The sequence below is a fragment of the Mytilus edulis genome, chromosome 4, assembly GCF_963676685.1.
Source record: "Mytilus edulis chromosome 4, xbMytEdul2.2, whole genome shotgun sequence".
Classification (NCBI taxonomy): domain Eukaryota; kingdom Metazoa; phylum Mollusca; class Bivalvia; order Mytilida; family Mytilidae; genus Mytilus; species Mytilus edulis.
This window is the reverse complement of record NC_092347.1, coordinates 72,782,512-72,840,766: the sequence shown is the minus strand read 5'-3', so window position 1 is coordinate 72,840,766 and position 58,255 is coordinate 72,782,512. Positions and strand designations below refer to the sequence as shown.

General features: G+C 32.4%; 3 protein-coding genes across 5 annotated transcripts; 2 read left to right on the top strand and 1 right to left on the bottom strand.

The window, feature by feature from the left end:
• Window positions 1–5,739: 5,739 nt before the first annotated feature.
• Window positions 5,740–28,106, top strand: LOC139520417 (contactin-6-like). The gene is made up of 13 exons (XM_071313011.1): window positions 5,740–5,967; window positions 6,826–6,881; window positions 12,523–12,634; window positions 13,123–13,301; window positions 14,730–14,918; window positions 17,792–17,923; window positions 19,582–19,681; window positions 21,671–21,870; window positions 22,515–22,673; window positions 24,113–24,295; window positions 24,888–24,996; window positions 26,103–26,176; window positions 27,353–28,106. Exons 1-13 carry the CDS (start codon window positions 5,861–5,863, stop codon window positions 28,000–28,002), a joined length of 2,250 nt encoding a protein of 749 aa, XP_071169112.1. The 5' UTR covers window positions 5,740–5,860; the 3' UTR covers window positions 28,003–28,106.
• Window positions 28,107–30,331: 2,225 nt separating this feature from the next.
• LOC139520418 (uncharacterized) lies at window positions 30,332–44,854 on the bottom strand. 3 transcript variants are annotated; one of them, XM_071313012.1, is made up of 3 exons: window positions 44,728–44,854; window positions 38,602–38,647; window positions 30,332–31,578 (listed from the first exon to the last, which is right to left on the bottom strand). In XM_071313012.1, exons 2-3 carry the CDS (start codon window positions 38,633–38,635, stop codon window positions 30,428–30,430), a joined length of 1,185 nt encoding a protein of 394 aa, XP_071169113.1. In that variant the 5' UTR covers window positions 38,636–38,647; window positions 44,728–44,854; the 3' UTR covers window positions 30,332–30,427. The 3 variants fall into 3 exon arrangements, with proteins under 3 accessions (XP_071169113.1, XP_071169114.1, XP_071169115.1); XM_071313013.1 differs by lacking the exon at window positions 44,728–44,854 and adding an exon at window positions 43,264–43,411; XM_071313014.1 differs by lacking the exon at window positions 44,728–44,854 and adding an exon at window positions 41,721–41,821.
• Window positions 44,855–52,485: 7,631 nt separating this feature from the next.
• LOC139521515 (heat shock 70 kDa protein 12A-like) lies at window positions 52,486–53,016 on the top strand. Its single transcript, XM_071314991.1, has one exon. The coding sequence runs from the start codon at window positions 52,486–52,488 to the stop codon at window positions 53,014–53,016; it is 531 nt and encodes a 176-aa protein (XP_071171092.1).
• Window positions 53,017–58,255: the final 5,239 nt, after the last annotated feature.

Genomic DNA, 58,255 nt, shown 5'->3' with positions numbered 1-58,255 from the left:
ATCTGATTCTTATGAATGTAGAATACTTTAAGAAAGAAAAACTATACGAAAGCTTAGTTTGGACATTTTTATAGCAATTCAAAATAATAACAGTTCACCTTCAACATGGTAATGACTATAATATACCTATACAAACTGATAGACTAATATTGTCACAACAACGTTAAAGTGGACAAAAACATTTAGGATTGTACGTATGTTTTAGTTTATCACCTTGCACTTCTATAGTTTGACTGAGCAATTTGTTCAATATTCTGACCAGTTGATCAATTTGGTTTAATAAAACAAATTGCAATTTGGTCAAAATTTTGAATGAGTTGCAATTGATGGAGAGCAACAATACCAGTCAAGCCACTGCAAAATGTAAACATGAAAAGACTATTGCCCTCAATCTTAGATGTTTTTAGCAGGTAATTTATACTTTTATTTACATTATGTTTATCTAAATTTTTGTATGATAACTTTTCTCGAGCAATAAATGTTTTTTTTACTGTGATCCCAAAATTCATATATAATTTTAAAGTTTTTAAGTCACATAAATATATCATATCGAATCCCATTCTATCATCTGTCCGATCATTTCAATTTGTAACGGTAACTTTTACCCTCTTTCCTTCAGGAAACGCCACAAACCAGCCCCCTCTGAAGTAACAACTACTTGTAATGGACCTTGCATTGATACGAATAAAAGTGATCGGATTAAAGAAACAACATCCGACTTACATATAAGTACAAACGACATTGGTTTTTGTAAGAATAAACTATAAATTAAAAACAAATATGCCGGAAAGAATAGCCTTTTTCAGCCGAATTGGCTGAATCGATATGATGGGAAAGGAGCATGATATCGAGCTTCTTGTACCCAGAACATGCGACAGGCAACGAAACCGCTGTAATGTTCCTGGAGAAACACACGATTTTTTGTGAAACGCTAGCCTGCTGTTTAATTATACGTTCACTCTGTATTCCGTATATTGATGAACTGATTTCTGGCATTAATGATAGATTTTCTTCTCTTTCTAAAACCGCTGTCATGGCTCTTGTTTCAATTCCGGAGATGACAATCCAGAAACAATTAACACGCCAATGTTATACTTGACATGCCAAGAAATTTCCTCAGTTGAAATTCTTCAAATATCCCATGCCATGGAACAAATTACATGGATGATTAATATTGACCGTTTGGTATATTGCCGTTTTTTTAAACGACTGTAGCTAATTACCAGTTTACATCCCAGTAGTTTTTAGATGATACATTGTATATCATTATATACAGTGGTGGATCCAAAATTTTAATAAGTGTGGGCCCACTGACTGGCTTAGAGGGGGCCCTCTTCTACATACATTTTGAAAGTTAGAATTTTCTGTATAAATAATAATAGTTCCAAGTTTAATTGTGGATTGGACATTCCCGCCAAAATGTTACAAAACAAAGGAAAAGCATGCAAAACAAAGAAACTCAAGCTAGGGTGATATGGTAGGGATGATCCGTCTCAGATCACCCCAGGTTGAACAAAGGAGCTGGGATGTAAGTACTGTTTTTTTTTTTTATAGAGTACGATGTTGGTATATTCAGAGAAATATGTCTCTGGTATATTCGTTAACCTCCTCTGGTCTGTGAATCCAGGGTTTGTAATATTTAGATGGGTTAATGTCTACCAATATGTTTTGTATCTTGTAGGCCATGGTTAGGTGGTCGTTGGAGCGACAATCTTTAAGTGGTTCCCATATATTTCTCCATTAGAGAGTTGACACAACCCGCTGATACATCTTGGTATTCATTGTACACGAACCTAGCTGCTCTCCTGTTCATATAGGGATATAGTTACGATACTGTTGTCAGGTCATTACAGATTGCATATTTTGGCTTTAATATTGATTCACTTATATATATATATATAGGGTCTTTGCATCGGAACTAAACACATTTATTTTAAAAAAAACAGTTGTTGGCATGACACAGGTTATGTTCTTCTCATATATTTTATGATAGTATGATACTAAACCCCTAACGGCCTAATATTCATATGATTAAGACATAATCTTTCAATCAGTTTAATTGAGGTCTGGAGCTGACATGTCAGTTAACTGCCAGTATAGTCTGTTGTTATTTATGTATTATTGTCATTTTATTGATTTTCTTTTGTTACATGTTCTGACATTGGACTCGGACTTCTCTTGCACTGAATTTTAATGTGCGTATTGTTATGCGTTTACTTTTCTACATTGGCGAGAGGTATATGAGGAGGTTTGAGATCTCATAAACATGTTTAACCCCGCCGCAATTTTGCGCCTGCCCCAAGTCAGGAGCCTCGATCTGGCCTTTGTTAGTCTTGTATGATTTTTAATTTTAGTTTCTTGTGTATAATTCGGAGTTTAGTATGACGACCATTATCACTGTACTTGTATACATACTTTTAAGGGGTCAGCTGAAGGACGCCTACAGGTGCGGGAGTTTCTTGCTACATTGAATTCCCATTGGTGGCCTTCGGCTGTTGTCTGCTCTATGGTCGGAGTGTTGTCGCTTTGACACATTCCCCATTTCCTTTCTCAATTTTATTTACATTATATCGTTTTCGACATCATACTTAATCATGTTATGATATAACTCAATATGGAATAGTCATTATACTTAAAGACATTTCTACATTACATGATATGATTTCGTATTGACTTGATATAGTTTTTGCCATTACTTAATAAGTTTTTGTCATTACTCGATGTGGTTTCACCATTATTAAATATGGTTGTGTCGACGTCATTAGGCAATGATATTTTAATTTTATAATTACTTGATGTGTAACATGCAGTTGTTTCATTACATGGTATGATTTCGTTAATTCATAATGATGATTTGCCAATTATTTACAAATGTACATAATGATGTTTCAAAATGTGACGATTTTACAATACATGATGTGTTCGTTCCAGTTAATATAGATGTGGCACATTTACTTGATGGAGTAAAACCACATTACTATTTGGGAAAAACTGATATCTTTGTTGAAATGTAGTAATCAATCGAGTAAGAGTTCAGATTAAAGGTCGGGTTACCGTTCGAGTTATATTTCGAATAAGTCTTCGATTTAAAAATAGAATTCAAACCATTTTAGAATTAAACTTTGAGTTAGCATTGGGTTTCGAGTTGAATTTCGAGTTTGATTCACATTAAAAAGTAAAGTTGAATTACAAGCCCAGTAGTCAGCACTTCTGAGCTGACATGAATTATCACTGATATGGTTATATCAATAAATTAACTGTTTAAAAAACTACTTTTGAATTTTCGAAATACTAAGGCTTTTCTACCTCAGGAATATTTTTACCTTAGCTGTATTTGGCTAAACGTTTAAGAATTTCGGTCCTCAATGTTCTTCAACTTCGTACTTTATTTGGCTTTTTTAAACTTTTTGAATTCGAGCGTCACTGATGAGTCTTTTGTAGACGAAACGCGCGTCTGGCGTAAATACAAAACTTAATCTTGATATCTATGATGAGTTTATTTACAATTCGTCTTCAAACTCTCAGCTTCAACTTTGAACTTGAGTAGCCTTTTGAGGGTTTTAAGTAGTTCTAGTTAGACCGTTTCGAATTTAAGATTTCGAGTTGAAATTCGAGTTATCTATAGCTATGAATATGATTTCATTTTTTTTTTATCTGAGATCAAGGGGTTTTACTTGGGCTTCCAACGATAAGGGCTTAGTGTATGCGTACAAAAAATAACTATGTCACAGTATACAAGCCACAACATAAAAATATATATAAAGTAGGGAATGTGGTGTGTTTGCCAATGAGACAACTATCCAGCCAACAGTGTGTAAATGCAGTGAATGTATTATACCTAACGTGGTGACCTTAATAACCGACAATATAGTGTGTTGAAGGCCTATAGTTATATATGATTGATATGCTATAAGGCTCCTGATTTGGGACAGGTACATAAAGAATGGGACGAACTTTAATATGTCTGTGAGTGCTTAAAGAATGTGAAGCAGTTAAAAATGTCTGTGAATGCTCATTCCCATTCCTAACCTAGGACAATATAAGGCTCAGATTAGCCCCGGTAGAACAAAGCAGCTGGGTCGTGACAACATAAGACAAAACTGTAAAAAAAAGCAACAGTTGCTATAAGCTCAACTGAATAGATCAGTATGACTGAGATATATAAATCCATCAACATCCGGGGGTGATATCGGGTGCTTTGAAAGGGTTACCAGATCCTGCGCAATGTGTGACACCTTTAAAATATAAATTCACCATTTTGTTATAGCGTGCATGATCATTTGAACATATACGAATACCAAGATTTTTTTTATCTATTACATTCCCTGATATAGTACCTCGGACTTAATAAAAAAAACAATTTGAAAAATCTGTTTCACATTTTGACATGTTCCATTTGTTGTAACCACAATCCCGTCCTCTTTTACTCGTATGTAACCTCCCTCATTAACCCATATCACTGGGTTTATACTTTCACGAACTCTACTATTTTGATAATGTTGTTGTCGCTTCGGCATAAACATTATCGTGATCTGAAATACCTGGACAGACCTCAGTTCTCTATATTGTATTCGTATTCTTGTCATCTGATAACGTCATGCTGATAATATGGTGCACACTTTCTCTCCTTTCGAAATATTTCTGTTTGAGTCTGTCCTGGTTTCTTACTACAACCGGAAGCTACATGTGACATATTCTTTTCGTATCGAATTCGACCATGAACTTATTATTGGTAATATTAAGTATATAGATTACAAAAATGGACTGGAATGGCGTAATTGTGTTTCGGCCGTCCTTAAAAAAGTGTTTCATCTGATTACTATTTGTGGGTTGATACAGTTTATACATATACAATACTAGAAAAAAAATCAAAATTCCACAAATAGTAAAACTATGCCTAGTTTTTGAAATACAAATACATGAAATTTGGTTTACGATGTCATATTTAAAAACTATAACAAATACAATATAGCATAAACAAGAACTATCTTTAAAAAAGATATCCGACGTATATGTTTAAAACTATCATTTCGATAACCTTCAGAAGCACAAAGATACCATTTACATAACGTTTTCTCTGTTTGTGTTCAGTATTCTCAGTCCTCTTATCTTTCTGTTTACATTCGCCAAAACCCCGCGGAAATCTCACATGCGCAAGTGCGTTCTTCAAGTCATTACGTTCGTACTACAAAGTTTACATTAAAAATCATATAATTGTCCCGAATAAACAGCTGTCACGGATGCAAAGAGCTATTGGAGAAACAATTATTTTAATAAAAATATAAATCTTTGTAAGATCTAGTTCAAGTATTTATAGTTTTTCCCTTGCTTTCCATCACGATATAATTAACGAGACGTTTTTTTCAAACACAACCAAATCACCCACCATGACAGCATCTTGTCCAATCACAGAAAGGATTTTCGAGGATGCGTATTCTGTTGCCATAGTTAAGCGTCCTTAAGTTCAAAGGGCACAAAACCGAAACTATACCGACTACGTCGGAAAAAGAACATGTACATGTACATCTTCGCTAGCAAATGTTACGATCCACTATCCTCATCTCCAGGTGAAATGGAAGATGTATTGATGACTAACTTTTGAATTATGGATGCATTTTGATTTGATGACATTTTTTAACAAATGTTGGTAATTTATTAGAATCGTGATAATTCAATTCCGGTATGTTTCAACCAATAAGTGAAACAATTACAGGTTAAGTGGACTTTGTTCTATGTTATGATTAATACAATTATCATTAAAACTCTATGACTGTCACCGGGAAATAGTTCAATTAAAACATATTAAAATAAGTACAATAAGTTGCAATTGCGATTTTCTCGATTTTTGATTAGTGTCAGGATGATGTGTGTAATAGTGCTAGCGATGTATAGTTTTTTGCAGTTACCGACCAATTCTGGTTCAAATCTAGAGAATGCTTATGCTGAGATTTTGCCATCTGAAGATGAGTATGTTTCTTTATTATTTTCTAATACTGCGATCGTATTTCTTAGTATGACTTTAAAAAAAATCAATTCTCGCGTTCGATTTCAAATGAAAGTAAGTATATTTTATTTAGAGTCGGACATGATATGTACTAATTGACATAGCGAACATGCGCTCGATCTGTAGAGCTCTTAACGCAGTTGATCAGATTATACCGTTGCTTTTCCTGTTTGAATGATTTTACACTAGTTATTTGGGGGCCCTTAAATTATAGCTTGCTGTTCGGTGTGAACCAAGGTTCCGTGTTGAAAACCGTACTTTGTTCTATAATGGTTTACTTTTATACATTGTGAGTTGGATAGAGAGTTGTCTCATTGACACTCATTCCTCATACCACAACTTCTTATATCTATTGCTATCTAAAAAAGATCAATATTAGTCATAAGCACATTTGACAGAATACACAGCATCCATATGAATAAAGCTCATGCATAATTAATTAAATAAATAGATAAGCAATATGTATATATCGAAGCAAGCAAGTTAAACACATCCCACTATCGCTGGTATAGCGACAAAAGCACCGTGCATGACTATGAAATAATTTGCGCAACTGTTTATCAATATAGAAATAAGGACATCAGGTACGATTGCCAATGAGACTTTAGAGCTGGTTTTACCGAACGATATATAAAACTTTAACATGTAACATTTTTATCTGTTTTCATGAGTTACCAAAAAAAAAAGAGTAAATTATCGAAAGGAACATAGTTCGCTACAATCAACTCCGATAATTCCGAATTGAATTTTTCATTCAATCTTTATTTTGACTAAATTTACTTTTTCATATATACCTTTTAATTTTGTCTTTTGTGTCAAAGGGGAAACAGTTCATTGAGAGAAGAGTGTTGTCCTCAAACCTGCATCACAAACATATGTAAGTACATATTATATAAGATGCCATATTTAAAAAGAAATATACAATTTAGCCGTCAACAGCAAGGTATATCGATGACCAACTTTTTAAATTACGGATGCATTTCATTTGAATAGAATGTTGGTATTTATTAAGTCTTTGTGCTAATTGAATTCACATGTTCAGATACATTTCATCATTAGGGTTACACATATTTTGATAAGTAGATATAGGAATTACTGAGAAAATACTAGAGATAAAAAAACATCTTTAAAAGGAAAGCATATTTATTTCAAGTTGATAAATTTTAGTACAAAAAAGCCTATATTAATTTTGAATTAGTGCTCATGCATCAGTTAGTTATTGAAAAAGGTCGATATAAAATAATCGATAAAGATAAAATGTAATGTGGGCTGGCATTTGACATTTGAGAGAGAAAAAAAAAGCGCACAGGGTAATTTTAGCGTCGACATAAAATGTCTTATGTGGTACTCTGACATAATGTTATGTGGTTTTATTATTTCTTGTTTATATTTGTCTTTACATGTTATGGTTTTGACATTACGTAATCATGTTTTGATTTAATTTAATATGTAATAGTCATTACTTAATAATATTTCGATATTACATGATATGACTTCGTATGACATGATATATGTTTGTCGATGGTTTATATGATTTTTTCATTACTGGATGTTGTTTCAACATTATTTAATGTGGTTCTGTCATTAGGTTATATGGTTTTAACTTTACTTGATATGTATTTTGGGTTAACGTAATGTAGTTGTTTTTTGTCATGATGGTTTTTTTTATTTCGTAATGATGGTTTGTTTAAACATATTTATTTAGAAGTTATTGAGACTTATATTAATCCCTTTCCATTTTGCAGGTGCGAGTGCTGCCTTGTAGGTACATTATCCTGCTCTTTTTCGAAATCTACAAGGTTGACTTTTACGTGAAAGAAATATGTCGCTCTCTTTCCATGGATGATTTGCAGTTTCCTTATATGGATTTTACATTACAAAATAATTTTTCACAATTTTAAGATTTTAAACACTATGCATGGTGCTATCGTTCCAATTATTGATATGGTTATGTATTATTTTTTTTCATATTACTTGACGAGGTTAAACCCAGTAACCATTTTGGAAAAACTACTAGTTCTATGTGTAACACCGATATCCATGTCATTTGTTTTATATGACTCGGATAAGATTGGCCATCGATCGACTTAGAGTTAGAATTCAAGCCTTAACAAAAATATAAAATATAAAATAATATGAAAATAGCATTGAGTTCGATTTGAGTTTCGAGTTTGTTTCACATTTAAAGGTAGAGTTTGAGTTACCATTCAACGTCAACGTTAAAGGAGTAGGTCCGGTAAGGGCCGATTTTGGCCTCATATTTCAAGTTCATCTAACACAAGATTTTGGACATTTTTTAAACACTTGTCTATTTCAATTCATTCAATTAGTTAATGTGAAAGATTTTAACTGACTTAGTCATTATAAACGCTTCGATTCAAGCTAAATATGAAAAATCTATCAAATATGCTAAAAAACCTCACTTTTCAGATGGTTTTTGTCAAAATTGAAAGTGGCCGCATCCTTGTTCATCCACAACCTTTATATATGTTATGTAATATTATCAAATACAACTTACATTTCAATATTATGAATGAACACGAATGCGGCCACTTTCATTTAAGACGAAAACCGTCTAAAATTTAACTAAAATGCTTAAGTGAAGATTTCAGTAATTTAACATGACTTACTGATGCTAGTACCCGATATATGTTCATCGTATTGTCAAAAACAGCCCAAATTTATGTAGCAGAAGCATTCTACTTTCCAATAAATAGCTAAAAGATTACATTTTCACAATTTTGTAAAACTGCTATATTTTGTGGTCAAAAATGGGTCTTACTGAACCTCCTCCTTTGGGTTAACTTTTGATGAGTTAGAGTTCGAGTTCAAGTTACACTTTGAATTTTATTCTTTTAAAAAAAAATAAGAGTTCGAGTTGAAATTCGAGTTTCTAATATGATTTAGTATTTCTATCGCGTATCCAAAGGCTTTTGCAAGGGGATTCGAAAAGAGGGGTGTTTTAAATATAGTTAAATTGCTCCATCGATAAAATGACTGGTAATTTTAATACGAAATCGATTTTCTTTACACAATTACATTTGAGTTTTGTTGTGTCCATAATATCATCAATTTTAATATACTAAAAGCCTTCAAAGTAATATGTGTTTTGACAATTGATGATTACGGTTATAGTTCGTTTCTGTGTGTGTTACATTTTAATTTTGTGTTTCTGTTGTGTCGTAGTTCTTCTCTTATATTTGATGTGTTTCCTCCAGTTGTAGTTTGTAACCTGGATTTGTTTTTTCCTCAATCGATTTATGAATTTCGAACAGCTGTATTGGACTGTTGCCTTTATTTTTTTTTATATCAATATAACTATATTTAAAACAGAATAAACATGATTATATAAGGAAAATTAAAAAATTTAATAACAGGAAATTAGTAATTTGAACAAAAAAAAACAATATTATGTCATAACATTCTCAAAACAGGAAACCGATAAATTTGACAAATTATTTGAAACATAACAAGCAGGATTTTATTAGTAAAATGACAAAATCTAATAACGAAAATTAAATGTTTTGTGCCGAAAACTAACCCTTACAAACAGCAAACCTGGAAAATTGTCAAATGTAATATTAATTATGATTTTTTTATACAATATATTAGAAAAATGTACTGAATAAATTGATACATTTAAATCTCTCTTGAAAAATTATATTTATGATATAATTCTTAGTTAAAAGCTTTATTTTTTTTATGAAAATTATCCAATATTTTGAAAGTTAATATTACGATTCTGTCCAAAGTATAACTATTTTCAACTCGTATCGGCAGTTTGAATATTGTTTATTGATATACATGTATATCATTTTTATTAAATAAGTATGTAAATATAAATAGATTACGATAAACAGTAGTTGTAATTCTGTTTTTTTTTTATTGTGTATTCGTATGTAAAAGTAAAGATAACCAATCACCCAGATCATTTGTATGAATTTATTTTAAATCTTCTATATTCACAGGATTTATTTGTTTTTACACAATTTGATTTGGAAGAAAAAAGCAAAATCGCAAAAATGTTTAACTCCGAAGAAAATTCAAAATGGAAAGTCCCTAATCAAACGACAAAATCTCAAACGACAAAAAACTCAAACACATAAAATGAATGGACAACAACTGTCATATTTCCTGAGTAGCTGCTGTATGCTTTTGAATACCGAATAAGTTGAAAAATGAATATCCCATTTGCAAGTGAAGTTTGTATATTGCTACTAAAGAAATGTCAAAATTAAAATCGTCTCGTTTGTCATAGATTTTGTACTGAGATGACCGTGTATGTAAAATTAGAGGTATAAGTCTAAAAATGATGCGAAGGAAGCCCTGTCTATTTATTTCTTTAATTTCTAGGTCTGGGGGATATATTAATCATGTTAATGAAACACAATCAGAAAAGTTTGGATTGTAAAATAAAAATTAAATGACCTGGCTTCTTTGATCTTCTTGTTTTTGACAAGGGTCTGAAGGAACTCCGATTCATATGAAAATAGGTCGGCAAGAAGAGGCGCAAAGTTCGTTCCCATAGGCAAACATAGTTAGTTAGTGCAGTTAGTCGCACAATTACTAACACAATTCTATATTAATAGTCTTGTTATGGTTATAAAATACACCAAATAACATAATAACAAACTTAATCGCGATTTATATTTAAGTTTTAGAAATTCACATGTGACGTCACTTTTGTTGACGTGGATACATTAGTGACACTCACGGTTCGTATTTCTATTATGCTAAATTGTGTATTGTCCTAAATTGATTTTACATATCCGTTGTTACTCTTATGCAACATTGCCATAAAGCGCGAGGTTTGACTAGCCACAAAACGAGGTTCAACCCCCTTTTTTTCTTAAAATGTCCTGTACCAAGTCAGGAAAATGTAAGTTTTTATCTTATAATTCGTTTCTCTGTATGTTGCATTGCCGTTTGTTTTTGTTGCACTTTAGTGTTTCTGCTGTTTCGTTGTTTTCCTCTTGATGTATTTCCCTCGGTTTTAGTTTGTAACTCAAATTTATTTTCTCTCAATCGATTTATAACTTTTGAACAACGGTATACTACTGATGCCTTTATTTTTCGATGTTTTGTGTAAATAAGTTGTATGTCTGTTTGTCTTTTTCGGTTTTAGCCATGGCGTTGTCAGTTTATTTCAACCCAAAAGAATTTCTTAAAATGTCCTATCCCAAGTCAGGAATATGGAATATGGCTGTTGTTATTTAATAGTTAGTTTCTATGTAAGTATGTTGCATTGTCGTTGGTCTTTTTGTACTGCAGTGTTTCTGTTGATTCGTGTTTTCCCTTTAATATAGTTGATGTGTTAGTTTGTAGCTTGGATTTATAACTCTATCGATATATGACTTTTGAACAGCGGTATACTACTGTTGCCCTTATTTACACGTAAAAGATTAAGGAATAGTTAATAGGCTAAATCATAGATTTTGGTAAAGCATTGCTTACAACTCTGGCTCGTTGACCCACCGCATTAGACTTATTACCGTGTTTGTACTAACATGAGCAACCCGACGAGTGCCACACGTGAAGCATGATCTGCTTACCCTTCTGGAGTACCTAGGATCGGCCTCAGTTTTTTGTGGGGTTCGTGTTGCTTAGTCTGTGTTGTATCTTGTGACTTTTGTTTGTCTGTCTCTTTCTCTTTTAGTCATGTCGTTTTTATTTTTGGTTCGATATATGAGTTTGACTGTTCCTCTGGTATCATTCGCCCCTCTTTTATTGGATATCTTTTATTGTCCGAAATTTTACTGATTCAATTATTCAAAACTAGTAAACATTTGTACATAAAGAACACAAAATAAACGAAAAACGTTTCTTCGTTTGTCTTTAAATCAGCTAATCTCAAATTGGTCAGCGGATCAGCGACTTCGTATTTGTCGAGCCTGCGACGTCTGTCTGAAGAAAGCAAGACATAGGGATTGTGATCCGGTGGTGTTGTGGGCGACATTGACAAACTAATTAAAAACTTTATATTTTAGATGGTAGAAGACCTGGATCTTTTATACTTTGTACACATATGTGGTGTGTATTAAAATTCTCGTCTGTCCCATGTCTTTTACCTATTAGTATGGTTCAGTGACTGAAAAAAGTAATGGTAATCTTAAGATTTTAGATTTTATTTGACTGGAACTTCACTTTAAGGTCCATTGCTCAATGTTTAGTTTTTGTGTTTTGGTCTGTTTTTCTTAATCAATAAGCAATAAGTCAACTATATTTGGTGTATCAATTAATGTAAGGTATACATGTCAGTCTGGCAAGGTTCATCTGACCTTGAACTGATTTTATGGTTATAGGTCAATACGAAGTTTTCATTGTTTGGTCTATTCCTTGTATACTAAAAGCAACAGGCCAATTAAGAATCAATTGGAGAAAACAGAAGAAATAGTTCTATCAGCGGATTTTTAATCAGGGAATCAGCTTTATATTTATCACATTAAAAAAAAATGAACTCCCTGCAGCTTTAAGAACCACGTTTAAAAATACAGTTATTAAATATTCACTTATTTCAGACGAGGAGCCACCTCTGATCACAAGTTATTTTGAAGAATCCTACTACACGAAAGAAGAAGATGATACACCAAAGACCTTCCAATGTAGTTCATCTGGTAACCCGGCACCTAAGTAAGTTTGTTTTTATCGTTTTGTACAGTAAGATTCAGTTGGTCTACATTCACAAATGAGTTTAAAAAGTATAATAATGTAATATATTTAGTGATATATCATGGAATGTACATAACTACAAAATCATGTAGTTCTTATCCAGTAAATCAATTTCATGTGTCTCTACTTGATTGTTCAACAATGAAGTTAAGGAAAACTCATTCTTATAAATAAATGTACAAATGTATATTAACTTGATTGATAAATACAAAAATAACATGATTGCTGTTCAAGATGATATATTCTTTTACACCGCGAAAACGCTTCCCTCAAAAATGTGGTTCATATTTTTTTACTTTCATTACAGCCGTCTCGCATAGTCTTTAAGTATGAATAACGCCGTTTACAATGAAGGAAAATATATAAAATCAAAACGACATGGGATGTCAATTCAGGATAAATCTATGCACGCAAAACATTATATACACGGTGTTATATTTATATTACAGATTTCAATGGACCCTAAACGGTAAAGTACTCTCTGATAGCCTACAGACTTCATTGAATCAAAACACAGGACAACTGACAATAACCAAACCGTCAATACGTGACTTCGGTACCTATCAGTGTTTTGCCACAAACAAATATGGAACAGCAGCCTCTGCAGCGTTTAAGATAAAAAGAGCAGGTATGTTTATTTTACATGTAAATTGTCTTTTTTGGAATTCTTTTAGAATTAAATTGTTGTAGTTATAATCTTTTAATCTGAGTGACAAATAATTTTGAATATTAGGTTTGTCAAATATCACATTTTAAAGACATGCCTATCGCGGTTAAATCAAGAAAGTTATAAATAATACGTTACCATTTGATTACGATTCTGATTAATTTGGTGGGATTATGTAATGAACTGTCTAGAAGTGGAAGAGAGCGAAGCAGACAAATTATTTTAAGACAAATGTTTTACATCTACTAACCACTGATTCATTAGCCTGTACTTGCTTTGTAAATGTTGAATATGGTTTAATTTTTTTATCATGTTCATTTTTTGTTATAAAGGAAAACTGTTCGTTTAGTTCACTTTTTTATTTTTAAGCATCTGTGGTCTAAAATAAAATGAAAATATCAAACGAATTTCCCTTTTTGTTATATTCGCATGCGCCATAATTCTTGACCAGTTTCTTTTGGTCCCGTTAAGTTATTTTACCACGTACAATATTCAAGTTCAAGTATTTATACGTCTATGGCTTTCGAATGTTTAGATTGAGGCTTTGACTATAATTATATAGTGTTTCATGTTTGAGCTTTAAGAAAACAAAACATTTTTTGCCATACCCTATTCAGATGAAAGGAGACAGGCTTGTTCTATGTACTTTATTTAGAATTTTTACTGTTTTAATTCTATGGTTTTTGATCCTTTTGCATACCAGTAAACGCGCATTTGAAACTTGAAACTGGCATGTTTTTGCTAAATTATTTGAAGCATATTCAGGACTAGAATCCGTTAAAAAATAATTCATTATTAGGTTGATTCCTCAAGAAAGAAAAAAATGGGGTGAAACCCGGGAAATAAGAACTTAAACTGAGAACAAGGACATTTTGGAGATCGGCATACATTTACCCTGTCAACAAGCCAATCATAAAAGAGTTTTTTGCAAGTCCACGTGCAGAAAGCGAGAAACACACCGAATACAAGGAATCAATTTATACAACCCATCCTCCAAGTTCGACTAGACAAATTTATACATGTAACACAACTAAAAATTGTTCGACTTTAGCTGACATGTTCTATGAAGGCATGGGTGTCTGTACCAAGTCAAGAATATGACAGTTGCTATCAATTCGTTTGATGTGTTTGACCTTTTGATTTTGCCATTTGAGAAGGGACTTTCCGTTTTGAATTTCCCCGGAGTTCAGTGTGTGCTTTTACTTTTCCCCCAGGGTAATCTTTTCAACATGTAACTGATATTAAGTTAGCTTTTCATTGGTAAGCATTTACTGATGCGGTATACATATACTAGTTTGTTTCTAAATAAAAAAAAACTAAACCACAAGAAAAACCTTGTTGATTTCGTGGATTTTACCGAGCAACCACTTTGTACCTCTTTTTTTCTAGTTATTTCAAGTTTTAGCAACTCAGTTGAAAGGACATTACCAAATGTACACCAGTATAGGAATGTGTCTATACCATGTACGGGTAAACGAAGATGTGAACCAGATGACGAGTGTAGGGTTGAATGGAAGTTAGGGGATGGAACCAGTAATACTATTCGTGAAACTGAACGAATAGCTATTGATAAAAAGGGTAAATTCTTATAAGTCATCAGGCCATACAATAAATTGTGAAATACTTACTTGGTATGGGTTTCTAATCTAACTTTATTGATAAAAGAGGAGCGAAAGATAACAGAGGGACATTCAAACGCATAAAACGAAAATAAACTGACAACGCCCTGTCTAGATTAGATAAGAAAAAGACAAAAAAAAGTACACAAAACACAACAAAGATAAATAAAGACTAATTAAGCAACACGACCCACATCAAAAACTGGGGTTGATCTTAGAAGCTCTTGAAGGGAATGCTGATTCTGCTCCACATGTGGCATTCGTTATGGTGCTCATGTTAGTACAAATCCGGTAATAATTTTAAGTCGATAGGTCACATTCGTGAAAAGGGAATGAGATTGTTGTTAAAACATAAGGAACATATCCGCTATCATTAGTGAAGCGGATATTTCCTAAATGTCTTTATTGCTAGGTCTACACATCTGTTATGGATCAATGGTCAAGTTCAATGTTCGTTATCAAGTCCGTATGTCAGATTTTGTAAATTCCGAAATTATTGCGTCCATTTATTTTTGTAATTTTTGAAGAATGGACAACAATGCAAGATTGATTATATCCATTTTAGGAAATTTGACATGCATATGTTTGCATTAGACATCATATGAACTCGATTATCGCCCAGTTTAAAGCAATAAACAAAAATGTTAATGTTTGTAAAGATAATAAAGTGTTCATGTTCGACTGTCAAATTTCATCTGATCTTGATCCGAATTACGTTGTTCATTGGAAATGCTTAGTGTTATGTATTACTGAGATACAGTAATCAATAGGGCAAACAAATGTTAAATAAAGGCAACAGTAGTATACCGCTGTTTGAAATTCCTAAATCGATTGATAAAAAACCCGATCCGGGTTACAAACTTAAACTGAGGGAAACGCTTCAAATATAAGAGAACTACGACACAACAGAAACACAACATTAAAATGTAACACACACAGAAACGAACTATAATATAACAATGGCTATTCTCCTGACTTGATACAGGTCATTTTGTGGGTTGAACCTGGTTTTGTCGCATATTACATGTATTCGTTATATTTGAAAAACACCTCGTTGAATACGTTTTTTTTATACTTTGCCAGCTTTAATTTACAACAGCTGGACTTGTACTTTCTTTTCAAGGACAATCCTTTATTTTATCAAAATCTATAGAAATGTACTGTAATTGACTTATTGTCTTCCCGTACTCTAACTCACCGATAGCTTTTCCGTATTTGCAGTGACATTAAGCTTCAGTACCGCAACTGTTAAACAGTAATAAAACAAAAACAAACAAAAAACACTTTAGTTTAATAGTGTTATTGATGTATTTTTCTACATTGGCTAGAGGTATAGGGTGAGCGCTTGAGATCTAAAAACACTTTTTAACCCGCCCCCGCAGCAGTTTTTTGCACTTGTTCCAATTCAGCAGCCTCTGTCCGTTGTTATTCTTGTATGAATTTTAATTTTAGTTCATTTATATATTTCGTAGTTTAGTATGACGTCCATTATCATTAAACAAGTAACCCTTTTTGTTTAGAGGCCAGTTGAAGCACGTCTCCTGGTGCGGAATTTTCTTGTTGTGTTGAAGACCCGTTGGCGGCCTTCGGCTGTTTAATCGAGTTGTTGTCTCTTTGGCACATTCCACATTTCCATTTTCAATTTTATTAATTGATTCTGGATGAAAATTTTGATACACCTTATCATATATTAACTGTTATGACAAAGTTACATTAACAAATAGAAACGACGGAAACTATTCTAAAATGTTCCATATGACTTTTCATCGGTTTGTCTTTTTATCAGATACCATAAGCACTTACATTTGTTAAATATAATGTCAGAGAAGTTAAAATATCTGTCCGCAGGGTTCAGTTCAAAATGACTTCATTTGACGGCATTCACCTCAAAAGCTAACAAAACCTTTAAAGAGTCTTTTAAAGAAGGGATATAGTTACGACACTGTTTTCAGGTCATTAAAGATTGCATACTTTGGCTTTAATATTCACTTTCAGAGTCTTTGCATCGGAAATAAACACATTTATTCTAAAACCAGTTGTTGTCATGATACGGGTTAGGTTGTTTTTATATATTTTATGACACTAAACCACTAACAGGAGGGATTGTGCTTTATATTCAGATAATGAAGTCATAATCTTTCAATCAATTTTATTGAAGTCTGGAACTGGCATGCTAGTAAATGCTAGTAGTCCTTTGTTAATTTATGTATCATTGTCATTTTGTTTTGTTTCTTTTGTTACATGTTCTGACATAGGACTCGGGCTTCTTCTAAACTGAGTTTTACTGTGGGTATTGTTGTGTGTTTGTGTTTTCAACATTGACTAGATGTATAGGGGAGGATTGAGATCTCAAAAAACATGTTTAACACCCCTCCCCTCGCATTTTTGCGCCTGTCCCAAGTCAGGAACATGTGGCTTTTGTTAGTCTTGTATCCTTTTCAATCTTAGTTTCTTGTATATATTTCGGAGTTTAAAATTACGTCCATTATCATTGAACTAACATACATAGTTGTTTAGGGGCCAGCTAGAGTAAGCCTCCGTGTACAGAAGTTTCTTGCTGCATTGCAGACCAATTGGTGGCCTTCGGCTGTTGTCTTCTCTTTGGGCGGGTTGTCGTCTCTTTGACACTTTCCCAAATTTTATAAATAATAATAATATTGTCAAACCTTTTTTTGTCCACGAGTAAGTGTTAATTACACTTTAAATATATTAATATATTGAAAGTAATTGTTCACATCTCTGTCATTTGATTGATGGATAGTTATTTTCTATTGACACTCGTCCAAAACTTAATGGCCAAACTTTTCAATTAAAACGTTGTATGTTGAATAGGTACTCTACATTTTTTGTACGTTGACCTGGAAGATGGATCTACAGCAGCTACCCCTTACGCTTGTGGGATAAACAATGAACTAATGAGAGCATTTTACAAAGGCAGCAATGTAATTATGACAATCCTCAAAGGTAATGTATTACAGCTAGCCCTACTTTGCGTAACAAGTAAAAAGTAGGTTATTTACAATTATAATTGTCGCAATGAAATTATGTTAAAAAATAACAAATGAAAAACAATCAAACTCGACAACTGCATATGAGTTCCTTATCAATTCACCAAAACTATTAAATATTGATTGGAAACCTCTTGTCAATTTTATGAGGGCCTGCTATATCCCTCTATATCACAGTGATGAATCAAAATCAAAATATGTGTATCATGTGTATTGCGTGTTGAAACCTTATCAACCCCGATGATATGTAGGTCCTCTTTTTCTTTCCAAATCCGTTCTACGACACTTGGGTTCATATTACTTTTCTCTTTGTCTTTGCTTTTTTTCCTTTCCAAATGAAAACATCACTATAAAATTTGTGAAAAGCAGACTGTTGATGTTTGTATGTGGCATACTAAATAGTTTCAGGACGCGACACATCACCAGCAGAGAAATGGCTGTTGTTTTTGGCCATTAGCGGAGTAAATGCGTAAGAAGCACTTTTCATGGTGATTTACTTTTTTTTGGAGCCCAAATTCCAAAATTTGAAAGAATAATGTATAAAAACTATAAGTATCCAAATATTCAAAGAGTATCATGATAAAACAGGACCTTCAATTAATATCAAAATGCATCTGAGCTCAACTTTACCTTATAGAAATGGATCATAGTTGATGTTTGTTAATAAAACATAAGCTATAAAGAGTGCCAGACTATGAAAGAGGGACGAAAGATACCAAAGGGACAGTCAAACTCATAAATCTAAAATAAACTGACAACGCCATGGCTAAAAATGAAAAAGACAAACAGAAATACAATAGTACACATGACACAACATAGAAAACTAAAGAATAAACAACACGAACCCCACCAAAAACTAGGGGTGATCTCAGGTGCTCCGGAAGGGTAAGCAGATCCTGCTCCACATGTGGCACCCGTCGTGTTGCTTAATTATGTGATAACAAATCCGGCAAATAGTCTAATTCGGTGCGTCATATTCATGAATGGGAAAGGGATTGTAGTTACGACGTAAGGAATATATCCGATATCATTTATGAAACAGTTATTCCATAACGGTCAACCAACTCGTGGTGGCGTCCGTAAAATTAACGAAGGGATGATTTTAACTTCACCATTCGGAACTCTTGGTTTAATAGCTTCCTTGTGAGCAGCAACCTTCTATCTAGAAAATCATGATAGGAAATGCAAGCACGTGAATATCGTATCAATTGAAATAACCATTTTATTTCTTTTTCAAAGTCTTCAACCACACGGAATTAACTTGTTAAAGCTATAAAGCTATATGTTGCTTTCTTTCTTTCATTCTTTTTTTTCAATTAACCATCCCAAGAAAACTGAGATTGGAATATGGAATGAGACAACAACCAAACGAAAGAAAACATCACAAGACCAGCAATGGGTCTTCAACACAGCAAGACAATCCTGCTCTAGCAGTTATCACAGAAGACAATCCTGCACGCGGAGTACTCGCAATTACTGAAAGTTTGTTAAAGCCTAAACAGATGTTTTCTGTGATATTTTTATACCATTAGTGTACTAATCTGTAAGACCTGTAACCATTTTATTCTGAGTATATACGGAAGCGCATACTTATATTTGTGAATATTATTTCAGATATCAACCGTAACACTTTTAAACCACAACTACTTTTCTCACAGGATGTTAAGGGTTTACTTGGGGGAGATGCTGAACTACAGTGCATTTTCTCCGGATTGTAAGTTTAACTTTAACTAATATACGAAGATGTGGTATGATTTTCAATGAAAAATCTTTCCTCACGTAAGTAGGAAAAGAGAGCTTTGAAAAACGCTGACATTACTATATCAAACGTTAAAAATTCACCACCCTAAAAATGATCAGACAATAAATTATTAAAACATAACAGATAGTACCAATAGTGTCCGGGTTTTAGATATTGCCAAGCGCTTACATTTTAATTTACATAAACGGTGTTGTAATAGCATACCATCAGATCAAACATATTTTTTTTTGTAAAAGGAAACGTCAGATCGAAACGACAAAAAACAAATAACTTTAACAGGAAGAACACAAAGTATTAATTTAAGAGAACTAGCAGTTAATGAAAGCTAGTTCAAAACTAACAACAAGTAGTTAATGAATGATGTTTGCCCACATTTAAGGTGGTATGGGAGTCTAAAATAAAAATAATAGAATTTGTTCATACTTCGCCAAAACGTAGTATCTATTGATATATGTTGAAAAATATAATAAAAATGATAGGTCACTGCGCATTTTTTCAAGCTACAGGACGTGACAAAATGACACATTTTGTATGGTTTATACAGGAAAAAACACCATTTTGGGATTAAAAACTAAACAAAATGATAGAATTGTTAAATGCTTAAGCAAAAGATAGCTTTCAAACAATGCTTTGAGAATATCAAAAGAAAAGATAGGGTCACCGTATGTTTTTTCCGGCTAAAATTCAAAATAGGAAAATTCCATGTAGAATCCTTCAGAAAATGCACTGTTTTAGAGTTACCTCCCCTTAAAATGCCAATTTTTTTTTTATAAACAACAAAAAATAATGAATATTTGCAAAAGTATTAATATTTATAAGTTGTATTCTTATAAATTGGTTCTTTTCAATGAAAATTCACATTTAATATCTGCATTCCTGCATCAAATTTTGCTAACTTGAAAGAAAATCTGGACCTTTGTTTCCCGTTTTTTTACAATCCAAGATGGAGTAAGACACCCATACCACCTTAAATAACTACATTGTACTTATCCAGCCTCATCTAACGCATTTAATGTAATGGTAAATGACGAAAATAACGAACAAAAAAAGGGAAAGTCCATAAAACCTGAAAAAGCAACATCTAAATGTAGTAGCAATAACTCCTTGAAGTTGACAATCGATTTCATCTATTTGACTAGGTGAAAATTTTTTGAACTTTAAAATTCTTTTTTACTAGTATTGTTTTCAAAGTGGTAGACTAAATAATGAGTATGGTCGTCTGAAAACATTTTTATTGTTATATTTTCTTATCTGGTCTGGTTTTCTCTATCTAAAGCGATTTTCAAGATTAGAGACGAAACTCATGTATCAGTATGTTTTTTTTAACACTGCTGACTAGCCTTGTCATCAAAGCTGATAGACATACGGGAACATCGGACGAATATCAAAAAAAGGTGTACAGTAAATTAAACTATTGCCAAGTTTAGTCCCTATTAGGACAGAAATCAGATGAGAAATGTTTGTAAGTGATGAGAATGGCTAACTGGAATCTTTGACTGAGGTTATCTAATTATTATGAAAATATGTTATACAAAAACGGAACTCAGATCTTTTGAACACGAATTGTAACGTTGGCCATTACGTTTATGAGAAAAATGGGATATTAAGGTGTTAAAAACTTTTGTATATCAAATTTTGGTTTTATTTTTCTTTATTTTTAAGTCATTCTAATGACAGACATCACAATATTTTTATCGAACTAACCAGTCTACGTATTTATTTTTATTACAATCTATAGCTGAGGAACATGTAATAACATCGTGAGCAACGTCACAGCAACATCTCCGTTTTCCGTAGTTCACATTTCTGTGTTGCTCTTAATAGAATTTCATTTGTATTTTTTCTACTTTGCCTTTTTCAAATTTATTAATCTATTCCTCTGAACAAATGTCCAACATTTAACAATAACACAGTTGTTTCTATACTTTCATTTCATGGTAGTCCCCTTCCAGATATTGAATGGCATTTGTCTGGCTCCAATCAACAAATTCAACCAAGTAGCAAATACCAATTCACTGATCCTAGTGTCAGGAGAAACCTGAGAATAAAACATTTAAATGTATCCGATGAAGGAACTTACGTTTGCAGTGCCATAAACGTAATGGGTGCTGTCCACGCTCGTATATATCTCAATGTAACATGTAAGTATTCATTATCAGTGATTGTACTGGGATCTAAATTAGTTCGTGCTATAAAAAAATATTACAGGTATTTAACGAAAAAAATCAGCTACAGAATGAAAAAATACATGAGAAAATCATTTACAAATAAAAAAAAATATACGTAAATATCGACAAACAACTTTCTTTTACACAGAAGCAACGCGAAAAAACAAGTGAGAACGGGAGTGGATCGTAACCCCTTGGCCAGCGAAGATGGAATGTATCGTTCTTGTATTAATTCAGTCGTATGTCGATGTTGAACAACAAGCACTATTAAATGAAATTATCCTTACTATATTAACTACGCGCAAACCGCGTTTTTTTATTACATCAAAGCCGAGATGTTAAAGTCGTGGTTAATAAATATATGACCAACAGATATCACTCATTAATTAATACGTACTCGGCAAAAAAAGTCTCTTTCGAAAACGGCTATGTTTTTTTAAAATAAAAGAATGAAAACAAAACGTTATAAGTTGCATGTGTCCGACGCGCTTTTCTTCATCAGGAACGCTCAAAGCCGACTGATTAAAAGACAACGACGTAAAAGAACCGACATGAAAAGCAAAAATTCGATTTTGTATAATTCAGTTTATTAAAAAGTAATCTTTTATATCAATTAGCCAAACCAATTTTTCAAGAAGGTGAGACACTTAAATCCCAAGTTATCCCGGATGGTCAAAATGCTGTGTTTAAGTGCAAAATGGAATCCCTTCCTGATGAAAAAACTCCTTCAGAACCTATTTGGAGAATAAATGGAAAAGAATTGTTTTATGAACAATGTGAGTTTTTTTTTACCTCCCCCCCCCCCCCCGCCAATTCAATACACTAAAAAAATATAATGAAAACAACTCTTTAATGTCATGCATTCAAATTGCTATTATATTGCCTTTTTGTTATAATTCCCGACAAAAAATGGTTTAAAATCAGCATTCAATGACACTAGCTCATATATGGAATAAATTTGCAAGTACTGTCATATTAAGTTGTGGATCTTATCATGTTGAAAATGTTTGCTATTTACATCTGCTCTATATCTCGTATAGTGTCTGCAATTGTTTCCTATTAGTCATCTTACAATTAAACATTTGATAGTAAAATGCTACGTAATTATCAGTTATCCCTTCCTTTGAGTACACCTGTTTTGACAAGATGCCATCCCAAACGAAACTACAAGTACTAAAACTACCTTGTTGATCATTTTGTTTATCATTTTGTCTAAATCCATTATCGTTTCAAGTTTATTATCGAAATTAAAAGACGAATTGGTATTCATAAATAAACTGTTTACAAAAATTGAATTGTCCTAATTACTAAGGAATTCCGACTCTATGAATAGCTAGATTACCTTAATTGTATTTTGAAAACCATTTTAGAAGTGTATAAAAAATGGTAAAGATCAGCGTTGAAGGACAAATATCTTAATATCAGGTGTTCATAATTTGCAAAATTATTTACACTTCAAAATATGAAGACAAAAATTTAAGATACCATGACGAAGAGTATGAATGTTTTGTTTATAATTGAAAAAAATCACATATATCCGTTGCCATGGACGAAATGCCTATCGTATTAATCTCAAGTTGGAAAGTAATCAATGGCGTACCGAACTGACAATAAAATATCTTAATAGCGTCTCATTATACTAGACATGCCAATCAAATTAACGTAGTTTTCGTATCATTTTTTCGTGTAACACTCGGGGTAGTGTGATGCGAGATATATATCACTATGCAAAATACATTTAACAGGAAACAACCGTAAGAGAACATAGCTATCGAAGAGTGGTCTTATTTAACACACATTAAGGCTAAGAAATAAGAGCGTCTGCTTGCATAGATACTTTTATTTGAACTCTCAATAGATAACGTCACAACAACAGTGTAGTTAGAGATTGGTAGCGGGAACACCTCATCTGCAACCCTTAACATGTCTCAGACCATTGACAAATTATGGGTAAACATGTAACGATTCCTAATTGTCCAGGATATTTCTGATCTAAATCTATTAATATAAAGACAATAATTTGTTAGTCCTTTTTGTTTGAAACATTTTAAAAGGAAGCACAGTGTATTGCAGCTTTTTTTGCTGCACATTGATGCTGTAAAGTATCAGGTGTGCGTTATATTATGCAGCATTTTTCCATTTTTATAATATTGTGTTGCGCACCTGATATTTTCAATATTAATATGATAACGATTTTGAAATTATGTACTTGTAGATGATAGCAATTTTTCACATAAATATCAGCTCAGTGCAGATAAAGAAATCCTTACCATTAAGAATGTGAAGTATCCAGAAGACACAAGTAGTATAAGTTGTGAGACAGGAAACATAATATTTGACAGAAATGGTGAAGACAGTTTCGTTAAAAGTTATGCCTTCGCTTTTCTAAGAGTGATGGGTAGGTGGAACCGTCGTCCGCTTACACAAAGAAGAAGCAAATGATATGTTTATCTACTTTATACATTGCAAAATGTTTTGTATTTTAATTGATTTATTTGCCAAGTGTCACCATTCAAACTTTGAAACCCAGATGTCTTTTGTATATTTTGGTCGAATAAGTGTTGCCATGGTTTTTTTTTAAATCATGTTTAAACTTTTATCGTTTTCAATACGATGTTTTATGCAACAATTAAATCGCATGTATATCCATTTGAATTGTCTCCAATTGTATCCTTTCATGTTCTTTTTAAATGATGGAATTAACCATGGTTTTGGTCGGAGGAGTTTTTAGGGAGCTTCATATTTTTTATATATTTTATTTTTTTAATGTAGTTTTACTTCAGAGGTTTTACTTATTGATATTTGTTGTGGAAATTAGAATTTTTCTCCATTGAATAAAAAAATATGCTGTTTGCATTTTAAGTTGTGTATCTGCTCAAGTAAACGGCGATTAGTGATCATCTCTCGGATTGTAAACTAACCAAGTATTTGTGTAAATTTTGTGTTAAAGTATGAGAAATTTTAAACAATTTTTTAATAATATTTTACAGCATGTCCATCTGGCTTTATATTGACTAACGGGTCTAATTGTGAGCCATGCACTGAAAACTGGTATGGGAATGATTGCCGTTGTGTTTGTGAATGTAATACTCGTCAAAGGTAATTTTTTAATCATGATTTCAAATTGTTATCGTAGCATAATGTAAAGGAAATTAAAGACTGAAAAACAATAAAAGTAAACGACAAAAGGTTATATTTATTTTGTTAATAAAAGTCAGGGAGTCCAAATTATTTTTTTTCCCCAAACATCTGCGTTCTTCGAAATACATAAAAAGAAAATTTAAAATACATACTGAAAACAGTAAAATTGCAAACAAAAATCACCCCAAGGAAAATTATCCTGTACCAAGCCAGGAATATGAGTTTTCATCCATTTGTTTATATGTTTGAGCTATTGATTTTGCCATTTGATTTAGGACTTTCTTTTTGAATTTTCCTCGGAGTTCAGTATGTTTTTTGATTTAACTTTTCCCCAAAGGAAATGGCAAAATAAAAAGTCTTGCATAAAAATAAAATCGCATACTTAATTGTATCTGTTGTCTAATTTCCTTCAATCTCGACGGGGTAGATGCATTCATCATGGTCAACGCATTTTGAATAGTTTAGTGAAATGGCATCATCTTAATAACAGAATGTTAAGTTAAAAAGTAGGGCGAGATGGTTTCTTTTAATTCAGTCTTAGAACTTCCTGTATGAAGAATGTTTCATATAAACAAAGGATCAAGCCGATAAGATGAACACAATTGTTTCCTAAGAGGATGTCGATTGTTTGGTAAAATCAGTGTACGAAGAATATGTTTGAAATCAAGAAATCAAACAACAAATTATTAATTTATAGGGTTGGTTTGTTAAGATTTGATAAATGAACATCTGACAGAGACAGTTTTTAAATTTGTATCTTGTACTTATTTACAGCAACCGAATGTTTCTGTTATTGTACAATCAATTGATTATGGGAGACACCCAATCTACCTGAAGGGAACCTGTTATGCAACGGAATACTTTCTTTGTAGTATACCATGCTTGTAGTTTTGGTTAAACCACCTTCAAATGGATTCTATTAATATAAAAGCATGATAGACTAACAAGAAACATTGGTATTTGTTGTAACGTCCCCATGCGTTGTCTCATTTTTTAATTATGCGCCTTCATTTTTGATTAACAAATTATTCATCAAAAATGTATAACAGTATATTGTTTTTTAGATGTGATAATGTACATGGTTGTGTTGATATATATACGTCGTCAATAGTGACAACTACCCAATCAACGATTCCGAGTAAGTTGATGTAAAGATCTCCATGGCAAATTAAAAACGGAGAAGTCCATATAATCGAAGATCATCATAGAAAAGTATTAATTTTCCAAAAAGATGCAACTTAAACACCTTTAGTTGAACCGTTATAGAAACCAAAAGAATGTGAAAGAATAATATATTCATATTGCTTTACATGTATATGATCCTACACCCTGACGATACGTTTACTTGTGATATTGCAGACGTTTATGATTTAAGAATTTGACATGGGGGTAAAATGCAGTTTTTGTCTTATATCTCTTAAACTTAAACATTTACAGCCAACTGACATGTATGAAAAAGTTCATTTGGTCAAAATCTATATGTCCTATAAATTTCAGTCGAACCAGTTAGATAACCTGTTGATAAGTTGCTGCGTCAGGATTGGTAATTTTTAGGAAATTTGTAGTTTTTGGTTATCTTAAATATTATAATTCATAGAGATAAACTGTAAACAGCAAAATTGTTCAGCAAAGTAAGATCTACAAATAAGTCAACTTGACCAAATTGTTGAATTGACTCCTTCATTGGTTATTGCGCTTCATAATTATTTTTTGACAATTGTTTGTAAATTTTTGTTATCTTTAGCAACAACAAATTATTTAAAAGTACCGAAACCAAACTCGGTCACAATCAACATTAAGATATATATTGATTTTGTATTACTGAACTTTTAGTTTGTTTAGTTTAAACTAAACAGACTAAAAGATCAGTAATACAAAATCAACAAAATAGAGATTTTTTGTCATGGGATCATTTCTCGTCTACAATGTTAAAGAGTGTGCTCTGTATTGCTCACAGAACCAAATGAGCGACACACGCTCTCAAGAGCCTGTAGTTATGTTGTATTATACTACTAGTTATATGGTTAGATGATGGTTAAGTGATCACAAACACATTAAATCGAAGTCAGGGTTCTGTAGTTTAGGGGATGTTGTTTATTCATGTCAAGTTTGAATTAAAATGTAATTTCCTCCCCAAATAAAACCAAAAATAAACGTAAAACATAAAAACAAAAGGAAAAAAAAAACCAAACAAACAAATATTTAGAAAAGCAACCAAAACCAACAAAACAAAATTGAAAAAAGATACTACGAAATTTAATTCTTGATTTGTCTCATGATCAAATGATGATAACAAATATCCTCATGATTTCAGAATTTGTTGATCGGATCTTAGTTGTATACAATTTGGTAATTGCTTGTGGTATGATATTGGTGCTAGGTCTTTTTGGTTGCATTAACATATGGAAAAAGAGGGATACCAGACAAGTTCAAGCTATCAACGAAGATAATAGACATATTCGAGTCATGTCATATACCGGTATATATGATGAAGTCGACGCGTTGGAGATGGTAGACAATTCTAATATAAACCCCATTCAGAGGAAGAATATAACTGATGCAAAGGAAGAAGCAGGAAGTTCAGACGACACTAATCACCTCTGTCATTTAGATTCAGCAGATAATATCCGTATCTCCGAGCACTATAATTACCTCTGTTCTTTGTATTCAGAAAATAACTGCAATACCACTGTCGCCCCTTTATTTGCTGTCCATGAAAGTTGTCGTTCCAATCATACATCCGATCAAAGCAATTTTATTTTCGAAATTAGTGATGACATGCATGACAGTAATGTGTACGAGCAAATATATGATTTTGCGCATGAACCATGCGGGGATACGGACGATTCACCTCAAATCATTGAACAAGACAACGTGAAGGTTGAACATTTAAAGCCATATCACCCTCTACAAGGAAATTGGAAACAAACACCGCGGACCCTCCATTTTTTTCTGCTTTTTTAGTTTCTTTATTTATACACTTTCAATTTATAACATTCTTTTAAAAAGCTTGTTATTTTCAAACAGAGTAGCGAACATCCTTAAACCTAACAAGTTGTTTTTGTTGGTATCTGATTTTGTAGGATCAGTGGAAGTAGTTTCTTTATGCTAACGGTATTGAAGACTTGCTCATTTTGATAGGTCTAAATTTCACACGTTCAGATAGTTGGTAAGATAAATTCGTTACATAGTGTGCTAGTGACCTAATACGGTATATATGGGGTCAGTAAATTACATATGGAATTTACTGACCCCATATATACCGTATTAGGTTACTAGCACACTATGTAACTAATAATACTGTGTATTGATACAAAAACATTGCAAGAATACAAAAAAGACCTGTTATGGGTATGATTTTGGTATAAGCAGGAAATAAATTTAGAATTAAGACTATTCGGGTGTCCTTTATTCCAGTTTGACGTCAAGGAGAATAACACTATTTTTTTTAGGTTGAAATGTATAAATCTAAATTTAAGACATGAAACTGAAACATTTAATAAGATAATGTTTTATCACCTGGTGCAAAAAGGTATGTATAAATGTCCTAGTGTGTATTTATTCACGATTGAATAAGTACTGATATGATTTTGTAATGTATATTTTATTTCCGATATGAATTTGCTTTAAATAAAGATGATTTTATTCCTAATTCATATTTGTGTTTTCGTTTTCAAATATATTAGGTCCGAGACCACAATTGTCGTCCCTTGATTTTCGTTGTTCACAAAAATATAGTCCCTAGTGTTGACAGTGGATTACTTGCCATTAATTTTTATACCCCTTCCAAATTTATTTCTCCATGTTTAATGCCTCAAATTGCAAGTAGGGGGGTGAAATTAAACTGTTAAAAAATTTGGGTCCAGAATTTTAAAGGAAAGTAGTGATTTGGTCCGGCTGAAAAAGGTTGAAAATTTGCACTTCGGAAGCTGTCAAAAGATTTCAAGACGCCCTAAACATAAAATTGTCCATATTTTGAGTTAGAGCCGATGAAGTTTTCTATAATTTTGATATAATTTGTCCCAAAAGTAGTACAACACACTGTAAAAGTATCTTTGAGAAAGCGCAGTCGGGATTTTTTTTTATTTTCATTTATGTTCTAAAAGAAATGCACTACGAAATAATTGTGTTCTCGGACCTGATTAATTACGGATTGTAATTAATTATGAGTGGTGCTATTCGTATTTTACATTCACGAACTTTGACGAAAATTTATAACATGTACAAAAACCCTGTACAAATTTAATTTGTAAAAACTTCAATCTTTTTTCTTCTGCTTACTTGTTGTTTGTGGGTTCTCAATGTGATGATATTTTTATATGTGTTTCCCTCGATATCACTCTTAGTTTATTCCCACTAATTCACACATGTTTTTGTCATATACACCCTCATTCATGCAGACTTGTTTTTGTCATATTCAACCTCATTCAGACTTGTTTTTGTCATATTCACCTTCATTCACACATGTTTTTGTCATATTCACACTCATTCAGACTTGTTTTTGTCATATTCACGTTTTACATTTTAAAGCTAAGTATATTTGGAAATTTGTAACGCAGACACTTGTTGTTTCTTTGTGTGTATTTTAAAGGTACCTGTCTATAGAAGTACTGATGTAAGTAAAGTGAAGCGGTTAAACCCGGCCATCTCTAACTCTATAAATCATGTTTCGGGACAATATTCACTGTTTCTTATATCCGAGGAAATCTTGTAAAATGACGTGTTGGTTTCAAACACCGTTCCGGATTCTTTGTAATCAAACACGGCCTTAGTTAAGGTTAGGTTAGTTAGGTTTTGACATTTGTGTCAAATATTCGGACTCTTTGGTGTTTTTCCATACAATACAAGGTAAAATATTTTGCCCCATAACACCCATTTATTTCTTCATACAAGATTTAATAGCTCTTGAAGGTCATTTACCAAAATTATGGCAGATTGTTGATTTTCTTTCTTTTGATTTGAGACCCAAATAATACCAATGCAAATATAAGATAAAAGTCCGAGTCAGCCTTTTCCCGCCATATTTTAAATATCAAATATTTCGAAAATCTGGTCTGTCCACCCACGGACTGAAAAATCAGGTCGACCATACTAGACTGGACTGCATTTAGTCGGAATGTTTCTAATTGTTATGCAATTCGCGTGAACAGCTTGATAAAAATAAATTCCCCATGTTCGTGGAATTAATAAATAAAAAGACCATAACCAACAGTGCTATAAAGGAAATTTAAAGACTCCCAACAACAGTTGCTTGTGAACGCTACCCAAACAAAATATAACACAAACTAAAACACAATGATCAATATAGATATATGTTACCAAGTTATAAAGATTTTCAAAATACAATTTGAGGCACGGTATGAAATGTCATCTGACTCTGTTGAAATCACTAACAGGTTGTCAGTTTTTTAATCTTTTCTACAATTGCAAGAAGACCAGGCAAATATGCATCTCTATTCTGAGTGGGTTTTGGAATATTGACACCATCAATTTCAATCTTTCTCGGAAGCTTTGACAACGGACAACCTAAGTGAAGCGATGTGACTGCTATCGAATGAAAGTCTTTAAGTTCTAAAATAGATACGTTGGACTCCAATTCACTGGTATCCATAGGTTCAGCAGTATTGGTATCTTTCGGTACATCGAATATTTCTGGCCTCTCACTACGAACCCTATCTAAATACCTCTGTATTTCCTGTTGCTTGGCGCTAACTGCTGTTGCACTCCTGCCAGCATACGGTATAATCTTATTGTTTATAACAAGGCTAATCTGTGGTACTTTAATTTTTTCTGTATTTGCTCGATCCCAAAATTCGAAGGTTTTCCAAGTACGATATCGTACATCTCTCTTATTATCAATCTCAACTCCGTACAACAAATAAAATATTGATTTCACGGCAGAAAGGGAAAAATCATCCGACATTATAGGAACGATGAGACGTGTTCCAGCCGTAATAGCTAGTTCCGTGTAAAAGGAAAAACTCGGGTTGGTATCTATGAAAAACACGTAGTTACTGGTGGGATCGCTTTTAACCAATTCATCTCTAAATACTTTCATATACGAAGTAATCTTTTTCCATGGCCCATCTGTACTCTGCGGTCTAAGAAGGATCCTCTCGCTATCTAAGCCTCTAGAAATAACTTCCAAATACTGATCTCCACAAAGAAGAAAAAGATTTTCACTGATAAATTTATTTGGGTGGACTTCTAGAGCAGGTTGTACAAGAAACTCGGAATGTTTAATTTTTGTTATATCGTTCTGTGCCATCAAATATCCACTCACAGTTCGGTCATAAGTCTTGACTTTTCCATCTATATCAGAACAACTTACTTTTCTGCCGTCTGGTATCGCTCTTACCATATCATCTCCTCTAAATCCTCCGTCCTTCTCGTCTTTATTCGAAAGTAGAGCTGCAGAAATATTCGCTTGTGGACACAAATCAAAAATTACTACCTTAACTTTTGGATTTTGTATCGCATATTCTGTCGAAAGATGAAATGTTAGGGTAGTTTTTCCAGCTCCACCTTTGTTATTCCACACTACAAATACAAAATGAGAGCAATTTATGCAAAAGATTTTGAAAGTTTAATTAATTAAGTTCCATTTATAATTGAGATGGTTTGTGTATTACTTTAATTCGGGATTGATTGGCATATTGCCATATATGCAGTATAATACAATGTACAATATGATGAAATATCCGCGTTTGAATTAAACTAACAGACTCATTTCTAATATACTAATATCGGAATAAGAAGAATAATAATAGTTATTGAAAATAATAAAAGGGCCCGTTTCAGTGCATATATATATATATATATATATATATACACATGTATAAACATAATTACTTTATAGTTTATGCTATAAACAAGTCTGAATTGAAAACAGCATTCAGACCTATGATTGCGTTGGATAAAAACCGCAATTTGTATACGTGTACCTGTAAAACAATTTTCTTGGTAGATAGTTCTTAATACAGCACAAACAACATTTTCTAAAAGACCAACAAAGTAAAAAAGTAAATTTTAACAAAAATAACTAAAATAGAATATATAAGCCTCTCTTATAAAAAAAAATACATCACTACTACATGTATATTTAGTTTCTGAAATGCAAATTTTCTCTTATTTCAAAGCAAGAGCAAATTCAAAATTCAAAGCACAATTTCCCAATATTTTTAGCCATATGTTAAAATCGGCATTATTGTGTGGTCAAAGATATGTAAACAACTATGAATTTTAGGGAAGTTTTCACCAAAAGTACTTTTAAACTTGAACAAAGCTATATTTTAACCCCTTTGATACAAATCATATCGAGATGAAGAAAAAATTTTGGAAGCAAAAAAAAGATGTCCTAGATATTTATAGTTTCAAATTTTGCGGTCGTATAAAAATGAAAAAAAAAGTTTTATTGTTACCCCTCTTCAAATTCATTTATGGGATATAAAATACAATATTTAATTCTGCATTTTACACTCAAAATTAAATATCAATTGTTGCACATCCTGGCCATTGAATGTATTAATTGTTAACTTGACAACTTGGTCAAATAAACCAAGTTTTATTTTCCCAAGAATGAATTTAAATTGGTGGTGACTGAAAGTCCGTAATAGCCTGCATTTATGATCAGTTAGTCTGTAATGGATCAGTTTTGCTTTTATCAATAAGGAGACAGTCTCATACATAATGCAATAAACAGTTTAAAAAACTGATGAATTTTTTTCTTGACATTTGTGTACGCTTTAAAGTAGAAACATTTACTTCGGACACATGAAATAAATAAAGTGTTTATAATTGTTTACTATAATTAAACTTTGTTTTACGTTGATCCATATATTTTCTTTTGCATTATATCGAAAAGATTTTCGGGCATTTTTACATGGCTACTTTTTTCCACTATGAATTATATAAATTAAAAGAAAAAAATGATGTTACGCATCTCTGTTATGGATTTTGTATAGGTTGACTAAATCTAGAATACATTATATTGCATTTCAATAAGCATGTCTACCAGTGAAGAAATAGAATCTTTACACAAACTTTCAAATATCTGCATTAAATTGACTTGTGGTTTTGGATTGAATTTGAACAAGATAAATAATTACAATTTCCAACATTTAAGCATTTCATTTCTACGTAGCCAATTTAATAAAGAAAATCTGACCGATATATGCAAGTGAGCTATTTTCATCACTTGGCGTCTGTTGTCCCTCGTTTGTGTTCGTCGTCGTTGTCGTCGTCGTTAACTTTTTACATTTTGAACTTCTTCTAGAGAATCATTGAATGAAATGGAACCAAACATGGCACCAATGTATCTTATGATCTGCTGACCAAGTGTTTTTACTTGAGCCGATCCCTCATCCAAGATGGCCGCCAGCGGGGGACTTAATTTAACACAGGACCCTATGGGAAATACATACAAATGTCTTTTTTTTTAGAGAACCACTGCATGGAAGGAAACCAATCATGGCATGAATGTTACTTTTCAGGTGCTGACCAAGTGTTGTTACTTTGAAGCTGAGCCATCATCTAACATGGCCGCCAGTGGGAGACTCATCTTAACATAGGATACTATTGGAAATACATACAAATATCTTCTTTAAGGGAGCCATTGAATGGAATGAAATGAAACATGGCATAAATGTCCCTTACGATTGATACCAGGATTTGTTTTACATTTTAAATTACGGGGCAAATATTTAACCTGATTTTGCCTCAATTATTATTCAGGTATCTATTATGATTTTTATCTTTTTTAACATGGTTTCAAAAACCAAAGTACCAAACCAAAGTAGGGTCAGATGATCGACGCAGGCTCTTGGGAGCCCCTAGTTAAAGACACCAGATTGATTTTGGTTGACCTTTATTGAATAGATATGTCACTGATAACCGCAAACACGTACCATAATGACGTAGCCACTACTAATCATCCTTGCATTGATTGAAACATAACCGAAGGGAACTTATATCTGTAGTTTTACTGCAATTTTTAGCAGAACACGTGTCATTAGTGGAGCCGGAGGAACTTCTTACTGTTTATCAAATTATGAAAGTTATTTGTCAGATTTCGGTACCTTTATTGTCTGTTGTTTTTATACGACCGACTATTTTTGGGTTCGTATAACGTTATGATGTTATCGTCTGCGTCGTTTGTGTCTGCGTTAGTGTATGGACCCTCTGAAATTGTCCCACAATGTTCCATATTGCAAAGAGAAGGCTAAAATTGAATATGGTCCCAATCATTCAGTAAAAATGGACAAAAAGGACCAAAAACAAGCATTTTTTTTAGTTTCCTGACAGCACCTTGTGTTTAATTGTATGGATCTCACAAAATTGAATACAAGGTTGCATACTACAAAGAGAAGGCTGGGAGTGAGTTTAGGGGTTATTGATCCAAGAAGAGGGGATATAGAAAGACCCCTATACTGTTTATATCTTTGTATTGTAGTGGCATGTCTTTATCAATGACTCACCTTGGTCTCATTCAAAAAGTAAAATAGCAAAAATATCGAACTCAAAGGAAATTCAAAACGAAAATATAAAAAAAAGATGTGGTATGATTGCCAATGAGACAACTGTCCACAAGAGACCAAAATTACACAGACATTAACAACTATAGGTCACCGTACGGACTCCGACAATGAGCAAACCCATACCGCATATTCAGCTGCAAAAGGCCCCGATAAGACAATGTAAAACAATTCAAACGAAAAACAAATATGTAACACAAAAACAAACGACAACCACTGAATTACAGGCTCCTATACTTAAATAATGTGGCGGGGTTAAACATGTTAGCGGGATCCCAACCCTCCCCCTTACCTAGGACAGTAGTATAACAGTACAGAATCAGAACGAACTATTACCAGATGATCTGCAGGGCGCAGCTTTATACGACCGCATAGTTGAACCCTGAACATTGGGGCAAGTATGGACACAGCATTCAAACTTGATACAACACAGGTTTCTGACACATAATGAATGTGGTCTAAGAACTTAAACTTAAAAACTTTATATTGTAGTCCTGTGGTGTTGTGTTGTCATTTTGATGTTATATTTCACATGGCCATAAAAGAGGAAGGTTTAGCATGCCACAAAACCAGGTTCAACCCACCATTTTTTTCTTTAAAAATGTCCTGTACCAAGTCAGGAATATGGCCATTGTTATATTATAGTTCGTTTTTGTGTGTGTTACATTTTGACGTTGCGTCGTTTGTTATCTTTTATTTTTGAGTGTAAATTCACATTGCGATAAGACGTGTCACGGTACTTGTCTATTCCAAATTCATGTATTTGGTTTTGATGTTATATTTGTTATTCTCGTGGGATTTTGTCTGATGCTTGGTCCGTTTCTGTGTGTGTTACATTTTAGTGTTGTGTCGTTGTTCTCCTCTTATATTTAATGCGTTTCCATCGGTTTTAGTTTGTCACCCCGATTTTGTTTTTTGCCCATGGATTTATGAGTTTTGAACAGCGGTATACATGTACTACTGTTGCCTTTATTTAATTTTAAATTGGACATTACCTATATCATGGTCCAATATCCCAAATCTAAACACATGGTTAGATTCAGAATATCAAAGAGCCCCAAGAATTCAATTTTTGATGAAATCAAATAAAGTTCAATTTTTGACCCTTTAAACCTCAATGTGGACCAATATGATAACCGGGTCCAAACATCAACAATCTAAATACATGGTTAGATTGAGCATATATCAAAGAACCCCCATATATACAAAATCGAAATCAAACAAAGTTGAATTTTGGACCCCAATTTGATCTAAATACATGTTTAAATTCAGCATATCAAAGAACCCAAAGGATTCAATTTTTGTTAATATCAAGCAAAGTTTAATTTTGGACTACGATTTGGACCAACTTGAAAACTTAGCCCGTAATAAAAATACTAAGTACATGTTTAGATTCGGCATATCAAAGAAACCCAAGGATTCAATTTTGTTGAAATCAAACAAAGTCTAATTTTTGACCACGATTTGGACCAACTTGAAAACTGGGCCCATAATAAAAAATCTAAGTACATGTTTAGATTCAGCATATCAAAGAACATAAAGAATTCAATTTTTGTTGAAATCAAACAAAGTTTCATTTTGGACCCCGATTTGGACATACTTGATAACTGGGCCAATAATCAAAAATCTAAGTACATGTTTAGATTCAGCATATCAAAGAACCCCAAGAATTCAATTTTTGTTAAATTCAAACTTAGTTTAATTTTGGACCCTTTGGATCTTAATGTAGACCAATTTGAAAACGGGACAAAAAATAAAGAATCTACATACACAGTAAGATTCGGCATATCAAAGAACCTCAATTATTCAATTTTTGAAGAAATCAAATAAAGTTTAATTTTGGACCCTTTGGGCCCCTTATTCCTAAACTGTTGGGACCAAAACTACCAAAACAATAAATAGAAGTTTTTAACGACCTTGACTGGCTATACAGCCCTTGCACGGTCGGTAACTCCCAAAATAAATCCCAACCTTTTTTTTATGGTCATAAACATTGTTTTTAAATTTCATTGATCTCTATTTACTTATACTAAAGTTATTGTGCCAAAACCAAGAATAATGCTTATTTGGGCCCTTTTTTGGCCCTTAATTCCTAAACTGTTGAGACCAAAACTCCCAAAATCATTCCCAACCTTCCTTTTGTGGTCATCAACCTTGTGTCAAAATTTCATAGATTTCTATTTACCTAAACTAAAGTTATAGTGCGAAAACCAAGAAAATGCTTATTTTGGCCCTTTTTGGCCCCTTATTCCTAAACTGTTGGGACCAAAACTTCCAAAATCAATCCCAACCTTCCTTTTGTGGTCATCAACCTTGTGTCAAAATTTCATAGATTTCTATTTACTCAAACTAAAGTGATAGTGCGAAAACCAAGAAAATGCTTATTTGGGCACTTTTTGGCCCCTTATTCCTAATATGTTGGGACAAAAACTTCCAAAATCAATTCCAACCTTCCTTTTATGGTCATAAACCTTGTGTTTAAATTCCATAGGGATTTCTATTTACTTATACTAAAGTTATAGTGCGAAAACCACAAGTCTTCGGATGCCCACGACGACGACGCCATAGTGATACCAATATACGACCAAAATAATTTTAATTTTTGCGGTCGTATAAAAATCAGTTGAAAAAGGCTTAACCCGTCAGATGGACAAAAATACAAGTGGACGTGGCCGAGTACTTGTACATCCCGACAACAAAAAGACACTAGGAACAGATCTGAAAGTACTTGCAGTTATCTGACAGCTAGCTCATAGCCACTAATAACTAATAAAGAAAATCATGCATCTAAGACTAAACTATCAATCCGTACACATCCAACATCCAATGGATTTAGTGTAAAGACGTCATAAACAGCCAGAGAAAAACATGAACGTGTGCAATGCCAAGTTACAGGTATCGACAGATTGTAGATCCATGAATGTGTATATGTATATCACATACTAGTAATATCTAGTTTGCTTTTAATTTACTGATAACAAAATCAATAGTTATACCAATAAAAACAATATTAAATGATCTTATTACAGTGTTGAATTGGTAACCTTTTAGGAAAGTCCTTTATCGAATGTCCAAATTAAAAGCTGGAAAATATCAGCCGAATAGAAAATAACTACCATATTCCTGGCTTCACACGCATAGAATTCCACTATATTGACAACAATGTGTGAACAAAATAAACAGAATAATTGGTTAAATATATGGACAATCCGCATTGCACACGAAAAAATTGTCAACGTTGACTTCAATTCATTAGAGTGATCAACAATGCTCCACTGACCCCGTTTCATATGATATTTTGAACACCAATAACGGGAAATTAACCCCCCCCCCCCCCCCATCAAAACTTGTACTCCCGGTAAGAAAAACTTAACCGCCAAGATACAAATGAGAACATAACATTATGGTAAAAGTAGTTTAAAAATTATATCATCATTTTCAAATCTGAATTATGATAGGAGGGAGTTCAGGGTTCCACGGTAGTGGTAAGTAGTACCATGGATAAGAAAAAAAAAATTAAAACCATCCTTTTTTGTCTTCGTACCAAAAACTTATTAAAGCATCATTAAAAATTAGTTTTTGAATAGGTAAGTCAATTTGAAAATCTGAGGCCTATTAGGGGTAGGGGTTTCAATTTTCCATAGTGGGGAAAACAAGCATCCTTAATCAATTTAACAGGGCTATTATAAAAACAACCGTAAATTGATACTATAATAACGTACATAAATATAAAAATATGAAGTCTGCTCGCCAATTATACCATATCAGATCAGACCATGTAGCATAGACGTTATCAAATTTAGGTTAATAAACCGCCTTCATCTATTTACAAAACACATTTCAGATAGCAAGTTAGTCAACAATAGCTGTGTAAGGCTTGACTAATAAGGTCAACACACAGCACACAAAAATAAACTAACAAAATGACTCAAAACGCAAAGTACCGAGATGAGATTTGTAGCAGCTACTGAAAACTAGTACAAAGACAGCAACTAATAATACAAAACTATAATAATGCAGGTCAACTTACCAACAAAGCTAGATTTTAAGTTCGTCGGGTTCATATTTAAATTTTCCTGAAGTAGAAAAAAATATTTTGTTTGAATATTAATGAAATATAACATAGGAATACAGTATATTACTGAATGAGGTTTGTAGTATATGTACACGTGTCAACTATGGCCTATTTTTTTGATAAATAGGCAAATTGCAGTTTTCTTTGATGGTCCTGTAAATTATTTGACTAAATACTTTCAAAATCGAAAATGAAAAACTCAACATTATTTATATAGTTATCAAACACAGACTAGGCATTTTCGTCAAAATAGTAGTGAAATTCTACACAAAACGTTTGATGGACGACAAAATAAATTTACATACATATTTGAGCGAATTGCAATTTAATGTGTTTTTATTCTTCCTGATGTCTTCTTAAGTAACAGAAGTTGAACTATCTTTGTTATTTATCAAGACTTGTGCTCAGCCATCTTTTAATACAATAAGCAATGTATAATTTCGGCAGCATTACATACAACTTGTGAAGTTTCAAAATGACTATTGTACATAATGTGTAAGATTCTGTTTGCAAAGGCATGCTAAAGCCATATCGTGTATTATTAAAAATGCAGTGTACAATTTGTTATCGTAACAGAAAAAATATCGATACTTGTTTTCGTCTTTTAAATGCTCGTTTATTTTTATATCGCATGGGTCGAAAGATATGGAATTGACACAAAGCAGTTTTCCATCCCATAGTTGGTGTTGATGTCGTCAACATTGAGGGATATTATAATGTAAAACATCAAAGCTTGAGAAACCTATGTGGAGTTTCATCAACATTTTTGCGTTAGTTTATATGTGGGCAAGTCGCTCATTTTCCTGTCATCACTTTTTAAAAAAAAAAAATTAATTCATACCATCATTTCTTTCCAGTAACTCCGGCTGCCTCACTGGTTTAACAGTTTGCAGATTTTTTTAAAAAAGCATATCAGTTTAAATTACAGGGCTCCATTCATTTGGAACGGATGTACAGGTACGAAGCCACGTCCAATTATTTTACCTTAATAAATAAAACTTTACTTATTGTTACTAATCATTATTAAGCTGCTATTCGTTTGGGAGGCTTAAGGTAGCACAATACAAAGATTTTATAACTCAATCTCCCAAGTTTTAAACTGCTGTAACTTTCTTAATAATGCTTGAAAAATTATAAAAGTGGTAGTTATGGATATCTAACAGATTACTCTTTCAAATTAATGTAATGTTAGTATTATGCAACAATTATGTAACCAATTATAATGTTAACTGTGTTTAAAATATTTTCCATGGAAATTAGTTTCTGCATAGGTATTCCTAGAGAGTTGATTTTATTATATGTTGTTCATATGGCTATTATCTACAAAAGAGTGTCTCAAATTTTAGATAGAATGTATAGAATAAACTTTACACCTAATTAAACATTATCTTCTTTTATGTGGCTAGAATGTTCACACTAATACGGGATTTATGAGAGAATGGAATACCATGGTGACAATTTGAGACATCCATTTGAAGCCCATGATGTGTTGATTAAAATTTCGTTATAGTTAAAGAGATGATTGAGATAAATTCATTCAAGTGAAGTGACCGAAAGTTTGCAACTAATTACATAATAATTGATTAAATAATGATTGCATAATAAAAATATTGCATTCATTTTAAAGATTATTTTTTATCTATCTATATATATACTTCTTTATTATTTTTTATACATTAATAAGAAAGCTACAACATTTTTAAGGTTAGTGATTGGAAATAAAAAAATCTTTGTAGTGTACTACCTTAAATATGTAGTTTCTTTTGCAAATGCCCTACCGTTATCAAATTTGAAATAGTATATCAACTTGGATCGGTTAAGACATTTTTGTTTTTTTATATGAGGACTGCTATCCATGCTGTAGGTGTAACATTTCAACTACCACCACCTTTGAAAATTTAGAGTTGTGTCAGTTCACATCGCAAATAACTATTTTTATTTTAGCATATCTTTGTAGTCTTTGCGCCGTGTTTGGAACTTTTAAAATTGTACCAACGTCTATAATGTTCGCTTAAATTGTATAAGTTTATCAAGATTTTGATATCGTCTCATTTTGAATATATTGACATGATGCATTTGACATCGTGCTATTATGGAAGAAGGATATCTGTTATCCGAAATATCTAATAATTTTTCATTTTATAGTTATTTTATGTCGATGTTGTACCCTTCTTGACTTGTTACGGATTACAAATGTGTCGGGTTTTGTGATTGGATAACAATACAGAGATGTCAGCATGCGTTGAGAAAACTACCGGATTAAGTACAATGTTTTTACCCCAAATGAAACCTCAACATCGTCATCATAAAACAACGATACTTTATGACGTAGTCCTTAGACGTATAGAACACTTAAAAATGTAAGCGGCTCACAGAGGGAAAATAATGACGTGTATCCGTCACTAGACATGTTCACCATAATCCGATAACAAAACTGAATCCGATACCAAAAACCGAAACCGATACCGTAACCAAAAACTGTAGTGAGGTAAATGGCAAATGTTTATACTGTTTAATCAACTGAACCTTTAACTCCTTTATCTTGTGTAACATTTGCTTACTTGTTCACTAGTTGGAGTATTTCTACAAGTCAACAATTTTACATGGATCTATCAATAAAACATACTTTTTAGTTAAATTCCACATTTCTTTCTTACATTAATGCACGTAATAAACAATTTAAATTTTGATGTAAATTTTTATACCGCAATCAGCTATTTTACTATACAGATAAAGCTATACGTATTAACATTAGCTTTATACGTCAATGACCCCAACTAACCTATAAGCCCCGCCTCCTTATTGTATTTCATCAACAACGTCACGTCACGACAATGACAACGTAAAGTAACAATGGTCAAACTTTTATGAATTTAAACTTTTATAAGTCTTCAAATTGGTTATTTATTTACCATTATTATCAAATGTTATTAATTAAGTTCATTTTCTCTTTCTAATTCCTTAATATGTCAATGTCTTATCGCCTGGACTACGCTCATAGGGAATTACTCCAAAATGGTAATTAATTTGCACATGTTATATACACGTAAAATGTGATAAAATGAAGGACTAACCTTTTCTTTATAAATGAAAATTTAACTATCCGTTACATCAAGTATCATAGCGTGAAGTACTTTCCTGATTACTCAATGATATTCATATATGGTTCTTTTTATAGCAACACTGACGTCACTCTGTTAGTGTCTCGTATCCTTTCTTTCAATTTAATAAAAACGTCCGTAAGGATTCGAAAGAATAGAAAGTTCTCGCAGCATGGCCGCTAATATTCACATGACCCAATTTCGGCATTGACATATACTGAATTACTGTGCATTTGAATGTTATATAAATGATGAGTATATCAAAATGATATAGTAAATAAACTTGCCCCATGGCGAGGGCACAGTCTTTACGTAGTGCAGTTTCTTTAAACAATACATGAAAATTCAAAAAATCCCACCTGCGTTTTCACAATATTATGTTTACCGTGTGGTGTACTACTTTTGAAACAAATTATGTCAAAATTATAGACAACTTCGTCAGTTCTAATTCTAAATATGAACAATTGTTTATTAAGAAGGTCTTGATTTCTATTGACAGCTTCCGAAATACTATTTTTCACCTTTTTTCAGCTGGATCAAATCACTGCTTTACTTCAAAATTATGGACCCAATTTTTTGTACATGCATTTACAGTGTCGTTTTATTCGTCCACTTCCAATTTGAAGCATAAAACTTGACGAAATTATAAATTTTGAAATGGTGAAAACAATTGAACGTGACACACTGTCCACTTGAGACTATGTTTGTAGACAATGTTAACCACTCGCTCAACATAGAAAAAAGTGATAATGGATGCTTCGAAACGCACGAATAATATGGTCCATAATATTAATCATCATTTTTTGATGGTCGAAATGAAACGAACTCGAAAGTTGTTTTTTGACTACATATAAATAAATGTTGACAAAAATCTTGACTGTTAAAGTTTTAAATAGATATAGGAAGATGTGGTGTGAGTGCCAATGAGACAACTCTCCATCCAAGTATCAATTTAAAAATTAAACCATTATAGGTTAAAGTCTTCTTACAGATTTTTTGTGTGATGAAAATAACTGACAAACCAATGACCATTCAAACATATACTTTGACAGGTAAGGCTTATTATGTAAAATGGAAAGAAAAATGTACAGTTGCCTCATGTTACAGTTTGAGCGGGTATGACAACAAAAGTTAACAGGTAGAATTGAAATTAAATGAATCATACCGCTGTGTATACACAATTCGGTTACAGTCACGATGGAAGAAGCAAAATAAAACGAAAAATTGTCTTATCTACTTGATTGAGTCTGATCTATGTAAAAATGTGATTATCAATGAGGCAACTCTCCACAAAAGACCAAATAGCAAAGAAATTCACAACTATGTGTTACCGTATGGCTTTCAAATTTAGTGTTTTGTCTCAATAATGAATATGAACTTAATTATTGATAAAAACAGCGGTAATAAACAAAGATAATAAAAGTTAATAAGTCATGTAAATGTGTTAGCAACAATTAATTTGCACATGTTATACAGGTGTAATATACACGTTAAATGCGATAAAATGAAAACTGACCTTAACTTTATAAATGAAAATTTAACTATCCGTTTAATCAAGTATCACAGCGTAAAGTATTTTGCCAATTACTCAGTGATATTCATATATGGTTCTATTTATAGCAATACTGACGTCACTGTGTTAGTGTCTCGTATCCTTTCCTACAATTCAATAAAAACGTCCGTAGGGATTCAAAAGAACAGAGAGTTCTCGCAGCATGGCCGCTAATATTCACATGACCCAATTTCGGCATTGACACTTACTGAATTACTGTGCATTTGAATGTTATATAAATGATGGGTATAGCAATATGATGTAGTAAATAAACGGGCCAGAGGGTACAGTCTAGTTTCTTTAAACAATACATGGAAATTTAACAAATCCCACCTGCGTTTTCACAATAATATGTTTACCGTGTGGTGTACTACTTTTTGGACAAATTATGTCACAAGTATAGACAACTTCGTCAGTTCTAATTCAAAATATGAACAATTGTTTATTAAGAAGGTCTTGAATTCTATTGACAGCTTCCGAAATACTATTTTTCACCTTTTTTCAGCTAGATCAAATCGCTACTTTACTTCAAAATTATTGACCCAATTTTTTGTACATTCATTTACAGTGTCGTTTTATCCGCCGACTTCCAATTTGAAGCATAAAACTTGACGAAATTATAAATTTTGAAATGGTATGAAATCAATTGAAGGTGACACACTGTCCACTTGAGACTATGTCTGTAGACAATGTTAACCACTCGATCAACATAGAAAGAAGTGTTAATGGATGCTTCGAAACGCACGAATAATATGGTCCCTAATATTAATCATAATATCATGATGATCTAAATGAAACGAACTCGAAAGTTGTTTCTTTGACTGCATATGAATAAATGTTGAAAAAAAGTCTTGATTTAGAAAATTTAAAAGTCTTCTTACAGATCTGTTGTGTTATGAAAATAACTAACCAACAAATGACCATTCAAACATATACTTTGACAGGTAAGGCTTATCATGTAAAATAGAAAGAAAAAATGTACAGATGCCTCATGTAACAGTTTGACCGGGTACGACAACATAAGTTAACAGGTAGAATATAAATTAAATGAAACGTACCGCTGTGTATACACAATTGGATTACAGTCACGAGGAAAGAAGCAAAATAATACTAAAAATTGTCTATCTACTTGATTGAGTCTGATCTATGTAAAAATGTGATTATCAATGAGGCAACTCTCCACAGTGTCGTGGTATCTCCCGACTTCCAATTTGAAGCATAAAACTTGACGAAATTATAAATTTTGAAATGGTATGAAAACAATGGTAGGTATCACACTGTCCACTTGGGACTATGTTTGTAAACAATGTTAACCACTCGCTCAACATAGAAAAAGTGATCATGGATGCTTCGTCATGTATATGTGTTAGCAACAATAAATGTGCACATGTTATATACACGTAAAATGTGATAAAATGAAAGACTAACCTTAACTTTATGAATGAAAATTTAACTATCCGTTTAATCAAGTATCGAAGCGGGAAGTACTTAGCCCAGCGCTTAATCATATTTATATATGTTTCTATTAATAGAAATACTGACGTCTCGTATCAGGTACCGGTCCTTGTATCACAGCTCCAGTTTCCGGTGCAGGTTTCCGGTGCATGTCAAAACATTGGGGGAAAAAATAGTGCATTTTTTTCTGAACTCAATTTATTCTGTTCGATTATAAGTTTATGCTGATTGAAACAAATATACAGACTTTTAAAAAATCTAGCATCTTTTTGGGGATATCAATCCAGAAAAGTGGAAGGATATCATGTTTACTGGAAGTGGTGCGGCCTAGTGAAAACAGCAAACAGAAAGTAAAAAAAAAGGTTTTGACTTCCTGATTGTGTAACTTTTTATTCTTCGTGGCTTGACCCACTTTTATCCCGATTATATCACAATTTCACATAAGTACATACATGAATTTTTTTTTCTATGTAGAATTTTTCATTTTTTTTATTTTCAAAGATCAGCTGTTGTGCATGTAAGCCTATGGAGCAGTAAATTACAAGACTGCAACCGACATAGGGTAATTTTGTCAAATGTCTTTAATAGCTCATGTGGACTTTTGTGTGTCCATTATGATAAAACATCATGATTTAAGTACTTTTTAAGAGAAAAAAATCATGGGGTATCAAATTACACTGAAAAACTGAAATTATGTAATTATTATGCTTTTTCATACTAAACACCATTCAAAAGTATTAATAGATATAAAGCATAACAGTTTGAGGCAAATTGAAATTCAGATGGTATTTCATACATAATTTTAAATTAAAAAAAAACATAGAAAGATATTTCCTCAATAAGATCTTCTTCTTGTGATGAAAATTCTAGTTGCAATTTTTTCTTAAAAATTAGTGAATATTTGAAGAGACAGCTACATACAAAAGTAATTGCTTTGTTTAGGGTTATTATTTTTATGGCTCAATTGTGGACAATTAGGTAGAATATGTATAAAATGAACTTTTGGTGAAAAGATTTTCAGAAAATGTTCATTTTGCATGAGTCTAAACTACTTTTCATATCTGCAACACTACATGGTTAATTGAAATTTCCATATTTGGGTTAAAATTGGTTTAAAAAGTAGAAATTTTTTAAAACTATCCATCATGACAAGGATTTTTGTGATTAGGTGTGACAAGTAATCAATATTCTTACCAAAAACACCAAATTGAGTATTCATTTTGTTTTTTCTTCAGTTTTATTTCAAACATATGCATTGGTGTGTCGAGGACAGTTTGAGAACAATGATAAAGTAGGCATGTATAAAAACCAGTATAGAAAAAAAAGAAAGGTATGGTATTTCTTGTGTTTAGATAGTTGTATTACAGCAAATTCTTCAACATGAAAAAGTTTTGGGTAGTTTTTCAATTTTGTTGACTTAAACAAGAGGCCCACTTGGGTAGATTTCGTGGGGAAAAAGGGGGAGGGGTAAACTATTGAATGTGGTTCAATCGAATAGAAGGAAAAAAGACTGTGACATAAGATTTAAATATTTTCTTTAGGTTTGGTTTTGTGTGTATGTCTGTGTTTGGGGAGGGGGATTGACGAACAAGCAACATTTAATAATTTTCAAACCAATGCTAGGAACCATCTGTAATTTTAAGTTTGATTTGAGCTTTTTTCGAAGTGTTGATGGCCTCATTTGGGCATTATAATGTTAAACAACAATAATGACTATGTTCTTATTTTAACATGAGAAGATATATAAAGGGATATTATGTCATAAATGGTGTAATAGTTCTGCCTACATATTTGTTATTACAGAAAGCCGAATATGGGTGCCACAAGTGACAAGTGCCTATTAGTTGCAGCATTAGATTTTGGGACAACGTATTCAGGATATGCATATGCCCTGCAAGGAGGTTTTTAAACGGAGCCATTAAAAAATCAATCAAACCAATCAGGGAATTCTGGATGCTCTCAGCACTTGTCTCTGAAAACACCAACGTGTCTACTTCTTGACAAAAATGTAGAGTTTAAGTCTTTCAGTTATGATGCTGAAAATACATATTCAGATCTTATTTTGAATGCGGAATAAAGTGACTAATACATTTTTAACAGATTTAAAATGCAGCTGCGTAAGAACAAAGTATTTATATTGATTTTGCATTCATATAAACGACCACTTTAAAGCTATACCAAAAACATATAATATCATATCACTAAAAATTGTTTTCCATTTGTGTCCGCTTAAGTTACAATTTCAATATATCAGCAATAAAAACAAATGTTTTATTTCATTTAAAAAGACATTTTGGTAAATTATCGTTAACAAAATTACATATTTATGGGTCAATATATTGGCAACCAAATCGCAAATTTAAATTTGTGTTGTATAAAATGTTAATTAAATTACATTTAAGTGCTCAGTGCAAACTATGTGACTATGGTTGGAACAAATTAGTAATGATATGGTTATGATGATTGTAAGTCTGAAGATAAATCATGATCCTATACATGCTATAATCGATGATTTAATGATTGCAGTAATTATAGAACATGCTTATGAGTTTATTTACAACCACGAGAACGATGCCATCGCTGGTAGAGTTTTAATTCCCCAAGGGTATCACCAGCCGAGTGCTGACATAAATTATTCTTGCAATGGTCATATTTATAAATTAAGTGTTTTTGAAATACTAAGGCTGTTCTACCTCAGGAATAGATTACTTTTGACATATTTGGCAAAACTTTATGGAAGTTGGTCCTCAATGCTCTTCAACTTCGTACTCTGTTTCACCTTTTTAACTTTTTTTGATTCGAGCGTCACTGATGAGTCTTTTATAGACAAAACGTTCGTCTGGCGCTAATATAAAATTTAATTCTGGTATCTATGAAGTGTTTATTTTGTAGCATTTGTCTTCCGAACTGATCCTTGAGAACGTGACAGGGGAATCCGTATCAGCAATAAATGTGTTTGCCTTATCAATCAAAGCATCAGTTGATCATTTACTAGAATTATTAGAAAAAAAGGGGAACGGGAATGTTAAGGGATGATGTGAGATGGGTATTGACATTACCAGCAATATGGACAAATTCGGCAAAACAGTTTATGAGAAAGGCTGCTAATTAGGTACGAGTAATAGCCTTCATAGATATGTTGTGCTAACGAAAATGTAAGATCAAATATTTGACCAGTAAAGATTTTTGTAACCAAAACAAGAAAAATGAGTAGTCATTCTAACAGTAGGTGCTGAAAGTACAATGTTTCAAATACAAAATATATTTAAAACAAAGAAAAAAAGAAATGAGTTTTATAAACATGAGACCAAAAAAAAATAATGACCAAATAAACTAAAAACTATGAAGGGCTGAATTACAGTTTAGTTTAGTAGCCCTAATTATACGTTTTTTTCATGAATTGGAAGTTTTCTCATTCCTGATGGATATCAAGGAATATTTGTTTATCATAATTTAGGAATAAAAAAAATTAAAACATTTTCTTCTCATTTAAAATATCAGATGATTTAAAGCTGACTTACTGTTTTGACATGAATATCAATTATATGGTCATTTTTATAAATATCTGTTTATAAAAAAAAGAATTTTCCGAAATACTTGAGTATTTTCTTATCCAAGGGATAGATTACTTTAGCCGTATTTGGCACAACTGTTTTGAATTTGGGTCCTCAATGTTCTTTAACTTTGTACTTGTTTGGCTTTATAACTGTTTTTGTCTGATCGTCACTGATGAGTCTTATGTACTAGAAACGAGTGCCTGGCCTATTAAATTATAATCCTGGTACATTTGTTAATGTTTTACACCACTGGGTCAACGCCACTACTGGTGGACGTTTCGTCCCCGAAGGTATCACCAGCCCAGTAGTCAGCACTTGGTATTGACATGAATATCATTATATGGTCATTTATATGAATTATCTGTTTACAAAACTTTGAATTTTTCGAAAAACTAAGGATTTTCTTATCCCAAGAATAGATTACCTTATCCGTATTTGGCACACCTATTTTGGAATTTGTGTCCTGAATACTCTTCAACTTTGTACTTGTTTGGCTTTATAACTGTTTTGGTCTGAGCGTCACTGATGAGACTTATGTAGACGAAACACGCGTCTGACGTATTAATTTATAATCCTGGTACCTTTGATAACGTTTTTTTTAATTATTTTTCCTTTGGTTAATGTAGTTGATGTTTGCTATTTGTTCATTCTGTAGCGTATGGTTGTCACCTATTTACTAAATTAGCTTGCATGGATCATCAGTAATAAGCTTTTGAAAGAAATTTAAAAAATGACGCCTCCTTTCTATAGTTTATAGAAAAATTAAACTTCACCTACATAATTGATTACATCCACTTTTGAAGTTTAATGAATAGTTGTCTCATTGTCAATCATACCACATCTCTTTATTTGTAATCCTGGCAGAATCCCCTGACCAACTGCAACATGCACTTAACAAATTTAAAAAGTATTGCGAAACCTGGAAGATGCGAGTAAATGTTGCTAAAACTAAGATCTTAATCTTAAAAGGAAGAACGACAAACCCTCCACTTTTCCGATTCAACAATCATCATATTGAAACTGTAAAACACTTTAACTACTTAGGAATTATTTTCAGCAAAACAGGCAGCTTTAAACAATGCAAACAAAATCTAAAGGACAAAGCAATAAGTGCAATGTACGAAGATTTAAGGAAGGGAAGAATTCACAATTTATCAATTAAATGCCACGTAGATTTATTTATTTGACATACTGGTAAAACCTATTCTGCTATATGGATGCGAAATATGGGGTTACGAAAACATAGATATACTAGAAAGAGTTCAAACTAAATTTTTTAAGCTACTTTTACATCTTAAGCCATCTACTCAAAACGACTTCATTTACGGAGAATTGGGTCGGTATCCCCTAGAAATAGATATAAAAACTAGAATGGTATCTTATTGGACAAAGTTGATTACCGGTAAAGAAAGTAAGCTCGCTGCTGTCATGTTTAGATACCTTTTAAAGTTATCACAAGAAACAACATTTCGATTGCGATCATTAGACAAGATGAAAAGTATTCTAGACAATTGTGGATTCTCTTACGTATGGTCATTCCAAAACACATCACCTAACATTAAATCGACAATTAAACAAAGACTAGAAGATCAGTTTACACAGTCATGGACAGGAAAGGTAAACGATTCGCCGAAAGCACTGAATTATCGCCTATACAAGACCTCACACAATTTCGAACACTACCTTAACGTACTTAATAACAAAGATGTAATAACAATGTCGCGGTTTAGGACCATGAACCATAAACTGCCGATTGAAAATGGCAGATGGCAAAACATTCCCCGAGAACAGAGAAAGTGTCCATTGTGCAGAGTTGCTATAGGTGATGAATACCACTATGTAATGGAATGCAGCAGTCTCCTGGCAGATAGAACACTACTTATTGACAAGAAATACCTAATGAACTGTAATGTTATAAAATTTAATGCTATTATGAACCAAAAACAGAAATCTAAACTCCGAAAACAGTGCCTATTTATTAGAATTATAAATGACAAACTGGACTCTCTCTGATGTTAACCTGTCGGCTATACTGATCATACCGTTGTAAAAAAAAACCTCATATTTAATGCTTCCTCAACAATTGTACTTATATGTAATGTAATGTAAACTAATGTGTTTTTCTGCATACCTTTGTCCAACTTAGCTATATAGGTGATACCAGAATAAAATGATATACTTATAAGGAAAAACTAAAAGACATTGTTAATTATGAACATACTTTTTATTCAATAATAGGTTATATCAATATCTTCCCATTTAAAATTAAAACGAATCATCATTTACTAGTGTCATAGTCCAAGGAAACAATTTATTTCTGATTGCTATGATTTATTTGACCATGTAATCACAATATCGTACTGTGTTCATATCGTAACCGTATTCTACATTATATATATATGTAATACGACACTCGTTCTACACCATGTCGTTATTTAGTCTAATCCAGAAAAAAACAGGACCTAAGATTACAACTTTCTGCTGATATGAAGTGATGCAAGAACAAATGTCATCAGTATTGAGATGAGGGAGGGAAAAGTTAACAAAGCGAACATTTTTTTTCTGTGGTTATGATAAACAAATTTTTAACTAAAGTCAAGAAAGTCCAAATTCCTGAAACGAAGGTTTTTTGTAAATCAGTAGTTTCATATCTCAAAGTATTTAGAAATATATTTCATATGTCATGAATTAAGGTTGTTGATCAGAAGTTTTTGGTGACTCTCCATTTGGAAAACACTTGTTCTAGAGTGTAAACATTAAACAGTTATTTCATTGGGATCATAATGGACGGAAAGTTTAGAAATTATTTTATGATTTTTTTTCGATGTATTATGATAATAAAGATAAGATAGTTTTGATTTTACGGAATAAAAAAAACACCTTGTGTTGACCCTTATGAACAAATAATCTTTCTGCTATGCAAGCAACACGAAAACAAAACTAAAAAATGTAATATTCTATTTTAAATTGAAGGCTGGAATTCCTGATAAAAACCTTTTTATTGCATTGGAGCCCGAGTCTGCTTCTATATACTGCTAATATCTCCCAACAGAAAAACTACATGGAACAGAGGCAGGTTTTCACATGTCAAACCTGGTACCAGATATGATTGTTGATCTTGGAGGTAAAACAAAATATGCATTTAGATAAAACAGATAACTTATTAGACCTTATCATATATAATCTCTAAATTAATTTAATATATAACCTATTTTCTATTTGTCAATATTTTAATTTGTTTGCCTTTGAATCCATAATAAACAAAACTAAAAACATTGCATTTCAATTACTTCTTATCATTCCGACAAGGATCACCAGGACCATATCACATTCTCTCGAAAGACGACCTTATTCGCCGTGCATATGTGCAAAAAATAATATGTTGACTTCTTTCATCAGTAGATTTTGTCTTTTGTATGAAATGTTTTTTTTACATGTATTTTCGAAATTATTTAACCACAAAATAAGGTACGGATTTTGCGAGATTGAACAATTCAGTAAAAGAAATTATAAACTGGCTTTGTATGAAGAAATAATTACATTAGATGTATGTTTCGTTATAATACGTTATTCACGTATCACGTGTTATTCTTTAAGCAATTGCATTTCACAACAAAACGTTCATGATAACACGAGGTCCGAAAATAGGTGCACAGGTGAACTAAATAAAAAATTGACAAAATTCGTGTGTTCGTTATCCTAGCTAAAAAAAGTAATTATAAATATTGAATGATTCTTTTTGTAACTTCATAGGGTTATAAAAGCGTTGACCGTGTGCACATTTTTAGAATGAAGCGCTTCCGCGATTCATATAATATGTACTTCGGCCAATGCTTTTACACCCCAATGAAGTTACAAAAAGAAGCATTCAATTCTTAAATAAATGTTGGAAAATGTATATTATCGACAGCTTTTTAAATCTGTCACAAGTGAATTAAATACTTGTAAAAGTAGTAGCTTTGAATCTCAAAACAAAATATTATCTTTATTGTTATAATTCCGCACATATTTTTTTTCTAATTCAAAGGTGGAACAGCAGACATAACGTTGCATGAAAAACTACCAGATGGTCAATATTGAAAGAAATTTGCCGAGCAGATGAAAATGACTGTGGTGGTACGTCAGTTGATAATGCCTTTTTTAACTAATTGTAAAGATAGTTGGGGCTCCACTTATGAATAAATTGAAACAAAATGAACCAGGTGCCTACTCAAATATTTTCGGGGCGTTTGAAAATGTCAAAAGAACAATTGATACCACAACTACAGGAAATGTCAATGTCACATTCCCTTTTGCATCGTTCGATTCACTTTGTCAAAAACATTTATCCGAGAGTTTTGATTCTGCATTAGCATCTTCTAAATATAAAGGAGATATTATTCGCCGTGGTGACAAAATAAGATTTGAAATAGATTTAATGAAATCCCTGTTTGGTCCAACTATCCATGGCATTATTTCTCTTGTGAAGTCTGTACTAGAGAAAAGGGAAGCTCGCATGACATCGCTCATCATAATGGTTGGTGGATTCTATGAATGTCACCTGATACAAGCTGAACTGAGAAAACAGTTCCCTAAACATAGAATAATCGTTCCGGAACAAGCTGACTTGGCAGTTCTTAAAGGCGCAGTTTTGTTTGGTCAAAATCTTTCAGTAATTGAATCAAGACTTATCAAGACGACATATGGAGTGGCGATGACTGCTTAGTTTGCTCCAACAAAACACGATGAGAAACACAAATAATTTACAGCCGGTATCGAAAAAACTCGAAACGTGTTTGATGTTATAATGAAAGAAAATTCATCCGTTCCTGTTGGGACTAAAATTACCAAATCATACAGTACTACAATGGAAAATCAAAATGAAATAAAACTGTCTGTCTATACAACAAATAATGCTAATCCAAAATATATAGATAAAAACGGCTGCTACCTTCTTGGAGAAATTGTAATGCAATTAAAGATCCTTCCGACGAGAAAAGATGGTTAGAAATAGAATTTGAGTTCGGTAAAACTGAAGTTAGTGCTGTAGCTAAGGATAAAAAGTCGAGGCAACTCTGCAAAGCAACATTTAACATAAAATAAAGGCAGTGGTTATATGATCGGCACCGGCTAATTAGCAAATTTGTTATTTAGCTGGCACTGAATAAAACTGTTCATTGACGTGATTAGTAGAGAATAATAAGCTTATATAATTATAAATGATAATTTTCAATCATTTTATCACAACATCAAAATACACCGAGTACAATCAAAATTTTTGTATTGAAGATGGTCATAAATACATAATTTTTAACTTTATAATATTAATTAAAAGCTAAAATATTTATAAACCAGGTGCTCCGCAGGGCGCAGCTTTATACGACCCCAGTGGTTGAACCCTGAACAGTTGGGGCAAATTTAATAACAACTAGAACACACCCGTGATATCGCGGGTCCGTGATTGAAATAAAGTATAGAACTATGCGCAAGCCTTATTTTAGTATTACATGTAGTATTGTCATCTGATAAAGTCATGCCGATTATAAGATACACAGTTTTCTCTGCTTTCAAATCTTTCTGTTTTAACCCGTCGAATCAATTATTGGTAATATTAATTATTTAGAAAACAAAAGGTCCTTGAATGGAGTATTTTTTTAATCAACAGCATTGTCCTAGTATTAGTTATAAATGAATTTGAATTCTTTGATTCGTTGTGTTACGTCATGCCTACTAACAAATTGAAAACTGTACCTATACGCCTTATTTTTAGTATTCGTATTGTTATCTTAGAAAGTCCCACTGATTAAAATACTATTATAGGTTACAATTTGACAATGTAGTAGTGTCAACCCCGTGATTATGGCTCGTGTATATAGCATTTTAATAATGAATACACCGTTTGGTGGTGTGCCTGTCAGATGCGGAACGTACAGATAAGGTAATAGGTAACAGGTGAATATACTATTGGTATCGGTATCGGACTCGACCCGGAACTTCTTAATTATTGGCAATATTAATTACGTGGAAAACAAAAGGGCCTGGAGTGGTGTAATTTTTAATCTACACCTTTGTACTATATTAGTTATATATAAAGTTGAATTCGTTGATTCGTCGTGTTTACGTGATGACGGCTGACAAATTGGACCTCGTAATTTTAGTATCATAGATAGATATTCAAGCTTAATTAGGTCTTTCCACTTTTCCGTGGAAAGACCTATTGGTTTTCTTCTGATTATTAGGTCTTTCAACCTTTCGGATGAAAGACCTATTGTTTTTGTTCTGATTATTAGGTCTTTCAACCTTTCAGGTGAAAGACCTATTGTTTTTGTTCTGATTATTAGGTCTTTCAACCTTTCAGGTGAAAGACCTATTGTTTTTGTTCTGATTATTATTAGGTCTTTCAACCTTTCAGGTGAAAGACCTATAGGGTTTGTTCTGATTATTATTATTATTATTATTATTATTATTATTATTATTATTATTATTATTATTATTTTTTTTTTTCTTCCGCCAACTTTTTTTTCCTTCACTGTTTTTTTGTTTCGCAAGATGTCGCTTAGATATTTGGTATATGATATCGAACAGTTAATACGCTTCTGAAACTGACACCGCGTAACAAAAAACTTTACCTTGTAAGAGTTATCTCCCCGAACACTGTTTTTCTTGTTATCTCTAAGGCTTCGCAACCGTATAAGAAACCGACAAATTTATTTTTCCAAATTGCTCGTTATATCCTCAGGATGTTCTGTTTCATTTGGACCGAAGCTATCCGGAGACTCCATATGACAGTTATCCCCCCTTTTATATATGATATAAGTGATTTGCATTTCTAACTGGTAAACCATAAGTGATAGAGACCTAGGGTCTTTTGATTTAAGATCCTTGGTCCAAAAAAATGAAAATTAGGTCAAGGTCAAAGGTCAAGGTCAAATTTTAAATTTTGATTTTGGCTTATTTTCACTGACTTCATAAACTTTATAAGATTTCGACAAATTATTTTTACTAAATTGTTAGTTGCGACATGTCGTAACTCATAAATTTTGATTGGAAGGGTGCGTAGACAATAAATGGGAGTTTTTGCCCCTCTTATATTTAGAATTATGCGTATAGTGATATTACTCATGAACCATACATAATACTGACCTAGGGTCTTTTGATTTGGGATCCTTAGTTCATGACCTTGCAATTGAGGTCAAGGTCATAGGTAAATTGGACGTTCTAGATTTTGACCTTTGCTCAAAATTCATATTTTTATATCATAAAGACATAGCAACTGACATTTTCAACTGAATCTTAATATTTTCATATCAAAATAGATCCTTATTGGTTGAAAGACCTTCAATTGTTCTTTGAACAATTGGTTTTTAATTATTATTATTTTTTTTTTTCTTCCGCCAACTTTTTGTTCCTTCACTGTTTTTTTTTTTCGCAAGATGTCGCTAAGATATATGGTATATGATATCGAACAGTTAATACGCTTCTGAAACTGACACCACGTAACAAAAAACTTCAACTTGTAAGAGTTATCTCCCCGAACACTGTTTTTCTTGTTATCTCTAAGGCTTCGCAACCGTATAAGAAACCGACAAATTTATTTTTCCAAATTGCTCGTTATATCCTCAGGATGTTCTGTTTCATTTGGACCGAAGCTATCCGGAGACTCCATATGAGAGTTATCCCCCCTTTTATATATGATATAAGTGATTTGCATTTCTAACTGGTAAACCATAAGTGATAGAGACCTAGGGTCTTTTGATTTAAGATCCTTGGTCCAAAAAAATGAAAATTAGGTCAAGGTCAAAGGTCAAGGTCAAATTTTAAATTTTGATTTTGGCTTATTTTCACTTACTTCATTAATTTTATAAGATTGCGACAAATTATTTTTACTAAATTGTTAGTTGCGACATGTCGTAACTTATAAATTTTGATTGGAAGGGTGCGTAGACAATAAATGGGAGTTTTTGCCCCTCTTATATTTAGAATTATGCGTAAAGTGATATTACTCATAAACCATACATAATACTGACCTAGGGTCTTTTGATTTGGGATCCTTAGTTAGTGACCTTGAAATTGAGGTCAAGGTCATAGGTTAATTGGACGTTCTAGATTTTGACCTTTGCTCGAAATTCATATTTTTATATCATAAAAACATAGCAACTGACATTTTCAATTGAATCTTAATATTTTTATATCAAAATAGATCCTTATTGGTTGAAAGACCTTCAATTGTTCTTTGAACAATTGGTTTTTAATTAGGTCTTTCAACCTTTCAGGTGAAAGACCTATAGGGTTTGTTCTGATTATTATTATTTTTTTTTTTCTTCCGCCAACTTTTTTTTCCTTCACTGTTTTTTTGTTTCGTAAGATGTCGCTTAGATAAATGAAATATGATATTGAACAGTTTATGCGCTTTTGAAACTGACACCGCGAAACCGAATACTTTCCCATATAAGAGTTATCTCCCCGAACACTGTTTTTCTTGTTATAACTAAGGCTTCGCAACCGTATAAGAAACCGGCAAATTTATTTTTCCAAATTGCTCGTTATATCCGCAGGATGTTCTGTTTCATTTGGACCGAAGCTATCCGGAGACTCCATATGAGAGTTATCCCCCCTTTTATATATGTTATAAGTGATTTGCATTCCTAACTGGTAAACCATAAGTGATAGAGACCTAGGGTCTTTTGATTTAAGATCCTTGGTCCAAAAAAATGAAAATTAGGTCAAGGTCAAAGGTCAAGGTCAAATTCTAAATTTTGATTTTTGCTTATTTTCACTTATTTTCAATTACTTTATAAGATTTCGACAAATTATTTTTACTAAATTGTTAGTTGCGACATGTCGTTTCTTATAAATTTTGATTGGAAGGGTGCGTAGACAATAAATGGGAGTTTTTGCCCTTCTTATATTTAGAATTATGCGTAAAGTGATATTACTCATGAACCATACATAATACAGACCTAGGGTCTTTTGATTTGGGATCCTATGTTTATGACCTTGAAATTGAGGTCAAGGTCATAGGTTAATTGGACGTTCTAGATTTTAACCTTTGGTCGAAATTCATATTTATACATCATAAAGCCATAGGAACTGACATTTTCAACTGAATCTTATCATTTTCATATCAAAATACATCCTTATTAGTTGAAAGACCTTCAATTGTTCTTTGAACAATTGGTTTTTAATTATTTTTTTTTTTCTTCCGCCAAATTTTTTTTCCTTCACTGTTTTTTTGTTTCCCAAGATGTCGCTTAGATATATGGTATATGATATCGAACAGTTCATACGCTTCTGAAACTGACACCGCGTAACAAAAACCTTTACCATGTAAGAGTTATCTCCCCGAACACTGTTTTTCTTGTTATGTCTAAGGCTTCGCAACCGTATAAGAAACCGACAAATTTATTTTTCCAAATTGCTCGTTATATCCTCAGGATGTTCTGTTTCATTTGGACCGAAGCTATCCGGAGACTCCATATGAGAGTTATCCCCCCTTTTATATATGATATAAGTGATTTGCATTTCTAACTGGTAAACCATAAGTGATAGAGACCTAGGGTCTTTTGATTTAAGATCCTTGGTCCAAAAAAATGAAAATTAGGTCGAGGTCAAAGGTCAAGGTCAAATTTTAAATTTTGATTTTGGCTTATTTTCACTTACTTCATTAATTTTATAAGATTGCGACAAATTATTTTTACTAAATTGTTAGTTGCGACATGTCGTAACTTATAAATTTTGATTGGAAGGGTGCGTAGACAATAAATGGGAGTTTTTGCCCCTCTTATATTTAGAATTATGCGTAAAGTGATATTACTCATAAACCATACATAATACTGACCTAGGGTCTTTTGATTTGGGATCCTTGGTTTATGACCTTGAAATTGGGGTCAATGTCATAGGTTAATTGGACGTTCTAGATTTTGACCTTTGCTCCAAATTCATATTTTCATATCATAAAGCCATAG

What these genes read in the sequence shown, in the direction of transcription:
- LOC139520417 (XM_071313011.1), top strand. Translation starts at nt 5,861, where the DNA reads ATGATGTGTGTAATAGTGCTAGCGATGTATAGTTTTTTGCAGTTACCG. An exon ending in AACCTGCATCACAAACATAT is followed by an intron (nt 6,882 to 12,522) that starts GTAAGTACATAT and finishes CACTTATTTCAG; the next exon opens with ACGAGGAGCCACCTCTGATC. An exon ending in CGCTTTTCTAAGAGTGATGG is followed by an intron (nt 24,296 to 24,887) that starts GTAGGTGGAACC and finishes AATATTTTACAG; the next exon opens with CATGTCCATCTGGCTTTATA.
- LOC139521515 (XM_071314991.1), top strand. Translation starts at nt 52,486, where the DNA reads ATGAATAAATTGAAACAAAATGAACCAGGTGCCTACTCAAATATTTTC.
- LOC139520418 (XM_071313012.1), bottom strand. Translation starts at nt 38,635, where the DNA reads ATGAACCCGACGAACTTAAAATCTAGCTTTGTTG. An exon ending in CTTAAAATCTAGCTTTGTTG is followed by an intron (nt 31,579 to 38,601) that starts GTAAGTTGACCT and finishes TTGTATTTGTAG; the next exon opens with TGTGGAATAACAAAGGTGGA.